The sequence below is a fragment of the Papaver somniferum genome, chromosome 3 (genome assembly GCF_003573695.1).
Source record: "Papaver somniferum cultivar HN1 chromosome 3, ASM357369v1, whole genome shotgun sequence".
Lineage (NCBI taxonomy): Eukaryota > Viridiplantae > Streptophyta > Magnoliopsida > Ranunculales > Papaveraceae > Papaver > Papaver somniferum.
This window is the reverse complement of record NC_039360.1, coordinates 14,111,888-14,183,976: the sequence shown is the minus strand read 5'-3', so window position 1 is coordinate 14,183,976 and position 72,089 is coordinate 14,111,888. Positions and strand designations below refer to the sequence as shown.

General features: G+C 36.7%; 2 protein-coding genes and 1 long non-coding RNA gene across 13 annotated transcripts; all 3 read left to right on the top strand.

Annotated features, from left to right (window-relative positions):
- The first annotated feature begins 20,279 nt into the window (after positions 1–20,279).
- On the top strand, positions 20,280–22,626 carry LOC113355346 (cytochrome P450 94A1-like). Its single transcript, XM_026598183.1, has one exon. It carries the CDS (start codon positions 20,767–20,769, stop codon positions 22,276–22,278), a length of 1,512 nt encoding a protein of 503 aa, XP_026453968.1. The 5' UTR covers positions 20,280–20,766; the 3' UTR covers positions 22,279–22,626.
- Positions 22,627–40,165: 17,539 nt separating this feature from the next.
- Positions 40,166–49,680, top strand: LOC113355347. 11 transcript variants are annotated; one of them, XR_003362379.1, is made up of 10 exons: positions 40,166–40,456; positions 40,538–40,641; positions 40,728–40,893; positions 40,992–41,079; positions 41,304–41,403; positions 43,114–43,242; positions 43,690–43,953; positions 45,705–45,814; positions 46,774–46,819; positions 48,965–49,680. It is a non-coding gene; the product is annotated as an uncharacterized LOC113355347 (long non-coding RNA). The 11 variants fall into 11 exon arrangements; XR_003362371.1 differs by having other exon boundaries at positions 43,690–43,764; positions 43,852–43,953; positions 45,705–49,680; XR_003362372.1 differs by having other exon boundaries at positions 46,774–49,680.
- A 13,926-nt stretch (positions 49,681–63,606) lies between these two features.
- LOC113355344 lies at positions 63,607–68,309 on the top strand. Its single transcript, XM_026598182.1, has 7 exons — positions 63,607–63,733; positions 63,850–64,123; positions 64,831–65,485; positions 65,582–65,781; positions 66,338–66,582; positions 66,676–67,513; positions 68,172–68,309. The coding sequence occupies exons 2-6, from the start codon at positions 63,855–63,857 to the stop codon at positions 67,467–67,469; spliced, it is 2,163 nt and encodes a 720-aa protein (XP_026453967.1). The 5' UTR covers positions 63,607–63,733; positions 63,850–63,854; the 3' UTR covers positions 67,470–67,513; positions 68,172–68,309.
- The last annotated feature ends 3,780 nt before the right edge of the window (positions 68,310–72,089 follow it).

The following is a 72,089-nucleotide window of genomic DNA, read 5'->3' as shown; positions in this document are numbered from 1 at the left end:
ATTGGCTGGAATATTAGTGGGCCCGCCAGTGGACACCATGCAGCTTGTTTGGTCAACGCTGGGAGGAGGCCAAGCTTGTTAAATTGGCCGACCAAATCGTGCGGTCGTGATTGTTTTAAGACTGACATGGGAAGACTATATTCAATTCCTTAAGGAATTAGGTGTGTCGACCAGCCAACTTCCAACTTTAATTAAAAGTGTAGGCTGCGCATTTAGAGTGATTTGATTGGTCGATGGGAAAGAGGGGCCGACAGGCAGCAATACGGGAATGGCCGGCCGATGGTACGACGACGACAGCTAGGGCAAACCGCCCGGCGTGGTGTGGCCGCGTCCCTTTTGCTGCTGCCTTTACCTGCCGCAACTCCTCTTTATTTCTTGTTTTTCGAATTTTGGTAGGATTTTGCTCCTACTAGTCCATGGTGGATCAATCTCCTAGTTTGCCTAGGTTTGGTCTCGACCAATAGGGTTTGAGATATTGTGCAGGCCGCAAAAACCTAATTTTTGTAATTGGTAAAATTAGGTTAAAAATTGAATTTTGCGAGCTGTCACAAAATTAATCAAATTTAATGATTTCTGTGCGTTGGAAGAAATCACTAATTTTATTCTCAGAGAACAGCGCAGCGTGCTTCCAAGTAAGTACTTTCATGCAGATCTTAATCCTGACACTTCGGGAGATTCATGCTACTCAGATGCGAGTGAACATTAATCGTCATGTCGTGTCAATATTAAGAGTTCAGCTGGGGAACATAGCATAGGAAAATATTCAGCAAGCCATACATTAGTGAATAATGCAGGCGAGAGATTAAATACTCATTAGGCTCTATACTAGTGAACAATTCATCTAGGAGCTTGAGTTTCAATACAATATGAAGAGCGACATAGGCACTCATTATATTTTAATATATTTTCAGACTTCTTGCGGAATATAGATATATGAAGGTCTACTAATTCTGACACCTGGTCAGCTAGACAGACTTTTACAGTTTTCTCCCTAAACTAAAACCACCATCAACAGGTTTAATAAAAGTGAAGTTTTATTCACATTATCAAAGCAGTTAGCCAAAAAGTGTGGAATACAAATTATCGACAAACAACTATTTAAACATGTCGACCCACGATTATTAATTATAATACTCTTTTTACAAACAACAACTTCAAGAAGAGAAAGTAACTCATTTTACAAACCAATCTAGAAGGAAACTACAACAACAAGAAAAGATAGAATCGCTTTTATAAACCAATCCAGATACATAAGAATATATATGAACACAAAGTTATGTACTCACTTTGACCCCCAAAGCTCAATGCACCAAGCTTAAGAAAGCTTACTGAAAAAGCGGGGGTCTAACAACACCACCCAATATTTCTCTTAGCAATCTGTATGGACGAACTACGAAATACTTTACTAGAGAATCAACTAGACAGTCAGACTCAATCCAGATAAAAGTATCTCAAGAAGTTAATATCTCTCTCTTGATTTGATTTTTACCAAGCTAAAAACAATAGCGAGTCTTTATCAAATACAAGAAATAACTTGGACGGTACAAAAGACCAATGTCCAATGATCAATCAATATCAATCAACAACCAAAGGTTGGATTTCCAATTGATGATCATAAACGCACAACCTGTATTATTTCAATTATATAAAATATAATGCGGAAAAGAAATAACACAGACACCAGAAATTTTGTTAACGAGGAAACCGCAAATGCAGAAAAACCCCGGGACCTAGTCCAGATTGAATACACACTGTATTAAGTCGCTACAGACACTAGCCTACTCCAAGCTAACTTCAGACTGGACTATAGTTGAACCCCAATCATTCTCCCACCGATCCAAGGTACAGTTGTACTCCTATGCCTCTGATCCCAGCAGGATACTACGCACTTGATTCCCTTAGCTGATCTCACCCACAACCAAGAGTTGCTGCAACCCAAAATCACAGACTTGATGATAAACAGATTTGTCTCACACAGAAAAGTCTATCAAAGGATAAATCTGTCTCCCATAGATAAACTCTAGGTTTTGTTCTGTCTTTTGATATAAAATCAAGGTGAACATGAACCAATTGATAATCCGGTCTTATATTCCCAAAGAACAGCCTAGATTAATCAATCACCTCTCTACAATCCTTCCTGATTACACAAGCGGATTGTCGAGGAATCACAAACAATGAGACGAAGATGTTTGTGACTTCTTTATCTTTCCTATCGGAGAACTCTCACGATCTCAAGCCAATCAATCGATTGTACTGGTACGATAGAAGATGCAAGATCAGATCATACAACTACAATAAAAGTAGTATCGGTCTGGCTTCACAATCCCAATGAAGTCTTTAAGTCGTTAACCTGATTTTAGAGAAGAAAATCAAAGGTTAATGGAGATCGACTCTAGCGGGCGCACTAGTAGACGTGTGGGGATTAGTTTTGCACAATGCTAGATGTCTCATTTATATAGCCTTCAAATCAGGGTTTTGCCTTAGTTACAAAGAAATCCATATTCACCGTTGGATGAAAACCTGATTTAGATTCAAGCTAATATTTCTCAACCGTTAGATCGAAAACTTAGCTTGTCACACACACCTTTGGTAAACGTTTACTGAGTTCGTGAAAACCATGCCCAAACGTGTACGTGTATGTTGGTTCAATATAGTAACCCAAAAAGGTTAACCATATGAGCATTTCATATTAACCTTATTCTTCTTCACCATAACTAGTTCAATTGACTCAAATGAACTAGTTAAAGAGTTGTTCAATTGCTATGAGATCTTATGTAACTACACAAGACACAATTGAAACAAAGATGATTCGATTCGATTGAATCGGCTCATGAACATTATAGCCATGGTTTGCATAAAGCATTCCTTAGTAATTTAATGTTTCATGTTCAGAGCACATATTTAGATCATAACCTCTTAAGTTCACAAACAAGTTCGCGGACTTAAGTTAATCAGTTGAGTTTCCCAAACTCAGCAGAAATTCTCGGAAAGAGAACTTCCGCCATTCCGCGGACTGGGTTCGCGGACTGAGTTCGCGGACTTAGCACACAAACGAGTTTTGGAAAATCCAGCAGAAATTCTCGGTCGAGAACTTCCGACAGTTCGCGGACTTGGCAAGCCAATTCCACAATCCTCCTGATTTCTCTTGATCAACAAAGTTCGAAAACTTTGGTTCAAGGAATACATGGTTATGTAATCTAAACTCTCATTTCAATCATTGAGACATTCTCAGAGGATGCTATGTATCCGTTATTCACAGACCGATTCACGTCATAGCAATTCTCAAAGGGATTGAAACTTTTCATGACTTTCGTCACTAGGTGAAGATAAACTTGATCAAAGCGAAACGCTTTGCCAACACATGATTTGGAGATAAAAGATAAGCAATGAATGCTCCGCTCGAAAATGTCAAATGTGTATGATCTAATCTATATAGCATACGACTTTTGTCTCATAAGAAGTATGAGATAGAATAGATAGACTTTTGAGTGATAGATAAGTTCAAGTCTCCACATACCTTTTTGTTGATGAAGTTCCACGGTTCCTTCTATAGATCTTCGTCGTTGTATGATGAATCTCTATGAAGTCCTTGATTTCAACTATACTTTTCTATCCTAGTCAGAGACTTAGCTATGTAGGCTAGAAATCAAGACTCATAGTTTTGATCACTAACATTGACAAACATGCTTGAGATAGCAACGCATGCGAGGTTGACCGAGCTATGCTCTAACACTTACTACCTCAAGCCGACCTCAAAATTAAACAAAAGGGTGAGCCACAACCCAGTAGAGAGTTAACGGTACAATAAGATGAGTATAAAGAATACCCAAATTCAAATAACAATAAGATATCGAATCGAGTAAAGCATAAACAATGAGTTAAGTTGTTGAGCATATCCAAATCAAAGTATCAAAGGCCTTACAAAGCCAATGCACAATCGAAATCATCTAAAACCAGTGAGTTCGCAATAATCTACTGTGAGGGTTCGAATAACCTGTTAGAGCATTGCTCGGTCAAACTCGCATGCGTTTCTATCTCAAGCATGTTTGTCAATGTTAGTGATCAAAACTATATATCTTGATTTCTAGTTTACTTATGACTAAGTCTCAGTCTAGGATAGTTAGGAATAGTTGAGCTCCAGACTCCATGGCGATTATCTTACGAAGACGAAGAACTACTCAGGGAACCGGTGGAACTTCATCCGACCAAAAGGTATGTGGATACTTGAACTCATCTGTCACTTAAAAGTCTATCTACTCTATCTCCTACTCTGGAAACAAATGTCGTATAAGTATGATAGTTTTCATACATACACATTTTCTATTTCGAGCTGAGTTTACTCGCCTATCTTTTTCTCGAAATATGCGTTGGTAAGATTTTGCTTTAACCATTTTTATCTTTACCCATGACGAAAGTCATGATGATGTTTCAATCTTGAAAATAGCTTTGATGACGATAGTCGATTCTTTTTGTCTAACGACTATTATAACATTATAGAAGAATGTTTCAATGATTGAAATGTGCAGTTGAGGATTACGTAACCAACTACGGATATAAGCATATATAGTGTGTTCGCACATTAGTGTATAAATCCATGTGCCGAAAACCAAGTGCGTGCATATGTGTGCATGCGGTATTGGTAAAGGAGACAGGTTAGGTACGCGTACTGGCGGAAATTTTCATACCGAAAATTTCTGCTGTAGTTTGTGAAGTTTTCAAACTGAAAACCAGTCACCTTAGTTATGCGTTCCCGTACGCGTACCCACGGAAGTTTTCAAACCGAAAATTTCTACTGAGTTTCCAAACTCAAGTCCGGTAGCAATGGTACACGTACCCGTACGCGTACCTAAGCTGGTTATATTTCTCAAATCGGTAGTTTCATGAACTTAAACAATAAATCAATATGGAATGCAATCTTTGCAAACCGTGGCTATATTGTTCATGAATTGATTCAAGTGAATCAAACCGATTTTGTTTCAATTATGTCTATGTATAAAGATCTAAGCAATTGAACAACTCTTGAACTAGTTCTTATGAGTCATTTGAACTAGTTATGAGAAAGATGAATACGGTTAATATGAAAGTGCTCATATGGCTAACCATTGGTTAACCATTTGTGAACCAACCCAATGTACACGTTTAGGTACGGTTACTCAAACCTAAATGAATACATTTCATTTGTGTGTGAGACAGGCTAAGTTTCGATATAACGGTTGAAAGATCTTAGATTGGATAAGTCAGGTTTTTCATCTAACGGTGAATATTGAATGCTTTGTTACCAAGGTAACTTAGATTGCAAACCCTGATTTCAAAACTATATAAGGGAGACGTCTAGCAACTGGAAAAACTAATCCCTATACCTCCTGTGTGATACTAGTTGGTTCGCTAGAGTCGATTCTCCTTTAACCGTAGGTTTCTTCTCGAGACCCTGTCGGTTAACGACTTAAAGACTTCATTGGGATTGTGAAGCCAGACGAAACTACTTCTCTTGTAGTTGAGCGATCTGATCTTGCCATTTTCTATCGTACGAGTTCAATTGAATAATTGACTTGAGATTATATCTCCGATAGGAAAAGATAAAAAGAAAATCACAAACATCTTTGTCTCATCGTTTGTGATTCCACAATATCTAGTTTCGCTACCATACGATTTAGATTATTCTGAGGTGATTGATAATACTAGGATGTTGTTCGGGAATATAAGTCTGGTTTATCAATTGGTTCTAGTTCACCTTGATTTCTATCAAAAGACGGAACAAAACTTATAGGTTTATCTGTGGGAGACAGATTTATCTATTATCGTAGACTTTTCAGTGTGATACAGATTTGTTTATTAAAGTCTTCGACTTTGGGTCGTAGCAACTCTTGGTTGTGGGTGAGATCAGCTAAGGGAATCTAATGTGTAATATACTGCTGGGATCAGAGACGTAAGGAGCGCAACTGTACCTTGAATCAGTGTGATATTGATTAGGGTTCAACTACAGTCCAGACCGAAGTTAGTTTGTATTAGGCTAGTGTATGTAGCGGCTTAATACAGTGTGGTGTTCAATCTGGACTGTATTTGATAAAGACTTGTAGATTTCTATTTGCTTGAGTAAAGATCAAATCAAGTGAGAGAGATATTAACTCCTCGATATACTTTTCTCTAGATTGAGTCTGAATGTCTAGTTGATTCTCTAAAAAGTATATTGGAGTTAGTCCATACAGATTGCTAATCGAAATATTGGGTGTTGTTGTTATACCCCCGCTTTTTCAATTGGTATCAGAGCAGGCAAACACGTTTAAGACCTCAAAAGTCTGTGCTTGTAGCGATCTGACTCAATGGACATTAGTGATATCCCTAACATCACAGAACCAGATCAGGATTCTTTTGATACTGCTCAGAGTACTGAAATCTCCGAGAATTCTCTCATATCTTCCTCGCTGTCAAAAACTGTTGTAGATTGGGAAAATCGCCTAGATGAACAACTTGATGAACTTTCAGATAAAAGTGACTCTGACGAGGGAACAAGTATTGATGACGAAGTCTCGCAATATATCGTACTCTTTGATGATATCATAAATGAAAAAGGATCATCTGCATACATGGCAGAATACTTGTTTCCTCTCTGTCGTGAAAACAGAAACTAAAAAAACTCTTTAAAGGATATGATAGTGGTTATACACTGCTACAATCCATCCTCAAAGACCGTGATAAAGAAATCAGGTCAAAGGACGCTGAATGTGAAAAAGTTCAGAAGAGTATCTATGAGTTGAAAGAAAAACTTGCAGAATCTAAGGCAATGTGTGTCTCTCAACTAAAAGAGGCTAATGGCAGAAAACAACTCTTTCACATCAAAGAGAAGCAACTGAAGGATGATCTATCTAGAGCAGTCAACAAGGTAAAGTCTCTAGAAGAGAATATGAAAAGGTTCAATACTATCTCTACAAAATTATCTTCCATGTTAGGAGCATGTAAAGAACATCGTGATACACGTGGTATGGGTTATAAAGGAATAGACGTTCCAAACAATGGAAAGATAAACTCTATCCTTGATAATGACAACTCGCTATGTAAAATATCATCTGATACTACTGGTGATGTTGTAAACAAAGATTGTCATCCTTCAAAGAAAGGTCATAGGAGAGCCGGCAAAACCTTTAAATGCTACTACTGTGGATACAGAGGTCATGTTGAACGGAAATGTCGTTTTCGGATAAGGAATGAAAAACTTCATAACATTCTCATATGGATGTCAAAAGAAGTAATCAAACCTGTTTATCTTCATACTGGGAAAGTCATTGTATCGAATCCTGGAAAGTACAGTGACAATTCCTCTATTATTTATAAGTATCATTCAAACATCTTCTACAATCGTAAAGGAAAGAAACACATATGGACAACTGAGTCAGTTGTTGTTCCAGTAAAGAGAAAAAGACGTCAAAGTAAGAAGGGTATTTCAATAAATGAGGAAATATCATCTATTGGTAAGGATCACACTATGTCAAATGTATCGGGTTCCAATTACATTCATATCAACAATCGTGCTACCGATTCAAAGACCAGTATAAATAATCTCAAACGAAAGATCAAAAAATTAAGGAAGAAAGCATTTACAGGTATGACTCATCCTTATCATAATAATTCTTTTGAAAATATTCCCGCTACTTCTCCGTATACCTCAGAGAAGGAAAACGATGATGAGTTACTCGCTCATACAACAACGTAATCATTTTATAAACTGTGCATTCTCATTCCAACCTTAAGAGAATGCACATTGAGCTCAAGATATAACCCATCTTGACAAAAATGGTTGTTGTATTACTCGTTTGTAAATTGTTTTATTTGGCTTGTTTGAATCACTGGTTTTTCAATACTCCTTACGTGTCTTATAAATCTCTTGGCAAAGTCTTTTGATATACGGCTCCCTTGCTCATACGTCCTAAAACCCGTTTCTTAACCGTGAGCGTTTGCGTACCTGGCCACTACAGACACTAACTCTAAGGTTTTTCTATATGTATCTCATACATATATTATATATATATATATATATAATGTCTCCTATGTATATACTAGTTTGGTAACGGAAACAGCCTCATGAGGATTAAAAGGTGCAAACAATGGAAGGGTGCAAGAAGGAAGTTGAGATTGAAAGAGATGTTATTAGTGGGTTTTATGAGAATCATGTTCTTATAAACTGCTACCAGACAATAGATCATGTAAACAATCAACCAGTTCAAATATCTCAACAACTGGTTGGAAATATTCTTCAAGATTTTCAAGTTCTACGTGAACAATTCGTGATCGCTAAAAGAAATCTCTAGTTCATGAGGATCAAGTTGAAGGAAGCCAATTAGGAACTTGTCTCTGTTCAAGATCTTTTAGCTCGACTTGGTTAGATGATTTTTTTCTAGGAAACTTCTTAAGAGAATTTTATTCTTGTTTTTGTTTAAGAAGGATAACTAGGGTTTGGAATAGCCATTATTGTGAGTACACATATCTATGTCCAACGTTTTCATCTTCATGTATTTAGATTTATTCTAAAGTCGGTTTGGAAGATGATTTTTGCAGTATTAATCTTTATGGTTTTATATATTGCAATATGTTATGGGATATGTGTGTTTGCGTCCGTGAACTTTTATTGTCCCATACAATGTCAAAAGTTATCTCGTTTGTATATCGATATGCATGTATTGATACAAGATCAATGAACTTTTTGACAAACAAAAGTTATGCCTATTATGTCAATTCATTGATGGAAGATAGGTTAAAATCTTCTGTTTACGAGGATTATGTCTATTGTATGTCGTTATGCAAACGGTGATGAAGATAGAATGAATCCTTGTACATTCCGCAATATGGATCTTTCCCTGATCCATATTTTATGTGTATACTATGCGGCTCCATAAGTCTTCTTGTGTGAGTATTTCCAACTAAACAAATCATAGATTCGTCTGTGATTAATTTGGTTGTGTATTCCGATTAAATTAATCATGAGTTCTCTTGTGGTTAGTTTAATTGAGAATTTTTTTTTGATATAAAATCATTTTGTGGTTTTTCGTGTCCAAATAAATCCTTCTTTTCTTGTAAAAGTAAGGTCTCTCTTGTTGTTCTTTCGGGAATGACATCAAATGGGGGAGAGTTCTTTTGAACTTGCGCTTAATTTACATATCTCTGTGTAGAGTGCGGTTGTGGAATTATTTAGGGGTTATCTTGTATCTTTATAAACTCCTTGATGAATGCATTTAGCTTCGGATTTATGATTGCATCTAAATAAGTTGATATGTACTTTTCTTTGGTCTTGAAGCGTCTTCGTGGAAATTTCATTAGGATCCCGTTTTCGTACCTTTGCCAATTGTATTGACAAAAAGGGGGGGAATTAATATGTAGTTCACACTACAAATACATATGATTTACGTTTTTTACGGGTCATTATATAAGGGGGAGTGGTTTTCATGTTGAGACGAAAGTATTGACTAAGGGGGAGTGATACATATCACCGTATTATTGTTGTCGAAGTTGTGATATAAGAACTTTGATGCTGTGTAATAATACTATGACACTGTATAACAATGATCGAGAGCTTTTGTTTTCTCATTGTTATGGCTACAGAACTTCAACAACTATGATGTTGAATTGAACATCTATGGTACTTGGAAAAGACGAAGTTTTCGAGTAATGTTGAAGCACCAAGGAGATCAAACATGTGGAGAGAAGCTACAAAGTTTTATCTATTTTGTAATCCATATGTATTGATAGTTTTTTCACTAAAATTGACAAAGGGGGAGATTGTTAGAGCATTTCTCGGTCGAACTCGCATGTGTTTCTATCTCAAGCATGTTTGTCAATGTTATTGATCAAAACTATATGTCTTGATTTCTAGTTTACTTATGACTAAGGCTCGGTCTAGGATAGTTAGGAATAGTTGAACTCCAGACTCCATGGCGATCATCTTACGAAGAAGAAGAACTACTCAAGGAACCAGTGGAACTTCATCCGACCAAAAGGTATGCGGAGACTTGAACTCATCTGTCACTTAAAAGTCTATATACTCTATCTCCTACTCTTGAGCAAAAGTCGTATAAGTATGATAGTTTTCATACATACACATTTTCTATTTCGAGCCGAGTTTACTCGCCTATCTTTTTCTCGAAATATGCGTTGGTAAGCTTTTGCTTTAACCATTTTCATCTTTACCCGTGACGAAAGTCATGATGACGTTTCAATCTTGAAAATAGCTTTGATGACGATAGTCGATTCTTTTTTTCTAACGACTATTATAACATTATAGAAGAATGTTTCAATGATTGAAATGTGGAGTTGAGATTACGTAACTAACTATGGATATAAGCATATATATTGTGTTTGCACATTAGTGTATAAATCCATGTGCCAGAAACCAAGTGCGTGCATATGTGTGCATGCGGTATTGGTGAAGGCGACAGGTTAGGTACGCGTGCCCATACACGTACTGGCGGAAGTTTTCATACCGAAAATTTCTGCTGTAGTTTGTGAAGTTTGCAAACTGAAAACCAGTCACCTTAGGTATTCGTACCCGTACGCGTACCCACATAAGTTTTCAAACCGAAATTTTTTGCTGAGTTTCCAAACTCAAGTCCGGTAGCTATGGTACACGTACCCGTACTCGTACCTAAGATGGTTGTATTTCTCAAATCGGTAGTTTCATGAACTTAAACAATAAATCAATAAGGAATCCAATCTTTGAAAACCGTGGCTATATTGTTCATGACATGATTCAAGTGAATCAAACCGATTTTGTTTCAATTGTGTCTATGTATAAAGATCTAAGTAATTGAACAACTCTTGAACTAGTTCTTATGAGTCATTTAAACTAGTTATGAGAAAGATGGATACTATTAATATGAAAGTGCTCATATGGCTAACCATTGGTTAACTATTTGCGAACCAACCCAATGTACACGTTTAGGTACGGTTACTCAAACCTAAATGAATACATTTCATTTATGTGTGAGACAAGCTAAGTTTCGATCTAACGGTTGAAAGATATTAGCTTGGATAAGTCAGGATTTTCATCTAACGGTGAATATTGAATGCTTTATTACCAAGGTAACTTAGATTGCAAACCCTGATTTGAAAATTATATAAGGGAGACGTCTAGCAACTTGAAAAACTAATCCCCACACCTCCTGTGTGATCCTAGTTGGTTTGCTAGAGTCGATTCTCCTTTAACCGTAGGTTTCTTCTCGAGACCCTGTCGGTTAACGACTTAAAGACTTCATTGGGATTGTGAAGCCAGACGAAACTACTTCTCTTGTAGTTGAGCGATCTGATCTTGCCATTTTCTATCGTATGAGTTCGAATAATTGACTTGAGATTATATCTCCGATAGGGAAAGATAAAAAGAAATCACAAACGTCTTCGTCTCATCGTTTGTGATTCCACAATATCTTGTTTCGCTACCATATGATTTAGATTATTGTGAGATGATTGATAATACTAGGCTGTTCTTCGGGAATATAAGTCTTTTATCAATTGGTTCTTGTTCACCTTGATTTCTATCAAAAGACGGAACAAAACTTATAGGTTTATCTGTGGGAGACAGATTTATCTATTATCCTAGACTTTTATGTGTGATACATATTTGTTTATTAAAGTCTTCGACTTTGGGTCGTAACAACTCTTCGTTGTGGGTGAGATCAACTAAGGGAATCAAGTGTGTAGTATCCTATTGGGATCAGAGACCTAAGGAGCGGAACTGTACCTTGAATCAGTGTGATATTGATTAGGGTTCAACTACAATCCAGACCGAAGTTAGTTTGTAGTAGGCTAGTGTCTGTAGCGGCTTAATACAGTGTGGTGTTCAATCTGGACTAGGTCCCGTGATTTTTCTGCATTTGCGGTTTCCTCGTTAACAAAATTCCTGGTGTCTCTGTTATTTCTATTTCGTATTATATTTTTTTATATAATTGAAATATCACAGGTTGTGCGTAAAAATCAATCAATTAGAATATCCAACCTCTGGTTGTTGATTTAAATTGATTGACACTTGGATATTGGTCTTTGGTACCATCCAAGTTAGTATCCTTGTATTTGATAAAGACTCGCAGATTTCTATTTGCTTGAGTAAAGATCAAATCAAGTGAGAGAGATATCAACTCCTCGATATACTTTTCTCTAGATTGAGTCTGACTGTCTAGTTGATTCTCTAGAAAGTATATTGGAGTTAGTCCATACAGATTTCTAATCGAAATATTGGGTGTGGTTGTTATACCCCTGCTTTTTCATAACCAACTGTCGTAGTTTATCAGAAAATTAACCTATCGTCCCGGACGATCTTCCGCAGGTCACCATCAATATGGATTTCCCCTTGTGGGCCCGACAAACTCAGAAGTAGGGTTCGTAACCAAGAGGATGCTCAACACAGTTCATAAATAATTCGCAAACATCGTTAAATACGAGTATCGAACAAACCATCAACAAATATTGTTTCATAAATCAAGGAAGCGACTTACCTTAGCTTTTCCAAATAAAACAAGATCATAAATACATTAAAGTATTAAATCTTAGAGCTGTGCATACGGTCAGAATCAATAAGTTCATTCAAACCAAGAGTTTGCATGAAAGGATCGTTTTAAACCACTTACTCAAAGATATTACCACGGGCTTCGTTTCAAATACAAATGCGATAAATCTTACCATTTTAGAAACTAGAGAATACCTCCTTTTACACAAAAATCATTAACAAAAAGAAGAAAATCAAATAGTTTAGATAACAAGATATTTAGTTATAAGACAACTGCACAATGTTTCTGAAATTTCATATTGCATAGCTTGTATTCAAAAATTTATGTAGGATTCATTACACAAAAAAAATGACTGGTTTTTAGCTCATTTCAAAGGTAAAATGATGAGATATCTTATAAAAAGTTTAATAAAAAATAGTAAATTCAGGAACATGTCTAAATCACTTTGATAAAACCTGTCAGTGCAATTACTTCAGAAAAATTACAGTTTTGAGAGTTCAAACTTAAAAATTCACAAAAGGTTCATTACTCAACCAAATTCATTAGTTCTTGGCTCATTTTAAATAACAAAAGATAAGATGTTGTATAAAAAATATAAGAAAATACAATAGGTCCAGCAACAGTCTAAATCATGCTGCAAACCACTCACAGTAAACTTTTTGCAGAAATCCAACAATCTTCATAGGTTTTACTCAAAAAATCACACATGCTTCATTTCTAATCGAAAATCAGTGATTCTTAACTCATTTAAAAGAATAAAAGATAAGTTATTGTACATAAAATACAAACAAAGATAATAAATTCAGTAACAAGGTTGAATCACTTTAGAAAAGTCAGGCAGAAAAATTGTTTACAGAAACCTCCAGTTTATGTAGTCCATACTCAAAAATTCACACATACTTCATTACTCATCGGAATCAATTGATTCTTGGCTGGTTTTAAATAAGAAAAGGCCCTATTTTACACAAAAAAATATAATCAAAAATAAGAGTAACAATAACTGGGTGATAATTTATCCCAAAAACAGGACAGAAAAATGTTTCAGAAATCCCTGAATTGCTTTTAAATTGAGTTTCAAGAGAAATTAGAGATTAATTCCAATAGATTGAGAGTACCCATGGATAATTTTTAAAAGTAATAGAGTTTTAACATAAAATTATAAGAAAACCCTTACTTGTTTCATGAACCTAAAATCAATATCAAGATGAACAATCATGAATTCGTTTAAAACGTCACAAATCCATCATATAGAGTTTCATAAGAGTATGAAGAGGTTTGAATTTCATCTGAACATGAAATTAGGGAATTGAAATCATACAAATCAATTCAAAAATAGTTTTAAGAAGAATTCCCCCTACCTTTTGTGTAGCAAACGAATCCAAAGCTACCAAGGAATTAAACACCGTAAAACAAGCTTCAATTTCGAATTTTTGTGATACAAATTTTCTTTTCTCTTTGTTGTAGGAAGAGTGGAAAATAAAAAGTAAAAATAAAGAGATGATTTTTGATAAAAATCAGGAGAAAAAGTTTATGAAAGAAGGTAAAAGGTCTAAAATACCCTTCTTTCAACTTACACTCGACACATACCCCGGGCAAGTGTCGCCTTGCTGGAATTTCAATATAAAAACTCTATTAAAGTCCGTACACGCTACGGGAATGTTCACGCAAAGAGAAGTATAGTTTTCTCAAGCAAAACACAAGTGTTTCGCAACCGAAACACAAACGACGACTAGATTTTACGCACCAAATTGCGCTACTTCAAGTCTTCCAATCCAAATGGATTGGGCTCGCATCCTAATATTTTAATATAAAAAAAAGCCTTGGGTATTACATATCTAGTCGCCCTTTTCATTGTCATAATCATCTTCTTCTTCCTTTCTTCCTCTGATTTAAGAGGATCTGGTCACTATTCAAAATACTGTCATCACTGTTCAACCAACATACAAACTCCGGATTATTCGCCATCCTAGCTATAATTCCATATACAATTACCTCTCGAGCTATTTGCAAGGAGGCGTTGAGGGAGGATTAATCTTTCTTTTTTCTTTGTTGTTCTATTGGAACCTAAATAATAAACCTGTACACAAGTACCAGTTATGAACACATAAGAGAGAATTGGAGAATTTTTATTAATCGTCATGTTGAAGTTGAATCGATGGTGCCGACTACAAGTGTTACTACACAGCCGCCAGGTTTTAATATTTCAAACCGTGTCGAATGTGACTAAAATTTACATATATAGAACATCAATGTTTCTGTAACATTAAATCCTCATGTTCCAAAGAATCAAAACATGACGACCTAAACAACTATCAAAGCCGTCATCTTTGAGAGATAATTACTATGACAACCTTGAGGATTGATTTATCAGTTACTAACATCATCAAAGCTCGGCATAATCTTCATTGTGCGACCCTCATGAACTCTAATATATATCAAATGTCGTCATGTTTCTTTAATACATAAATCATGACAACATACATTATCAAAATCGCGTTTTCACTAAAGTAACTAAAATAACAATCATTGCACAAGATAGAGTAATGAGATTGACTTTAGATCATCACTTACAATTTTCTTCTTGCCGTTGATGGGTTTTTTCCGATATTTTTAACGATTTCAAATTTGGGTTCACTGATTTAAACTTTTCTCTTACTCCCTCTGTTTTTAAAAAATATGTTGGTTTGTGTGTAAATTTACACACAAACCAACCTATTATTTAGAAACAGAGGGAGTACATTTTTCTTTTGGATCGAATATCTTGGGATCCATCATTGCTTCTGGAACGTTACTTGATTGCTTCAGATCAATCAACAACATTAAGGTAACTTTATCCTTTTTTTGACACCCCTTAACCTTAAGTCCACTTGGATTTCTGTACCCCAATTACCTTGCATATACCCCACCTGCGGCATGTTTATTTCATTAGTTTTTAGGCCGTCCCTATTTTTCGTTTGCATCGCCTCCCTGAAGAAGAAGAGAAAGAAACTCGATAACTCACAACAATCACATTTCCTTTGAGAAAAATGGGTAGGAAGTTCGTTTCAATAAGAAATTTCTCGTCGGAAAACAGGACCAATCTTCTGTCAGGGTCAAAAAATCACTGCTCCTCCTGCACAGGTCGATAGACTTAACAAGGAAGGTGATCTTGTCGGAGAACTTGGTAACGAAATTAAACCGAAAGACAAGATGGATGAGATGTTGGAGAGGCTGCTTCAACAACAACACCAGGATCAGATTGATGCTTCTCTGAAGAAGAAGAAGAAGAAGGGACAGCTTTGGTGCGGGTTAATTGGTGGTGTTTTGGGGCTTTCTTATGCTCTTTGGACGGATTTCTAATGTATGGCAGAATCAGAAATGTCATGGGATGGACGATTGACTAATCTCACAACTCTTTTTTTTAGGTTTTATTATGATCTATCTCTTAAAACTCCTTAATTAAAAGTTGCTATAAATATGTTATAGTATTTTGATTCCGTTTCTGATAAAAAAAATTTCCTTCTTTTTTGCTGTGATTCTTCTCTTATCTCAAGGATTCAGTAGGAAATAATGTTACAGTTGGGGTGAAGAATGATTTAGCTATAACTGGAACTCTTCATTCAGTTGATCACTACCTCGAGAATACTAGTTGTTGATCAAGAAAAGGATCCTCACATGGTATTTACTCCTCCACCATCTTGAATTCTAGGGTTTTGTTGTTTTGCTTCTGTACTTTCCATATATTTGTTAGATTGGAATAATGTGGAGACCTATAGGTGTTTGGGTTGTAGGGTTGAAGTTCTTAAGCATGAAAATTTTTGGGGAAACTTGGGTTGTGTAGAATCGAACAACTGTGTTAGTGTGAGTTTAAATTATGAATGTGTTTGTTGTAGTTTTGGTCAACGGGCATTTATTGTGACAGAATCTCTAGAGTTTATAGAATTAGTATTGGATGTTTTGAGTTCACCTCTGTGATTACCAAGTCTTGGACTTTGTGGTGAGAAGAAAATCCCCTAATGGCTAATCCCGCTTAGTGATGGACCTGCTAGACAGCCTCTAGCCTAGTTAGGTTGTTCTTTCAGGAAGTTTTGTAGCACACAAGAAACACTGGATTGAGAAGATTTTGTCTGTCTTTACTTTCTTTTTAAAATACTATCGAGCTAAAGAGAAATGTTGTTTTAGAGTGCTGCCTATTGGTATTTTATCGTTGTATCCACTGATAAGTGTCCGACTTCGAGAATCTATAATGACGTGATAACCAAAAGGAAGTACTCCAAATTAGTTAATCTAACAAACAAAATAACAAATTTTCTCTGGCTCTAAAGTAAAATAGAAAAGACAGTGATGTATAAGATGTTTTCTTCAGTAGAGTGTGGGCTGTAACAATCGAAAACTAACAAATCTTGATAGTTACCCAACCTGGGTAGTATAGAGATGCACAACCGTGTGAGTATGAGTCCAAATTATGAATGTGTTGGTGCTGTTATAGTTTTGTTTAATGGGCATTTGTTGTTACCAAAAATCCCTTAGTGGTTGGTGACAAGAAAATCCCATAGTGGCTGAACCCCGCTTAGTGATGGACCTGCAGGAAAACCGCAAGCCTGTTTAGGTTTTTCTTTAGGTAGCATACAAGAATCACTGGATTTTGAAAGTTTGGTCTGTCTTTACTTTCTTTTGCATTTACTATCAAGCTACAGAGAACTGTTGTTTAACCAATTTGGAGTGCTGCTTATTGATTAATTAATCGTTATATTCTACTACAAGTGTCATCGTGTCGACCTCGACAATCTATATGATGTGGTAACCAAAAGGTAGTACTCCAAATTATTTGAAGAGAACCGTTGTGTTGTTAATAGGTTAACCAATTTGGAGAGCTGACTATTGGTTAATTTGTTGTTATATGTGGTAACCAAAAGGCAACACTCCTAATCTGGTAATCTGACAAACGAGATAACAAATTCTCTCTGGATGGGAAGTAAAGTAGAAAAGAAGGTGAAAAATCTAAGATGTTTTACTCCAAAGCTTGGTAGTTACCCCGACCTCATCTAATGTATCAAATATCGAGAGTAAAATAGTAAAACAAGTAAGAGAAGAATGAGATGAGAGACATTTTATGGTTAATACTGGGATTTAACGTGGTTGGCATATTTTTCCCTACGTCCTTAGTGATATTATTAGATTTGTGTTCTTACATGAAACTCCATTTATGAGGAGTAAAACTCTAAGTATGAGCTAGTAAAGAAGAAGGAGAAAAGAAGATTCTTTTTAACCGAAATCACTTTCTCTTTTATAAGAGAGCTGCGCACCAAGATTACAAAGATACCCTTCGCTTACTAATAAAGCCAAGGACTCATTTCTCTTATAAAAGAGAAGGTGTTTTAGGTTAGAAAGGATCTTCTCCACTCCTCTCTAGCTCACACTTAGGGCTTCTACTCTTCATTAATGAAGTCACATTTGGAACATAATTTCTTATGAAAATCAGTAGAGACAAATTGTAGTAAACTGTTGTAGTTCTAATGTGCTATACATTACTGAGAATTGAGAACCTGAATGAATATTGCACTTCAGATGAATAATAAATTGAATAGTAGTACTTTTTCTTTATCCGAATACTCACACAGAACACCAGGGAGTTGTATCTGGTAACTGCAACAGTGGCTTGATTAGTCTGGTGCTGTTCTGAATCTGAACGAATGGATGAATACGGGGTTTGTCATCCTTGAGTACCCCATGTGTTATGGGTAGTAAAAATGATATGGAGAACTACAAATTAGGCTTAAAGTTGAATAGAACAGCAGTAGATATCTAGTAATTAGTAATTGTATGTTTTACCGATAGCCAAGCAGAGACTAGACAGAAGTGTTAATTAGGCACATCAGAGCATATCTTTCTGGTGCTGGCCGACCTCTACTATACCTAATGTCAAAATCCCTGTATCATCATTATGAACATATTACTAGTTGCGGAATAATTGTGTATAGGCAGGATGTTATGGCTATTTATAAGTAACCAAGTCCTATCAGTCTATCAGTCCGTGTGTAGATGCTTCCAGCCCTAATTATATCCATAGCCTATGCTTTAAAGATGATTTACGACACCACAAAGGAAATAAAGAAAAGATGAAACATCATGCTTTTCTTTGCGATCCTTACCTTGTTCTCTTCAATATAAACCTTAATTACCTGATGTCAGCACCATTTATAGTGCAGTTAATTTTGACCTTTGTTGTTTCTGTTGTTTGCAGTACATGTGCTTTATTCATTATAAATACTTCTTTTATAGCGTTTTCACATTTGTTTGTGGCAGCTTTCAGTAAGGATCAGTTGTGAAATATGTGCAGCTACTCCCAGAAGGAGTTGTTTAGTTGTTCAAAGAAGGATGGTCTGAAACTGATTGTGGATTGGAATTTGATCTCAAGGTTTTGATGATGAAAACGAGGTTGTTGTTGGCATCGAAGATGTTAAGGAACTCATGACTTCTTCTTGGTGGTAGTAAAGATTCTTTCAGAACATAATTTCTTATGAACATTGGTTGAGACAAATCCTAGAAAAACTAATACTTTTTTAGTTGTATACATCACTAAGTATAGAGAACCTGAATGAAAAATGAACTTGAGATGAAAAATAAACTGAAAAGTACTCTTTTAGCTGAAAATACACAGGCACACCATGGGGTTGTATCTGGTAACTGCCGCAATGTCTTGGTTAGTTTGGTGATGTTCTCACTACAATGGTTGACTGTGAATGTGTTAATGGATGAATATGGGGTTCTCATCCTTCAGTATGCCAGGTGTAGTAGCCAGAAGCTTAGAAATGGTTATGGGCAGCAAAAATGCTACCCCTTCAGTATGCCATCTGTGGTAGTCAAAAGCTTAGAATCAGTGATGTGCATTAACTCAATAACTCTCAAATCTTCACTAGGTAGTTTAGTCTTTTGTTTCTACATTGCAACTTTTGACAACAATCTATTCCATGACAGGGTAGGGTTTATTTCATCTCTCAATCAGTTTAGTATCTTCTCTCTCTTTATTTATGTCTATTTTTCCCAATGAGATGATGAAAACGGTTTTTACGTGTTGGGAAATGGGATCTAGGTATAAGCATCCTTTATACATTCTAGTAGCTTTGTATAAGATTATAGACGTCTTTACTTTAAGAAGACTTCACGAACTCGTTTGTTTAACTATGTAATTTAGCTCGTTAACATCAAAGAGGCCTTGTGAGACAAGTCTGGTTTTGCTGGAAAATAAATTACTTCTATACTTTCTGATCGGGACTCTCTCTTTTCATGCAGGGGCCTCTTTCGACATCCTTCCCCGTTGAGGATAGGATTTCCCCAGTTCCATGCCTTGTAGACTCACTGGACAAGACAGAACATATTCCCTTTGTGAAGAGAATATCTGACTTCACCTTTTTGCTCTTACTTTTTAGGTTATTTTTCTGACGTTGCTACATCGGCAGAATGCCTCAACAGTTCCAGAAGGCTGCCAACTCCTAATTGAGTCATGTTCTGTATTACGGGATTGTAATAAGACTGGTATTTACTGATCATTAATTGCCCCGAGGTGTGCACTGAGGGAATATCCTGGATTAACAATTTGATGGATCACACTTCCTCATATTTTTAATTTCTAGCATATCCTTTATGAGATGTACCTTCTCTTTCATAGCTATTATGCTCATCTGCCTGCATCAGCATCTACTGGCCCATACAATTCATTCCTGGATCTATCTTCATATTTTTCTAACTTTAGTATGTACTGCTTGCATTACAGCCTTCATGCCGAAAGAAACACATGAATATGTGGGGTAATTTTGCCATGGGTAATCTGAGCTGAGATGAAATGGTAAAAATTTCCCCTCTGCAGCCTGAGTAACATGACAAAGTTATAAAGTTACAGAACCTGAAGGTGACTGAAGAAAAACTACACCTCCATGAAAACCTGAAAGAAAACATCACACATGACGTGAGGAACCGAACCCCACTTGACAGAATTCTTAAATGTTTTCCTTACTTCCTTCTCAAGGTCCATCTAGAAGAAGTTGGGCATTTGGGGACATCATTGAGGCTACGGCGGGGATGGAAATTTCCATTAGACGGTTTGAGTGTTTGACTACGTTGAAAGCAACACTTCGCCACTGGAATTGAAATCAATGACGCAATTCATGAGGTACGCATAATACAACCAACAAAAACACAAGTATAAATATGAAATTTGCAAACTTGATAGAAATTCATAACCAGAACAATCAATTCCAGACAGAAAAAAGAAAAACAAGAAACCCTTTGCAAGTCATCAACCATGCTAGAGCTTGAGTTTACGCTTTCATCATGCCTTCTCTTCATCCTCCTCCCTGTTACCATTTTATTCGTAGTCATTAAAACTGGAGGTAACTCTTCTTCGTCGAAGTTACCAAAGTCTTACCCATTGGTTGGTTCTACTTTCGCTATTCGTGCGAATGAAAACAGAAATAACCAATGGATTGCAGATGTACTTCACCGTTGTTCCACGGGAACTTATGTTGCTTCTCGAGGTTTACTAGGTCCTGCTCAAATTTGGACTGCAAATCCTGAAAATGTGAAGCACATTCTCAAGACCCAATTCTCTGTCTACCCAAAAGGTGGAATGTCTATAAGCATTCTCAAAGATTTCCTGGGCAATGGTATATTCAATACTAATGGGGATACCTGGAAGTTTCAGAGGCAGATATCAAGCCATGAATTCAACACTAAATCTCTCCGAAAGTTCATCGAAGATGTTGTTAAGACCGAGGTTTTTGAGCGGCTAGTTCCCATTCTGTCAACAACAGCAGAGCAAAACTCAGTTCTGGATCTTCAAGATATTCTTCAAAGGTTTGCTTTTGACAACATTTGCAAAATCTCTTTTGGGTACGATCCTGCATACCTTTCACCTTCACTCCACAAGACTGAATTCGCTACTGCGTTTGAAGAGGCTACCGAGATTAGTGGCAGACGTTTCCGTTCTGTGATCCCATTTGTATGGAAGATTAATAGATTTCTCAACATTGGGTCAGAGAAGAAACTCAAGCAAGCTACTTCGAAGGTTCGAGAATATGCAAGAAAGCTAATTATTCAAAAGAAAGATAACAAAGACAGGTCTTCACTAGAGGCTACTGATCTTCTCTCAAGATTCTTAAGAGATGAGCAGTTAGACGATGATTTTGTGATCGATATTGTTATAAGCTTCATCTTAGCAGGTCAGGACACTACTTCAGCAGCTTTAACATGGTTTTTCTGGTTGATTTCCTGCAACCCCAAGGTAGAAGAAGAGATAATGAAAGAGATAAACCAAGCATCAGAAGAACCTGGTTACGACGATATCAAAGACATGGCTTACATCCATGCATCGATTTGCGAGAGCATGAGGTTGTATCCACCAGTCCCAGCTGACGGTAAAGAAGCAGCAAGCGACGATATTTTACCAGACGGAACTACTATAAAGAAGGGAATGACTGTGACATATTCTCCTTACGCAATGGGTAGGATGGAAAATTTGTGGGGTTCAAACTGGAACGAATTCAAGCCCGAAAGATGGTTAGAGATTGATAAAACAACTGGAAAATTACACTTCGTGGCCAAGGACTCGTACATATATCCAGTGTTTCAGGCAGGACCTAGGATTTGCTTGGGCAAAGAAATGGCGTTCTTGCAAATGAAGATGTTGGTAGTTGAAATTTTACGCCGGTTTCGAGTTGTTCCTGCAGAAGGAGACGATTTTGAACCTGTTTTCATTTCTTACTTGACCTCGAAAATGAGAGGTGGTTTTCCAGTGAAGATTCAACACAGGAACTGAAGACAGACACTGATAATTATATGGATTTGTGGTTGTATTAAGTTGAGTATTTATGTTGCAGTGTTCTAGTCTAGCTGTCTAGGGGCATCATTGGATGACTTTATTTTAGTCTGTTATTGTTTCTACTTTCTAATATAAATAGAATTGGATCCATAAACCCCAGATGGATAGTAAACAGAAATCTATCAAGAAACTTGTAAACAAGAACTAGAAATCCTTGTCAAAAACGGAAAACCGGTCTCCAGGTTTGAGATGTTCTAAGTTTCTCATCTTGTATCTTATATACATAAGGGTAACATCATACGTATTTCCAATCAACAGAGATAATCTTACATCGGTTTAATGGCAGATGTTGCAAAAGAAATATTGGAAAAGCTTAATAAATCAAACGATGTTATTGCCTATTTACAAAGAAGCATTGAAGATATAAATAAAAGAATGATAAAGAGCGGGAAATCTCCATATTCGATTTTTTGCGCTGTTGTTCGGGAAGACCCTGAAAAAACAATGAAGAAACGTCAGGCTGCTCGTGATTCTCCTAACAGAGATTTTGACAGACTCATGGAAGCTATAAACACATTGCTTCAGGAAAATAAAGAAGAATTGAAAACAAAAATGACAAATTGATGTTGCAAAAGTTTGTTCAGTTTCCGGTGCAGATGAGCGTCCGAAAGTTTGTTCAGTTTCTCGTGCAGATGAGCGTGCAACCTGTTTGGAGTCCGAAGATCCTAAAACAACAGCGCAAGGGAGAAAAGAGACGACGCTCGAGTCGTATTGTGATGAGATTTTAGCCACATTCTATTGTTTAAGTTTTTAAAAACCAAATTTATTTTTTGCTATTTCATAAAAGCAATTTGTTTTGTCAACTTTGTTCTGTTAAATAGTACCACATCGCCTAGTACAATCTAGGTTCCATGCTTAATAAGGCTTGGACAACCCTAACCTTGCAAGCCGGTTTTTGAGGTTAGTTTGGCCCGTGACTTCTAACACGTTCCAGTCAGTTCAATAGAAATTTATTATCGTTCATTAAATTTTCAGAAGTACTTTTTTCGATGAATAATTTTTCAAAAGTTAATTTATACGATAATACAAACATTGCACTTGCTTAGCTCTCCTGAAGCTTATCTAATCTTGCAAGCGGCTTACTGCTCCAAGGCCTTGCAATCCTGCCAATAACGTGTCGGATAAACTTCAACATTAAGCCTAAGATAATCTCTAACAAGTTGGTTAGGATAAGAAAAGGCAATTGATGTAATCCTAAGGGAATTAGAAGTCATCTAGTTCTAAGAAAAGGAAAGACATGTAATAAGGTAATAGGACTAGGAAAAGGAATTCATAGTTCTATATATATGTGATCACCAAAGTTGTGGTTGATCATATGAGCAAGATTAGAGCTTGTGTTTAGTTTTGAGAGATTTTCTAAACATCAATAAAGAGAGTTGTCTTTATATAAGCTAAGTTTCATCTTGCAGTTGCCATTAATTGGTATCAGAGCTTGTTTCTGAGCCATGGAAAACGAAACCACCATTGTGGGTGCAAAACAGTTCACGCCACCATCAATACAAGTTCCAATCCTCAACGCCACAAACTACACAGTATGGGCCATGAGAATGAAGGTACTGATGAAAATCTACAAAGCTTGGGAAACAATTGATCCTGGTACATTGGACCCAGACAAAAACAATGTTGCCATTGGATTACTCTTTCGAGCAATACCAGAAAGTCTTGTTCTACAAGTTGGTGAACAGGAAACTTTAAAGAAAATTTGGGATGCAATAAAGGCACGTAATCTCGGAGCTGATCGAGTTAAAGAAGCCCGTCTGCAAACCTTAATGTCTGAATTTGAAAGAGTGAAGATGAAAGACACTGATACTATTGATAGCTTTGCAGGAAAGCTATCAGAGATAACCTCAAAAGCTGCGTCACTTGGACAATCCATTGATGAAGATAAAGTGGTAAAGAAGTTTCTCAATAGTTTACCAAGATCCAAGTATATTCATAACATAGCTTCTCTCGAACAAGTCTTAGATTTAAAGAAGACTAGCTATGAAGATATAATTGGAAGATTGAAAGCATATGAAGAAAGAATCCTTGATGAAGAAAACAATGGAGAAACTCAAGGAAAACTCTTGTACACAAACTCTTACCAACAAAACTCTGCGACAAGAAAAGGTCGTGGAAGAGGTGGTAGAGGAAACAGAGGCCGAGGAAGGGGAGGAAGGTTTAACTCACAAGATAGAACAACAAGTCAGCATGATCAAAACCAAGGGAAAGAAAAGAAGGATAGATCAAACATTATTTGTTACAGATGTGATAAACCAGGACACTTCTCCTATGTATGCCCTGAAAGAATACAAAAGATGGAAGAAACAAAAAAGAATGAAACAAGGGAAGCAGATACAACTCTTTTCATGCACGAAGTTGTCTTCTTAAACGAAGGGAAACTAATACCAAAGAACTACGAATCAAAGGATGGAGAAGAAGGAATCTGGTATTTAGATAATGGAGCCAGCAATCACATGACTGGTAAGAGACGCTACTTTTCTGAACTCAATGAGAAAATCAAAGGACAAGTGAAGTTTGGGGATGGATCTTCTGTAGAAATTGAAGGGAAAGGATCAATTCTATTTCAGAGCAAGAACGGAGAACAGAAGCTTGTCACAAACATCTACTTCATCCCAAACTTACAAAACAACATTTTAAGTTTAGGACAAGATACAGAAGTTCGATGTGATGTTATAATGCGACAAGATTATCTAACAGTTCATGACCCAAGTGGAAGACTTTTAGTTAGAGTCTCACGCTCACAGAATAGACTCTACAAGATAAGTCTCATGATTGGAAGGCCATTATGTATGAATATGAGACTAGAAGATCATACATGGAAGTGGCACGCAAGGTTAGGACACGTTTCAGAACCTTAAAAACTATGTCTCAGAACAAGATGGTTCGAGGGCTACCACAGATAAACGATGAATCAAGGATCTGTGAATCATGTTTAGTTGGGAAACAAACGCGTCAAGGTTTTCCAAAAGCAACAACATTCAGAGCCTCAAAACCATTAGAGCTTCTTCATGCTGATTTATGTGGTCCTATTACACCATATACACCACAACAAAACAGAGTGGTGGAGAGGAGAAACAAGACTCTAATGGAGATGACAAGAAGTTCTTTAAAGGCTATGCAGGTACCTAATTATCTATGGGGAGAAGTTGTACGACACTCCACATACCTAATAAACATGATACCTACGAAAGCTCTAAAAGACATGACTCCATATGAAAGTTTGCGAAAGAGAAAACCAAACATAGATCATTTAAGAGTGTTTGGTTGCAAAGCATACGCAAAAGTTGATTCTGCAACTCTTAAGAAACTGGATGATCGATCTCAGACTCTTGTGAATCTAGGAATTGAGCATGGATCCAAAGCTTACAGATTATTCAATCCAACAACGAAAAGAGTGATAGTGAGTCGAGATGTGGTATTCGATGAAAAAGCGAACTAGAAAGAAACTAATGATGGACCAAGTAGGGATCCAGGAATGTTTCACATGAGATAGGGTCAAGTAACTGATGAAGGCGAGGGACCCATAATCATCAATACCAATGGAAACAATGATGTTAATCAAGAAGAATAAGAGAATAATGAAAACACTGAGAATAACAAAGAAGAAGAATAAGAAGAAGAAGAATAAGAAGAAGAAGAGATCGATGAAATAACTCAACCCATTCCACTGCGAAAATCAACAAGACAGATATAAAAGCCACAGTATCTGGAGGATTATGTTCTTCAAGCTGCAGAAGAATGTGAGATTATGCTACTTTCTGTTAATGATGAACCAAGGAATTTTCAGGAAGCAAAGGTCTCGACTAAATGGACACAAGCATGTAGAGAAGAAATTATTTCAATCAACAAAAACAAGACTTGGTTTCTAGTTGATAAGCCAGAGGGAGCATCAAACTCATGGAAAATTCACCACTTAGACGTTAAGACAACATTCTTACATGGTGAATTGCGAGAAGATGTGTATGTTGAACAACCAGAAGGTTTTGAAGTAAAAGTACAAGAGCATAAGGTTTATAAGTTATCAAAAGCTCTATATGGTCTAAGACAAGCTCCTCGAGCCTGGAATACAAAGTTAGATCAAATATTAAGAGAAATCAGATTTGTTAAGTGCTCTAAAGAAACATCAGTATACAGAAGAGAAGAAAAGGGAACGCTTATTGTGATTGCAGTCTATGTAGATGATCTATTTTTGACTGGCAACTCCCTTAAGGTGATCAATGAGTTCAAGAGAGAAATGTCATCAAAGTTTGAGATGTCAGACCTCGGAAAACTCACTTATTACCTTGGCATAGAAGTCCATCAAAGAGTAGATGGGATTCAGATTAAACAAGAAGCTTATGCAAGGAGAATTCTGAAAGAAGCAGGACTTGAAACTTGTAATCCAACTAAGATACCAGTGGAGTTTGGACTTAAAGTTTCAAAGGCACAAGAAGAAGCAGAGATTGATTCAACGAGTTATAGAAGAAATGTTGGATGCCTAAGATACTTATTACACACAAGACCAGACTTGGCTTTCTCAGTGGGAGTAGCTAGTCGTTATATGCAAAGTCCACACAAGTCTCATGGTGACATCATGAAGCAAATATTAAGATACCTAAAAGGAAAAATCACGTATGGATTGAAGTATGGTCGAGGAGGATCAAAAGGAATTGTTGGGTATAGTGACAACAGTCATAATATTGACCAAGATGATGGAAAAAGTACGACAGGTCATATCTTCTACCTAGGAGATGCAACTATCACATGGTGCTCACAGAAGCAAGACACAGTAGCTCTGTCATCATGCGAAGCTGAGTTCATGGCCGCAACAGAAGCAGCTAAACAATCAATATGGCTTCAAGAACTGTTGGGTGAAATCAAATGAAGAGAACCTGAAAAAAGTTCTCATCAAGATTGATAATAAGTCTGCAATTGCACTCACTAAAAATCCAGTGTTTCATGGGAAGACGAAACACATTCACAAAAGGTATCATTTCATACGAGAATGCATCGAGAAGGAGGTCATTAACGTAGAACACATACCTGGAACTGAGCAGAAGGCATATATATTGACAAAGGCATTAGCTCGGATCAAGTTTGAAGAAATGAGACAACTGATTGGAGTACAAGATATGTCACGGGTAAGGTTGAAGCTTAACATGGAGAATGTTGGATAAACTTCAACATTAAGCCTAAGATAATCTCTAACAAGTTGGTTAGGATAAGAAAAGGCAATTGATGTAATCCTAAGGGAATTAGAAGTCATCTAGTTCTAAGAAAAGGAAAGACATGTAATAAGGTAATAGGACTAGGAAAAGGAATTCATAGTTCTATATATATATGATCACCAAAGTTGTGGTTGATCATATGAGCAAGATTAGAGCTTGTGTTTAGTTTTGAGAGATTTTCTAAACATCAATAAAGAGAGTTGTCTTTATATAAGCTAAGTTTCATCTTGCAGTTGTCATTATAAAGTTCTTGTCATCTTATATATATGGGTAACGCAATACATATTTCCAATCAAGAGAGATCAATTTAGCAATGGCAGATCTTCAGAAAGCATTACTGGAAAGGATTAATAGATCAAGGGCCTTGGAGAGAAGAATAGAAGATATGAATACAAAAATGATGAACAATGGGAAATCTCCCGAGGAAATAGATTCGATTCTGTAAAGATGTTTATGGAAAGACCCTAAAACAGTGATGGAATGTCGGGATGCTGTCGACTCTCTTGACTGAACAGTAGCAGATTTAACTCGAGATGTAAAAAAAATGTTTCAGAAAAAAGAAGAAGAAGAAACGAAAACAAAAATGACAGAGAATGGGAAAAAGACTGACGGTGCAAAAGTTTGTTTATCAAGTTCCGGTGGAGATGAGCGTGCAACCGGTTTGGAGTCCGAAGTCCCTAGAACAACAGCTCAAGAGAGAAAAGAGACGAAGCTCGAGACATAATGTGATGAGGTTTTAGCCACTTTCTATTGTTGGAACAATTACCGATTTCAAACCTGCAAAACAAAAGTTAAACACAAAAACATGATAATGGCTGAGTCACGACCAGGTCGCTCTCTTTAAGACGTTTCGTGGCTCTGCCTTGAGTTTTATGCAAGCAATTATTTCTTCGTCACAACACCCCCAGGATAAAACAGCCGAGATACAAACTCTCTTCAATCCCCCACGCACACAGTGAGAGATTGATCACTTTCACTCTTTCTAATCTTGCTCAGAAAAACTGGTCTCTTGATTCTTAAAAAAACAGTGGTATTGAAAACTTGTTTTGCTTCTGCTTCCAAAACTGATTTTTATAGCCCAAGCAATGAATACGAATTAATGCAAAACAAATTGAATTATTGCAAACATTATAAATTTCATAACGGTATAAAATGGATAAATTAACCGTACTATAATTAGGACAATTAACAACGTAATTCAAGAGACCTCCCAAGGCCCCGCTCCCGGACTAATGTCATATATACATATAATATATACACAATCAGTAGGGGGAGGGATTCGATCCTGATACCTTACCCTCCAGGCCCAAAATGCTTAACCACTGGGCCAAGCTTGAATTATTGATATAAATGTACAAAAGAATTCTTTTAAAAACATATATCCCAACATGTATAAGTTTTTAAAAACCAACCGATCAAAAAAAAAGTTTTTAAAAACTAATTCTTTTATTTTTATTATTTCATCGAAGCTTTGTTTTGTATTGTTCCAGCAAGTTTACTAAAGATTAATAAAAATTTCTCATTCATTAAGCTTTGGATAAGTTATACCGAAGAGACATGTTCCACTTATATAGCTCTACATTCCTGCCAAAAATGAGAGTATTCCGATATACAAAACTTCACCATCCATAAAATTTAATTTCAACCGTTAATCTTTAACGGTTGATATTCAAATTGGTAGATGGTAGTCTTATACGTCTCGAAATGCTCCCAATTTTGGTAGGAATGTAGAGCTATATAAGAGGTACATGTCACCAAAAAATTAGCTTCAAATACATTATCACTTGGGTTTCATAAAAAAAATGGTCAAATCATGTCATGATTATGTCAATATAACCATGTCATTAGATCCCATCCCAATTTTCAAATAAGTAATGAAATGCAGCAGGAACGGAATCTCCAACTCCCAAGTTCAACGTTAGTTCTCCAGAGCAAGTTGATGGTAACGGTAACGGGAACACTGTACCTCCGACAGTTGAGAGTTTGACGTAGTCATTAAAATTTTGACCAAATGGACTTAGTCTTGCCTTTACAGAGAATCTTAATTTGGGGCATACCAAATTTTTTTGCGGCATAGTGAATAGGGTAAAAAAAGGTCACTGAATAGTGTTTGTGTATGGAAACTCTAAACGAGAAGTAGATCAAAAAATTATACCGACACTAACAAATCGTAGGACCTATTTTTCACCTTTATAATCCTAATACCAGAGTCATTGGACAACTACCATGCGATTTTTTGTCTCGAGAAATTTCGATGGATTAATCGGTGAACCTAGCATGTCTCTTGTGTAAAGTCCCTTATCCGATCATTTTTCATAATGGCAAGAATGCTTTTAGCATTTATATATTTTTAATTTTTCTTAAATTTTTTATTTACAAGTAAAATTTACTTTCTTAAATAAAACTTTGTTTCTTAATTAAAATTTTATTCTTACAATTTTATTTTTAATTTACAAACCTATGCTCGGCTGACAAGTGATCAGCCGAACTTAAACTTTTTTAAAACATAGGTAGGTTTGGCTGATATTTGTCAGCTGAATCTTGGGTGTTCTTTGTATATGTAAACACTTAAAAGTTCGGTTGATAATTTTTCAAACGAACTCGGGTTTCGAGCAAAAAATAAGGCATTCAAACTTAGTATTGTTCTTTATAAAGTGAAATTTGGCTAGCATTTTCGGTGTTCAATTATCAACCGAACTGTTCATCAGCACTTTCAGAACGATGAAAAGTGAGAAGGTCGGCTGATAATTTGTATTTATTGTCAGCCGAACTTTGCTCTATAACTATCATAAAACTTTGATTTTTCCTATTAAACATAATTTATCAGTCAAACATATATATGAAAATAGGATATAGGTTTGTAGAAAATACTTTGTAGTATACATTTCCTTGCATTGAGAAAAGAAAGAGGGAAGAAAAAATAATTTAAGAAAATAATTAAAAATCATTTTTAATCATTGGATAAGAGTATTATTACAAGAAACTAGTTGGAAGCCTAACAAGCTAAGCTCCAAGAGCGTATTACTACATGAGTTGGACATGTTGCCATGCTAGCCTACCAGCGAGCCTCATGAGGAATCATCTAAGGGAGCCGAAGCGGATAGAGGCTAATTATATCGCAAGGGAGACGCGCTAACTCTACCTTCCATGTCAAATTTTGCAATATTACGCCATTCGGGACTCAAATCCATTAAAAATAACTAATCAAGGGCACTTAAGTAACTTAACAACCCATTATACACCCCTAATCACCTCACGCCAATAAGGGTCATCACTGTGTACACCCCGATAGTTTCACGTATGCCTCAAATTAGCGTCCTTTACAAACTATGTGCTAACTCTTTTACCAGACTAAGTGAACTTGTGGCCCATAAAGCCCCATGATCGACTCGTCGGGGTCTGCATGATTACCTCAATTTTTGCATAGCCATGAAATATCAGCGTATTTCAAGTAAAATTTACTTTCTTAAATAATTTTTAAATTTATTTTTAATTTACAAGCCTAAGTTCGGCTGACAAGTGATCGCCGAACTTGAGCTTTTTTAAAACATATGTAGGTTGGCTGATATTTAATCTTGGTTTGTATATGAAGATACTCAAAAGTCCGTCTTATAACTTCTCAAATGAATTCGGGTTTTGTGAAAACATGCCTAGATTCCGCTGACAAGTTATTAGTCGAACTTAGGCTCATCAGTTTCGAACAAAAAATAGGACATTCAAACTTAGTATTGTTCTCCATAAAGTGAAATCCGGCTAACATTTGCATGTTCAATTATCAGCCGAATTGTTCATCAGCACTTTCAAAACGAAGAAAAATGAGAAGCTTGGTTGATAATTTTTTTTTATTGTCAGCGAACTCCGTTTTATAACTATCATAAAACTTTGATGCTTCAAAAAAACATAATTATAAACCTTTGACTTTTTTCAAGTTGAACATAATCTATTAATCAAACACAAGAAAATAGGACTTAAGTTTGTGTAAAATACTTTGTATCGTACATTTCCTTGCATTAAGAAAAGAAAGAAGGGGAGAATTTTTTGTTTTTTAAAAAAAGAAATTAAACATTAAAAATAATTAATCAAGGATATTTAAGTAACTTAACCGTTCATTAGACACCAGCTTTCACCCACACTAGTTCGGGTCATCACTTGTATATTCCGAAAGTTTCACGTATATCTCAAATTACCGTTCTTTACAAACTATTTGCTCGCACTTTTACCAGACTTAAGTGAACTTGTGGCCACAAAGCCCAAATTCATAAGCTTCGTCGAACTTCGCATGTGAAAACTACAGGGAAACCCATTCTACAGATTCTCTACACCGTGAAATCCACGGGCGGAAAATTTCACGCGCGCACCCAATTTCCCTGAGAAAATTTCTCCCAAACCCACAATTTATAAAATTTGGTTTCTCCATATCTTTTCTCCTTCTTCTTCTTCACGGGAATTTCTTCTTCAATTATTTTTCTTTTCTTCCTCCCAACTGTGATTTACGATCAATAATATTGATAGACAGTATAATCACATGAAGATTGGAAACAATAAATGAATGAAATCGAAAGTTAGGGTTTGAGGTGATGTTCTGAGATGAATCGAGATCTTGTTGTTTGTTATTTCCGAAAGATGTATGAATGGGTTTATTTTTTAGTAGGTATTATGATTGAGAAGATGGATCTAAGATGTGTTCTGAGATGGAGACAGGGTTTGTAATTGTTTCAATCAAGTAGAACAGGAAGAAAAGTTGATTTAGAAAATACAGGGAATGATAATAAAGCTTATTTGAGCTGGGATGATGAACAACGAAGAAGAAGAATAAGATGATGTTGTTATGAGTGCATAACATGTCATCCAGTCGAAAAAATGGATGCATAACACATTATCCGGCATCTTTGTTATTTTGTGCGAAATTGAAAACTGATGCATAATGCATCGTGCAGTCGATAAAATGGATGCATAACCCGATATGCATCCAAAATACGGCTGCATAATGCATTATGCATCAAGAAAATTGTTGCATAATATTTTATGCATCGAGAAAATGGATGCATAACCTGATATGCACCTTTAAATATGGCTGCATAACCAATTATGCATCAATTTTCTATGTACGCACCAAAATCAACCAACACAATGGCTACATAACTCGTTATAGATGCATAACTTTGTTATGCAGTCGAGAAAATGGTTGCATAATTCGTTATGCGTCTGCATAATGTGTTATGCATCTTTTTTGGAGGCTGCATAATGAATATGTAGTCAGTTTTCGAAAATTTACCCTAAAACGATGATCACCTCCGATTTTTTCGTGAAAAATAAAAATTTGATATTGTTGTTTGTACTCGTTGTGTAGCTCTCTTAAAAAGATTTCCAACGATATAAAATTTGTTAAATTCCAAGGCGCGGTTTTTTAGATATGTTATATCCAAGTTGCGTTGCCAAATATACCCCTGAAAATTAGGATGCAAAACCGTCGTGCAGACATTTTAAATAATTTCGGATAATTATGGATATCACGACATCTAAAATTAATTGTGGATCTGACGATGAGAATATTTTTTTTTTACCTGCACCTCAATTTCCCGCTTAGCATTTGAGTGAAGAGATGAGACTCGTCGGGGTCTGCATGATTACCTCAATTTTTGCAGAGCCATTCAAAACAAGTGCTGGATTTGAATAATTTTACGTCCATGGATGAAATTTCAAATGCAAGTGCTTCGACCTTTAGTAAAACTGAGTATATTAATTAGCCTGGCGTTTTTAGGGGCCACCCCAAAGGATTTAGGGGCCATCAATTTATACCAAGCCAAAGACTCTAGTTAAGGGGTACCCTATATGATATTGAAGTTACATAAATGCCCTTATGGTAAAACTGTATAAAAACCAAATCAAAAACAATTCTACTCATTTCAACTCTTCTTCTTCCAGTTTCCTATTATCTTCCGATTGTGGAAGAAAAAAAAAATTCCGCTCCAAAGTCAAATGGCCCCAATTAGGTAAGAATCTATCATTTTTGGGGTTTATTTCGCTTTAATTCGACGAATCGAGAAAAAATAATTCTAGGGTTTTCGGTTATTTATCCAGATTCGGGCGATATTCATGCTCCTTTACTTCCGAATGTAGTCGTGTTCTTCATTTCTCAAGAACATCGACAGTATTCGGGAGAAATATTTGATGGTTATCGGCCGAATATTGTTGGTCATATCTTCCTGGATACAAACTGGTAATAATCGGTAGTTTAATGAATTTTTTGGCTCCCGAATATATTTAAGTAGACACACAGTATTCGGAAGTACACTCACTACCGAATATATATATATATATATATATTGAAAAAATCTCAAAATTTCTGATATAGGAAAAATCCCATTTTGGGGCCAGTATTTATTCGGAAGACAATATAATGTTATATACTTCCGATTATTTCAATTTCAAAATTTGAAAAGTATAAGTTTTTCCCAAATTCCGATTTTTGGGCCATCGTACATTCGGGACTTTACAAAACAATTATCCTCCGAATATAGCAAGTTCAAAACAAACCACGCCTTGGCTCTAGGTGGTTCCAAGGGCCAATATAGAATGTTAGACAACCCATATTCGGAAGTTTGGGTAACTAATTATACTTCCGATTATTTCAATTTCAAAATGTGAAAAGTATAAGTTTTTCCCAAATTCCGATTTTTGGGCCATCGTACATTCGGAACTTTACAAAACAATTATCCTCCGAATATAGCAAGTTCAAAACAAACCACGCCTTGGCTCTAGGTGGTTCCAAGGGCCAATATAGAATGTTAGACATCCCATATTCGGAAGTTTGGGTAACTAATTATACTTCCGATTATTTCAATTTCAAAATATGAGAAGTATAAGTTTTTCCCAAATTCCGATTTTTGGGCCATCGTACATTCGGGACTTTACAAAACAATTATCCTCCGAATATAGCAAGTTCAAAACAAACCACGCCTTGGCTCTAGGTGGTTCCAAGGGCCAATATAGAATGTTAGACATCCCATATTCGGAAGTTTGGGTAACTAATTATACTTCCGATTATTTCAATTTCAAAATGTGAAAAGTATAAGTTTTTCCCAAATTCCGATTTTTGGGCCATCGTACATTCGGGACTTTACAAAACAATTATCCTCCGAATAATATAGTCGTGTTTAGAAATACCAACTTAATCGGTAGATAAGAATTTAAGTTTGCCACCGAATGTCTTATTCGGAGGGAATACGTGTATCGTTAACAACCGATTGTAGTGCACCAATGATACGAAACCTCAACGGTCATATTTTCAGAAACCTCAACGGCCATATTTTCAAAAATTAGATCCGTTGGAACTCTAATCTATATAAGGAGGGTAACCCCTCTCAGTTATTATTGAGTAACAAATCTGAATGAAAAACCTTTTCAATGGCAAGTCCATCATCAATCGACAACATACTTCGAAGATGCAAGCGAACAACTACATCAATTGCAGCAGGGGAAGAAGAAATACAAAAAAGGAACAAACAACCCAAAAAAATTAAACCATCGTTAGTGGCAACGGAGGAGGAGGAAGAGGAAATCAAGGCTAATAAGCGAGGTCAAGAACAATTCCATCATAGAGAAAGATTAAAACAAGTTGAGGAAGAGACCGAATGGATAAAAAATTATTACATTGTGAAAGATCTACCCAAAGAACAGCAGGACGATCGTATATTTTGGATTAACGTTTCATTGGGTCCTTTTGTTGGTAAGTACAAGAAGCCACGCCACAATTATGAACCATCCCATGTTTCTTCAAGGGTGCACCATGTTATAAAATTGTGCACCGAGTACAACCGTATTCTTGCTAGGCACAGAGACGACAGGTTTGCGGCACAAGATGCTTATTCCAAGTGGAGAGGAGAGTCGTTTCTACATTTCGAAGCCGCGTTGATTGTTGCATCTCGGACTGGGAAAAAAGAATAACATGTGATGTTTGAGTGCTGTAAATTCAAATTTTTAATATTAATCGGCGGTTTGATAAAATATGGAATTCCCGAATATGATTAATCGTATTGAAGTGTTATAATACTGTTGTTCCGATTACATAGTTTCAAAAAAAATTATAATCGTGCCTCGAAAAAAAACGATCAAACATCGTCATCATCCGAGGGGATCAATTCGAGTAACTCAGCGGGAAAGTTGTTGTCCATAACACGATCCCAATCAACCATGTCGGACTCATATTGTTTCACCCAATCCTTGCAATGGTTCATCGGGAAGTAATCGTGCCACTTACTCAACGGAGGTAACGGACAATCTTTCTTTACTCTTAAACCGATAAAATGCATTTCATTCACAAATGCCATTACGATTCTTCTATCTTTAACCGACTCGTCGCAAGCCGTTCTTGTGGGTGCAAACGTCATGCTAAGTCCATACATAGGAGGAACGAAGAAATGTACCACGCAATTCAAAACGTCCGCTAGGAGATATCCAAATTTAGGCATTGTCATCCAATACTTGGATCCGATTGTCTTCAATCCCTTTCGACACTTCACATGCGCAACTAAGTCTTTGAACTCTTGTTCTTTGTCGTATCTATCTCCTCGCCTCATCATCTCCATATAAAAACCCTTGTCCTTCACTAGTTGTACCGCCATATTATTTCTTAAATATTGGCATTGGGTGACATCTTCGATATCCGTCTCTCTAAAGTAACCCATTTGTTCCGTAGCAACGTGAAACCCACAATTTCCATCCCCATCAACCTCGTCGGTCGACAAAACAAATGAAATGATAAGTGGAGGGAGTTGTTCCAAATACTCTTTGTATATTGTATATGTGGATCGATTTGGTCTTCCATTAAGATCTCTAGGGCAACGAAGAGTACCTTTGTCCTCTTTTATAGTAAGAATTTCCATTGGTTGGGTTTGTTGTGAGGCGTTCATTTGCTCAACAACTTCTTCGACAACATTGGGTTGACTTACTTGAGAAGGCTTTGTAGAGATCTTTGGCCTTACTTGTCGGGTGGTTGGTCCACTTTGATCATTTCTTGGACGACCTCTTTTCTTAGGTTCCGGCTCATCTTCAAATTCGGCTTCCGAACACTCGTGCCTAGACAATATTCTTTTATTAGACAAATACTCCTTCAACTCTTTTCTTTGGATGGTCCTCGAGACTTCGGTGTTCGGCCTACCGGTGTTATTTTGCTTAATAGGTTCATCAACCTCCCTTAAACAAGGGTGAAGGGCTTCCTCCAAATTATGCATCAATATTTGCTTTTTGGTGCCGTTTGATGTAGCGTAACGCTCGGCTATTCGTGCATACAATTCCGACTCGAAGAAAGACGGACCATCAACTACCGGGGTGTTCGGAGTGAAATTTAATTGCTTCCAAAATGGGTGAATATCATCGATGTCAATCACTTCAACATACCTACCCAACTTATGACGACATGGGAGTCCAATACCTATCATATCCTTGCAAACACAAACCGTATTCTCGTCATCATAAGTTTTATATAACTTCAATTGTTTCATCATGCGATTTATTGCCCATCTTGAAACTTTATGAACAACTCCCCTTAGAAGCAATTTTTCCTTAATATGTTCCATCGGGAATTGGTGTACACTAAATTGCATACATTTCCTAATCTTTACGAGATCACGATTGGTGAATTCATGGATTGCTTCTTGGATCGACACAACTCCATTTTGACTACCAATTAGTATTTTCTTTAGTCGACCATGAGACCCCTCCGCAATGCTTGTCGCCTCGTTCTTGAAGTTACGATATTCATATGTCCATGCAAACACAAACCTCTCCTTAATCGTTAACCATTGTGTTTTACAATACTCAACCGGTTTTGGGTAGTCCGTGCCGTATTCATCCTCAAATTTCTTTAAGTTACATTCGTAAATTTCCTCGGTCATCGACCAAACGATTTTGTCCCATGCTTTCATGAACATTTTCCAAATTATTCCATCCTCCTTCCACTTTTCTTCAAATAGCCTATCCTTTTCCTTACGTTCTTCCAAGGTTAATTTACTAATGCGCTCATCCTCTTCCTTTGACCTTTTGGTACCCTTCCTTGGTCTTTTAGCTTGGAAATGATGATGACAATTGGTTTTGAGATTGCATTGAATGTGCCACGTACATTGTTTTGGGCTTCCGGAAACACTACCGCTATTGCATGCATTAAGGCTTGATCGTTATCCGTTACAATAACCCTTGGAAAATTATCACCGTTATAAATGGACATCAACGTCTCCAACATCCAAATGAAACTCACATTGTTCTCATGATCCATTAAACCCCATGTAATCGTAAACGTGTTTTTGTCCGAAGTATGGCAAGCAATGTTCAACAACGGCATGTTATACTTGTTTGTCTTATAAGTAGCATCTATCAACAAAATTTGATGAAAGCATTGAGCCAATTGGATCATTTAGGGATGTGCCAAGAAAATACGAACCACTATACCATCCTTTTCTTCCCTTTTCAAGGTGTATCCGTGTAACTCCGCTAACCAGTCCGATTGTTGCATGACCGTTCTACCATCCCAATCAGTCCTTTTGATCGTAGCTATGGCCGACTTAATTGTAGACAAAGAAGACAAGTTGTCGGGATCGTCCGTCTTTATTTTACTTAAGATCGCACTCGCTTTTTGGATCCGCATAGACCTCACCGTCTGCATTTGATGTGGTTTTAACTTGGAAACCATTACATGTCCAATTAAATCCAACGGATCATCATGGTTGTGACAACCGTTATCAACTTTATACATTTTATACTTTTTACCTTTAATACCATCGGGGTTATAGAAGACAATCTTAAATGGGCATCCTATCTTCTTGGTATTGCTTCGGTATTTCCTATTCGTCTTCCGTATGTACTTACTATTATTTCCCTCGTGACTCTTTCGCGTCCCACCCCGCTCACAAATCATTTCAAATCGAGTGTCACTAACATGATTATTTTGAACTACCACGCACATGTTATCTTTTGCCTTGTTCAAAAGCCATTCCTTTGCCTCCTTCTTACTTCCAAATGTCTAAACGTGCATAAAACAAAACAAATCTAATAAGCATAACCATTTAACATATAAATTTTGAAAAAAAGAAAAAAGTAGTAATGAGTATACCAAATCGTTTGCATAGTATAGGGAAGTGTCGGGCCTCAAATAGAAGTCATCAACAAACTCTTCAACGGCCTGCATATGAAAGCAACAAATTATTATACAATAATCGGAGGTTATTAAATAAGTCAAACTTCCGAATATTCTATATTCGGAATTCTATCGGTTACCCAAAACACCCGATCTATGCAAATGAATGTACACAGTTTACTGAGTGAAAAAAATGATATAATCGGAGGTCATTAAATAAGTCAAACTTCCGAATACTTTATATTCGGAATCCTATCGGTTACCCAAAACACCCGATTTATGCAAATGAATGTACACAGTTTACTGAGTGCAAAAAATGATATAATCGGAAGCTAAAATATATAGTAAACCAGCCGAATATAAATAACCGGGAGATAACTTTAATCGATAAACATCCGATTTTCAAGTTTTCGAAAATTTTATTTTGAGGCCACTGTTTTATTCGGCAGTCAAATAATGTTAAACTATTACCGATTGTAAAGGATAAGAATACTGAGTTTTGAAATTTTCTGAGGAATTCGTTTTTGGGGCCATTCGGAGGTAAATAACTCTACATAACTACCGAATGTAGATATTTTTGGAAAACCAGTTTGGGGTTTTTCTCATATTCGGCAGTAAACTAGTATCTTGTAACTACCGAATATACATATTTGGTACTCAATGTGTTATATTCGTAAGTTTATTCTAGAAATTATCTACCGAATCTGGGTAGTTCATGGCATTCAATGCATGCAATAATCGGTTTTTCTTGTTTACAAAAGCACACAAACCATGCAAATCGAGTATTTGAGTTTCTTAACACAATACCTGTGTTTTACATGCATCGTTAGCTTCAATATCATGCGATTCTCCATTTTCTTCCATGAAAGGGTCGTCTAGGTTTTCCTCTCCACAAAAGTTTGGATCATTCAACATATACCCCAAATCGTCTTCTCTAAACGGTCGTGAACCCTCAACATTTTGTTCTTCGTCATGATTCTCACCTTCTTCTTCATATCCATCCATTTTTGTAGTGAAATAAAATGGTTTTTCCCTTTTTTCCTTCAACCTCTTCTCTATAACTCTAATAACTCACAAATGCAAAAGAAATGAAAAAATGAAAAAAAAATCATTCTAATACTGCACCGACTACAATCGGAAGTCTTACAAATATTTTGGTTTCCGATTGCAATCGGAGGATAACAATGTTATCATATCCTCCGAATATATAAGGGTAATTTCGCCATTACGAATTACGCGAGATAAGGGCTGGCTACATTTTTCCTTTGGGTGACCTTTTTTGTTTTATTGTTGGCCCCTAAATTCTTTTGAGTGGCCCCTAAAAACGCGAGGATAATGAGAAGGGGGAAGTATTTTTTTACAATGTAACAGTCGAAGCCTCAAAGGTACTTGTCCTTTCCGATAACCAAATTTGGAAAGAGTATATATACTTCCTAATATATGTCTTATCCTAAATTAACTAAATTTAATTCAAAATCAATTTTAGTACAACCACGAGTCGCTCTTCCATTGTGCGGAACAGAGGGACAGGCATATTTACGATAACAGAGGATCTGGACCTTTCCGAAGGCTCTTTTTCTTTCTCCTCCTCTCAGAAAGAAAAAATTCCTTAAACTAACTCGAAATCAATAACCTAATCTCATATCTGCAAATTCATTTTACAGAAAATCAAATCTATCTTCAAATAATCTGATTTCGCGAACCCTAGAAATTAGATTTTGAGAAAGGAAGATTCAAGTAGAAACCCTAGAAAGTTGCTGAGTAGAAGAATCAGGTAAACTCGTTACTCGTGCTTTTGATTTTGAGATGAATCTGCGAATGATAAATTTATTTTGTTTAATTCTGTTTTTTCCAGTTAGATCTGGATCGTACAAATGGTGAATCGGTGTGTTCAGTTGGATTTGTACCTTAAAAGATGCACAAGGTAAACGAAGTCTACTATACCGAATAAGCATCAAGGTACAACAACGAAAGTGAATTCTATAGTGAAGAATGATAATTCCTATGTCTTTTCTTCATGATTTTGGGGTTTTGTTTATTTGCAGCTTCAATCAACTGTAATTGTTTTAAAGACTAAAGGAGCTGTAGTAGTAGCTGTTGTGAAACCATATCACTTCTCCGTTGCTGATTCCTTCTTTGTTCTGTGGATTACTTACAAATTTGACTTGCTCATTTTTGTCAATTACCGGATATGATTTGGAAATGAAATAGGTTTGTAGTGGAAACCCTAATCTTTATGTTTAATTTTCTTTCCTTATGAAATTACAGATTTGTTGCTTTGATTAATTTGGTATAAATTGGTTTTGCAGAGATTCATCTGTGCTTTTGGGAAGTTGAATCAGGATTAGTGCTTGCTGTTATAATTTGCGTTTTGTTATCAAATGGCAGTCTTTCATAGTATGTATTGCATCTGTGCATCTACAAGAACTGAGTTTCGTTTTCCCTGTTAGTTTTGTATTGTGTTTTTTGATTTGTAGGTTAAAAGGAATCCGTCTCTTGTTTCTTGCAATGGGGTTGTTTATCCAGAAATGTATTTATTTAACTTTTGTCATGTGGTTCAAGATAATATCTCTGATTAGTGTGCATAATGCATCTGAAATATCGTGTTTTGTGATTTATAGGTTAAAGGAATCTGGCTGCTTGGTTGCCAAGGGTTTCTTTCGGTCTCCCCAGAATTTGGATTCCTGTATCACACTTCCGGAACTTTTCTTTTTTCATCAGGTTAGTAGTAGTAATTTCTTATATGTAGGTTATTATCGATTGGTATTTCCCCCCGCCTAATTCACGATCCTCATAATGTGGCTCTTGAAGCATGGACAACAACACCATAGACTCTCCCAGTCGATCCATATGATGCATTTTCATTCTTGCTTGTTCCATTTTTAGTGCTTAGATGAAGATTCAGCTCCGTTTTTCTTGTTGTACCATTCACATTAACTTACATCCACCTATCCTTGAGATTAACTTTGATTGGTGAAAAATCATGCGATAGTAGTTACTGTGTTAATCAGAGACAATCTTCGGTAGAAGTGTACTTTTACGAGAACGAAATGTTGATGCTTAACTGTTTCAGTATCTGGCTTTGTTGTTTGGGTTTACAATCTTGCTTAATTTGAAACTTTAGTCTTGCTGAGATTTTTGAACTTTGCACTGGCATTTTACTTTTAATTGTTCCTTTTTCATCCAATGGGGAGGCATCTGAGTTGATACCTTACTTCTATTGAGGCAATATTTTGTTCACTGGTGGAATATATAGGCTGAGTAGTACTTAGTGTCGTATAGTTTAGTACCTCATACTGCTCTTTCCCTTTCCAAGGGGTCAACTTTGCCGGGGTCATCAATATCTAATTGGTTTCCTCTTTTTCCCTGTTGCCTATACATATTGCTTGGCTATGCTGTGATATATCTGGGATCATCGATGTTTTGGTGGTTGATCCTGGTGCTTTGTAGCCAAATATTCTTGTTAATATGCACAAAAGTGTACTGGATGTGTTATTAGGTCTTATGACTTTTTGGTAGATGCAACTTTGCCGAGGTCATCAATATTCATTTGATTTCCTCTTTTTCCCTGTTGCCAATATTTTACTTGGCTATTCTATATGATTTGTGGGCAAACTTATTTTAGATAGTTTGTCTAGTCTTATTTGTCACATACTAGTCCTTCTGGGATCTGATGAGACACAGATAGGCGGGTAACTTACCAATTACATTTGGTTTCCTCTTTTTCCCTGGTGTGGATATTCTAGTTGGCTATGTTTGATTAGGTGAGCAATCTTGGCTTTGTTGGTTGATATAGTTCTTTCGTAGCCAAAATCGTTCGCCAGGGACACGCTGGGAATCAAGTATATTCTATCTCTTGAAAGAGATTGAATTTTGATAAGTTTTACCAGCTTTGCATCATTTGTTTTTCTAGTGGTTGTGTGTTCTTTTTTCCTGCCCTTCTTTGTTTGCGTCCTGAAGAGGCTTTTCTGGACATGATCTATCTAAATGATGAAAACTCTAAATTGCTACAGAGCATGCTCGTCTTAGCCTACCTGTTAAAGCTAATCCAGTAAGATTATTCTAACTCAACAAAAATTTACCATTCAAACTCGCGTTGTATTATCTTGTACTATTTTGCGATTCAAAATGGAACTGTTAAGTTAGATACTGGGTTTTGGGGGGTTAGGTTGATCCGATCAATACTCTTTCTTACACATTAATAGAAGATAGATAAGAAGCTGTTACTGAGGTTTTTCGTAAAAGTACTTGATAGTTGCATAAAGAGTCAGTTTGATTATATAAGGTAGCATGTATTACAGAGTTGCTGGCATAATTTTTTAACTAAGACGGAGTTCCAAGCCTTCTAATCTAGACTATGGCTTAATGATGTGCTTGAGTTTTGAAAATTCCACGTCTGCCTTTTTAGACTTGAGTTTCTTTGGTATGCAGATGGCAAAAGAGCTGAATGTGATATTGGACTAAGGCGAGGCGCAGCCAGCTGTTAGCTGTACTGGTGATAGTGGTTCTGTGTCTTACCTTGAACAAGTCGTTTCTCCCATTTATGAGACAATGGTTAAGGTTAGTGCATTGTTTTTCTGATTTGATTTGTAATTGCAAATATACATGGGTTCACCAAATGAATGGCAGATTTAATGGATGAGTTTTTGTTTTATTGTATGGACCATCTTGATATATCTTGTTAAAAGAAACCATACCTTATGGACTGGAAAAGCGGTAGAATTCTCATAATCAAGGATTAAGATATAAAGGAGACATGTGCATGCTTAGTACTGTGTTTATGCATGTAATGCTAGATAGTTTATTTTATGCTGCCAACAGCCTTTATCGCGGTGGATCTATAGAGTTTGTGTTGGGTGATTATGCTATGTAAGGCTCTCCGTAGAATTAGTGGGAAAATACAACAACTAAAGGTCGGAAAAGAGTAAAAAAGGAACCAATTTCTATGTAATCTCCTTGTATTGTAATTGTTTCTGGGTGCTCAGTTTTTTTCTTGATTTCTCGCAGACAACTAAAAGTAGTTTTGTGGAGCACCAGCCATTTGAAGTTTTCACCGACTTATTTTTGGTCTTAGCGTTTCAGGTTTATTACATAGATAGTTGATCTGAAGTTCCATATTTGCTATTCAATGGTTTGGTAATAGATGCGTGCTTGTTTCCACACCTACAGAGTCTGATAATTATAGCTTTCAATATTGGAAGAGTGGACCCGATACTTTTAAGGAAGTACTCGGTATTGGACCAGCATTTGCTGTCATGTGCTTCATAGAGAGTAAGTTGTTTCCTTTTGCAGCTTGTTGTTAGAAATTCAGCAACTAAACATGATTACCTTAGGTTAAAGCATGATTTAGACTTCATTTAGCATGTTTAGAAACGTTTACTTTATGCTGACTTTACTGTATGTTTATGATCTTCTATTCTTTTAACTAGACAGTTCATTTATACAGGCAGATGTAGTTAGGTACATACCTTAGATTATGTGACAGATATGGTATTTAATCAGAGAGCAATATCTTGGTACTAGGTTGCTTTTCTTTTTAGTAAACTTTAATTCTATCTCCCCGTGTCACTGAATGATGGTATAAAGAGGCTAGAATGGAGTCCACCACATGCTTCACAAGGACAAGTGTCCTTCTACCTGCCATCATCAGTTGATGGACATCCCCATAACAACACATTGTGAACTTGTATGCTACCTCCCACCTGTAATAGTTCAAGAGATATTAGTTCCACATGTACCCTTCAACCACAACAGCATCTTTCGTACGTAATCTAAATCTTAAAACTTTCTGATTAGGATTACACTAATCCAAGTTAGTTAAATCAAAGCATAATTTGTTGCTAAACCAAAGTAAAGCTAAAATCTCCCACTTTGGTCAGTAACAAATTCTTTCTGAATTTTGAAGAACATTTAAGTAAAAGAAATGTAAGTGGCCACCCTTTTGATTTCAGACTATCCGATCCCAGAAAATCAGAGTCGGAAAAACATCCGACTTCTAACTCTTTCGATCTTCTGTAAACAAGCTGAAAATGCTTCGTTCGCTGCAAGTATCGAAACAGTTTGTTTTTACTGCCTTCCAATGAGATTCACCTGGATTGTGTTGATAGCGTCACAACATACCCACAACAAAACTCAAATCTGGACGGGTGCATCTCATGGCATAAATTAAGCTACCGACTGCTGATGCATACCGTTTTGAGTTGATTTGACTCCTTTCCAGTTCTGATTTAGGAAACTGTAGTTATTAATAGTATCACCTTTAACAATAGGTGCTTCACCAGCTGCACAATTATGCATTTCGAACCTTTTCAGAATCTTCTTTACATAAGCTTCTTAGGATAAACCCAATAAACCCCTGTTTCTGTCACGACTTATCTTAATACGTAGGACATAGGAAGCTTCTCCTAAGTCTTTCATCTGAAAATTAGTCGAGAGAAAAATCCTAGTATCACGTAACATATGATGATTATTAGTAGCCAACAATATATCATCAACGTAGTATCATGTAACATATGATGATCCTAGTATCTGATCCTGTTACTTCTGCATCTATCAGTATTGCCTAAGCAAGATCGACTCCCAACATTCTTGGTAATAATTGTCTTGTGTAGGTCAGAACAGATTTGTCAGTCCTGTTCCATGACTTCTCGATAATAATTATGTTTTGTAGGTTTACCTAGGGGCTATTTCACTGGTGTAACTTGTACATATACAAACACGAACACTATTCTGTCTCGAGTACTTAATTTTGTAGAGAATGACTAGCAATTCAATCATCGTATTGTTCTGTCTATCCTGGAATTATTTTACTTCAGTTTTACATGCTTATGAATTAGCTATCCAGCTCTGCTCCATCAAACCCTTCCGTTCTTTTTTGTTTTCTTTTTTGCTCTGTGACGTTAGTTCTCATAACTGCTAAAGATCGGGGTTTATTGGGGATGAAATATATTTATTATTTATATGGTTCCCTGGTGCATTACAAAATGATGTACTGATTTTGTTGAATAAAATGTTATATGCAGGCTCAGATGTCAGCTGATAGTGGTTATCCTGCATATTTGGCAGCACGTGTAGCTCCTTTTACAAGCATGCTGGTAAAGTGAAATGCCTCGCTGAAACTTCAATAAAAAAGGTAAGCTGACTTGAGTGACTTGAATTCTAGCTTGTTGAACAGTTAAATATTGGTAAATATTTCCAATTGTCTTCTTAGTAGGAACGTAAAACTGGTGAACTTGTAAACCGGCATGGAAAAATTGTGAAAGGGGAATTCCCCCTGTAACTCCGCAGCCGACAGGATTGTGAAGGGGAAATCATCCCCGTAGCCCTGCAACTAGGGCCGTTAATGGGACCGGATCCTCCCGGGTATCACCTGACCGGACCGGACTCTGACCTATTTATAAAAGTCGGGTTCGGTTCCTAAATCCATGGTCCCATAACCGGGCCCGTTAAAATTTTCGGATACCCATCGGTTCTGGGTATCATTGGGTCTCAAGAGAACTATAAAAAGAAAGTTCAAAAATTTACTATTGTTTTTAATTAATGTAATGAGTGAAGATTAAATGTTGGAAAAGAACAAAAAAAAGTGAAAAAAATCTAAGCCGAAAATAACAAAATAGCTTTGTTTTGCTCAAAAGGTAAATAAAAGTTAGACCCATTACCCGATGGGTGTTACCTGTTAAGATTGGGGTCCAATCGGGTAATTACCCGTTGGTTGCTAAGTTGTTAACGACTCCAACTTTAGGACCCAGAACTAGACCCGTTTCTATTCTTGGATGGATTGTGTTTATGCAGGCAAGCCGGTCTAAAAATTTGTCATACAATTATGGAGAGGCGTGATTCTTCACGAGATAGTCTCTAGCCCTATTAGGGACTTGCTCCCGGACAAAAAGGCTTTCGGTTTTTGGATTAGCATCTTGTATCCATCCAAAAATTTCAACATCATCCTATTTTACTTTTGCATCTTTTGTTAACTTAGGCATACAAAGGTTCTTCCGGCTTCAATCTGCTGCTTTGGTATGTTTCCATTTTCTTTTTTTTGGCACTGTAAGAATGCATCATGTTCTTATTAAGCTCTTGGTTTGCTTTTTGAAGGTAGCTTTTTGAAGGTAAGCATAAAGGAGGAATGCACTATTTGGAGGTAAAACGACTTCTGCTCTTCAGTTATAGCCAAAATATCCTTCTATTTCCTCCCCAATACTCATTTTGTTCCGCAAATTTGCATTGTTTTTTATTGGTTGAACGTTCTTTTCCTTAATCCTTGTTTATATAAGGTTAGGTTGTTTGGGTTGTCTAAACACGTTGCTAATGGGGTGTACCAGTTTATTGGGGAGGGTTTCAATTTACATATAGAATAAACTTGACATGGCTTTGTCGGATATGAAATCAAAATTCGTCCCTCCCTAGTATACCCATACTCCCTATTAGTAGTCTTGGTGTCTTTCGGGGTACTACTAGACCAGGGTACTACTTACAAAGGTCGGGTCAGGTTCCTATTCGGTTCCTGAATTTATGGACTCGAAACCGGACTCGTTTAGAGTTTCGGGTACCGGGGTATTAAGAAAATATAAAAATCTTAAAAATGTAATTTATTACTACATAAAGATTAAATGTAAGAAAAAACTGAAATAAAAAAAATCAAAAATGAAAGATTAAGAATTTTTTATTATTTAAGCAAGAGTAGTTTTATTAAAAAATGAAAAATGAGAAAAAATCAAGGTCAAAACTTACGAAATGCTTATAATTTTGTTAGGAAAATGCATAAATGGATGAACCGGATCGTAAGTTGTTAATGGGTCCGGGTGATCGATAACATATAACCAAAAATCCATATTAATACTGGAACCCCCTTCACTTTTTTCTTATTTTCACTACTTTTCTAGAAGTAAAAAATCTTGATTTGGGATCTGGAAAAAGAAAGATGGTCCTGAAGATCTCATCAAAAATCAGGTCGGGAAAATCGTTGACATCAAGATTTATTCAAAACTACAAGGGTGGTGGTAGAAATGGAATTGAGAAACTCATATTTCTAATTATCAGGTATATTGGTTGGACATTTTGATGTTCCTTTGATTTATTTTGATGTTTTACTTGTAATACCCTTGTAATAGAACTCTCTAATCAAAATCCATTGCACAAATAAGCTTAACCTTAAGAAAAACCCAACTATATATGATGAAAATGCATCAGAGAGAATCCAAGACATCTCAACATTTTGTCATCCTAAAATAGGATTTCTGGTGTCCCTCTATGTCTTTCATCATAATCTTACTCAAAACATGATCTATTACAAGGGTATCACAAGTAAAACATCAAAATAAATCAAAGAAACATCAAAATGTCCAACCAATATACCTGATAATTAGAAATATGAGTTTCCTCAACTCCATTTCTACCACCACCCTTGTAGTTTTGGATAAATCTTGATGTCAATTATTTCCCCGACCTGATTGTTGATGAGATCTTCAGGACCATCTTTATTTTTTCAGATCCAAAATCAAGATTTTTTGTTTCTGGGGAAGTAGTGAAAATAAGAAAAAAGTGAAGGGATTCCAGTATTAATATGGATTTTTGGTTAAGGGTTGTCGATCATCCGGACCCATTAACAACTTACGACCTGGTTCATGCATTTATACATCTTCCTAACAAAATTATAAGCATTTCGTAAGTTTTGACCTTGATTTTTTTTTTTTCGTTTTTCACTTTTTAATAAAACTATTCTTACTTAAATAATAAAGCAACCTGGACCGAGTCCACATTCATGAAACAGTTAGGTGGCTTCGTTCTGTTGGGTACTGCATGTGGATTTGGCCTTACCGGGGGTGGAGTACGTTCGTATATATTTCGAAGGTGAAGTCTTATTAAAAGTTATCCTAGATGAATTAAAGGTTTTAAAGACTGTTGGAGAGTGAAATCAAAAATATTAAAGACAACTTGAAAATTATTCAAAATCAATTAAAGGGTATTGTCAATAATTATAAGAATTCTGAGACTGAAATGAAAGGAGAGATACAAAAGATTAAAGGTAGTTTGGCTAGGATGAAAAATTACATGAACCCTGGCAAGCTAACTCCTACAACTACAAATGAGAGTGAACTGAAGACGAATCTTTACATTTTCAAAAACAGTTTACCAAATAATTTTTAGAAAATGAAAACAAGGAAAAAATGATATGTTTTTAAAACAGTGGAAAACTATTTTAAAAAGACTGTTTTTGAAAACTGTACCAAACATGCTCTAATCTTTTCTAATGCATTTTTATGTTTTAACCACCATTGGATCCAAGAATGAATTACAAAGAGTATTGCTCAATCAGTTGTCAACAAAAAAGGTGCGAGGGAGACGGTGGTATCATCTGGGCCAAACATAGTGAAAATCAACACGCAAGCTCATCGCCTTACAAAGCCAAAGGATTGGAAGCAAAAGAAAAAGAACTAAGGTCAGCCAGGTTTAGGAAGGTGAGAAAGTTAGAAATGCATGTCCTTATAAGCTGACAGACCCAAACAATCTCAGATGCAGCAATGCAGAAGCCCTCAGGTTCAGTGGAAGACCTTGTGACAATAGCTTGTATTCTTGGCAGACTAAGAAATATGATTTGAACCAAAGAATATGCATCTACCAGTAGACCTGCTGTCAGTCCAATCTGCATCAGAAAACCCATGAAACGGAGAGCCACCCCCCCTGGTAAAACAAATCCGGTTATCAAGAGTACCTTTGATGTAACTCAAAATCCTCTTAGCTAAGTCATTGTACCCTATTCTGTTTTGATATGTTTTCATTTATTTCTACTGAACTCATACAGTGCTTTGTAACCTGTTGTTATGCTGCTCTGGTTGGTGATGCCCAGTTCAGAAATAGCAAAGGATTGGTTGTACGTACTGATACAGTCATGTCGATGTTGTACCTAAATCAGAACTTACATGATGAATGTTTCCAGTTTTGGTATGAACTGATAGTTGTATATATGTGTTATCTAGCTTGTAGAAAATGCTAATGCCAGAGTTAAGGATGTTTTCAGCATAAGGTATAATTAGTATGATGTTACGGTTTTGAATAGACATATTTAAGAAGCTATATTCCAGCATTCTAGTCAAAGTAAGATAGTGAAGGGCATCTACCAGAGATTTGTAATCAGTGGGATTATCAAGCAACTCCCCATCTGAATCAATAAGATTAAAATTTGCAGCAGCAGGAGAAGAACAAGGTTTGGTTCCAACCATGTTTGTCAAGAGCATACCTGAATTGATAAAGAAACAACCCATTACCAGCCTCAAGAACAAGAAAGAAGTGCAATAAGACTAGAGATGAATGAATAAACTGTTCCAATGACAAAGACCAGGTAACCAGCCTTAATAAAGAGCCTATAAGTCACTGGAGATGGCCACCATTAGCTTTTGGCAGTATGTACTAAAAGTTACTGACGCATCTATAGCCACCGTTAGATTTAACTAAATGCGTCCAAAAGCAAATTACTAGCAGGGAAAACTATTGGGAAACTGTTGGATGATCCAAAAATGAACCCTTCTTTTTACCGTTTAAAAAGAAAAAGAAATGACACTTTTTATTCGAGAACCCAAGTAACTATTAATTTACTTAAGAGACCCATAACAATTTAAGGATACATTAGGCTTAGGTTAAGAGATTTATCAAAAAGAACAACATACAAACATGTAACTGAGGCATGAAAACAGACGCAACCATGCCTGCATATATGTCGAGTTCCTTGATCGATACCCCAGAAACATACAAAGGTAGGAATGCCACTAAACTAAACCAGTTACGCATATGCTCAGATAGACACACTAGTACACTACATATGATATGCGGAAACCAAACTCATGCTTTTTGATAGAGCAAAGAGACATCTTGGCTCCTGCAGCAAGCAAATTGCCATCTTAGTTACTCATTTATGTGAATCTTGCTTAAACATACATTTGACATCAGTAGCAAACTTATTGAGTTTCCTGTAATGAAATTCGACAAGGGTCTAGCAGTTAGCACTAAAATAAAAGTGTGAAGGACTTTATTCTGTATTCAGTGAGGGCCGCCATCTTGGTTTAAGATGAAGAAACAAATTATTCTTCTCTGAATTTCAGGTCACGTGTAAGAGTGGGAATGGATATAACCACCCAGATATAATAAATAAAGGGTACCCAGAATGAGTTAAGGCACCCCAAAAGATGATACGAGCCACCGGAGGATGACAAATCCTTTTCCTTCATCGTGCTTTCAATAACAACAGTCTTCTCTCTCTTACTTCTCATATACACTTCTTCTCTTCACTTTCTCTGCATCACTAAAGCTGTCATGCTTTTTTGACTAGATAAATTTGCATCACTAAAGCTGTCATGCTTTTCTGACTAGATAAATTTACATCACTAAATCCGACATGCTTTTCAGACAGAGATGAAGAAATAATTCGCCTCCAATAGTAGTTGCACATGAAATGAACTTTTGCCTTTTTAAGGGGCGTCTCTTCTTATTTGTTCCAAATGACTCCAAAGTACTTAAAACTAAAAACTAAACATAAGATACATAATTTACAAGAAAACTTAGCAAAGAAAGCATAAACAATAGATGAATATCAAGGTGTTTTAGACACCTAACACATTCCCTCACACTTAGACTTCGCCAGTCCTCGAGAAAATCAAACTAAACAAATTTTAAAACATGCTGATGCAGATCGGAAGCGTTTAAAAGGTGAAATTATCGTCACAACAGAATAAAAATAGAAAAAGTAACTTATAGATTGTTCAGACCTATAATTATTCTTAAAAATAACGACTATGAACAATAATTCCGACCTCGCAATTCCGAAGAATCAAAACTATGAATATGTTGATTATTTAGACCTCAGTATGAACTCTACTAATTTTTCGTTTTTGGAACTCCCCTAAACAAACTCTAAACTTAACAAAAGTATAAAAATAATTGTTTCCCAAGGTATCTACTACATTTAGGCAGCTTTCCTAACTTATTAAAACTCTTAAAATAAACTTCTAGACTATTCTAAAATCACCTAATTAAATAATCCAAATTTTAATTATTTTCTACTAAAAATATCATTAATAAAATATAAATAATAATTAAAAAAAATAATAGATTTAGTTTCCATAAATCTCCCTTCATCATTCTACCGGTGTTGGAGAAGATTCGTCCTTGAATCTTGCCGGTGCCATGTTCTACATGTGTAACTTGTTGATGATAATCTCCAAAAATATGAACTGATGTAGTGGAAAAAAATTTATGTACCGTATGGAAGAAGGATGTATGCTGGGAACCCAAAACGAAACTTCGTATGTTGGTTCAATGAGTTGTACCTTTTATTTATAGTAAATATGAGAAACCATCACAAAGTTTACTCCGTGTTCTCCGGGAAAAACTTCATCGGTAGCTTCATCATCTTGAGGAAGATCATCAAAAATACCATCGATGTTATGTCGAACCAACATACCTTTTGTCATTATATGTTCCCTTAACGCATTAAAATATTATGGCACACCTCCTCGACCTCGAACACGACCGATTTGTATTTTTTTTGGCATCTTATCAATTTTAGAATCGACTTAACGATGGTATCAACTGATGTAGATCGGAAGCGTTTAGTTAAACAGTTGAATTGAATTCAGCCTTAGCCACTAATTTAACAGTTTAGAAGGTAAAACTGTCATTAAATTGCACCAGTCTGTCTCTCTGTTCATACTTTGAATCAACCCCAAAATGTGTTTTCTTGTGTTGCAAAGAGTAAGCAATTGATCTCCTGTGAAGAATGCAAAAATAAAGAACCTATCATGAAAAGCTTGTCAACTTAGTACCATTAGTGTACTAATATTATACTATTTGTAAAGCTTGTCAACTTATTGGGAGAATAGACAACGACTTAGTTGACTCACTAAGTAAGTACACACTGAATTGGAGCTTCTGAGAATCTTAATTAACCAGGAATTTAATCTTTTTCAAATTATAAGTCAACACGAAGTCTTTTCTTCTGCTTTTAATTAGATCCTTTTTTTTCCTTTACAAATTTACTCAGTCATGACTGTACAAAACTATATGTGGCTTAGTATTTTGGAGGAAATGATTGCGCAGGTAACAATTAAGTGGTTGTCTACCATTAGGTGGATTAATAAAATGGTTAGGCAGGTAACAATTAAATTACAACAATTAAATTCTGATTGGTATAAGCTGTTTATTAGTTGATTGCAACTTTCAAGATGCTGATTGATGTTGCCTAAAAAAATGTCGATTGATAGTAGGGCTGCACAAGACCCGCCCACGATATCCAAACCCACTCGTACTCGCTAAATCCGTGGGTTTTTAATCCATACCCGCCTGTTGTGGGTGTGGGGTTGGTTATGAAAAAAAAACCCGCTGACTGTGGGTGCGAGGTTGGTTTAAGCTAATACCCGCCCATACCCGTCCAAAAAATCCGCAGATTATATACCATTAGATAAAACTAATCCTAGTCGTCCATTATAAAACCCTAATACTAGTAGATAGGATAACTGATAACCCTCATTCACTTTCTACACTCTTCTCTCTGTTCGGCCTCTCCTCTTCTTCCTCCTCAGTTCTTCTTCTTCACCTACGAACGACAATTACCAGAAATCTTCACCAGAAATCGACAACAACAACTTCGAATCTTCACCAGAAATCGACAACAATCGAAAAATCAACAAATTCAACACTTAATCTTCATCTGTGAACTTCCTAGATATGAATATTTTGGGGGGTTTTGGTTTTTTTTTTCTCACTTAATCAAGGAGAATAGAAGTTACTCTAAATACTTGAATATAAAGCGGGTTTAAACCCGTTTAAACCCATACCCGCCCAACCCGTAGCGGGCGGGTAACAAAATCCGCCCGCTGTTTGTGGGTGCGGGGTTGGTTATGAAAAAAAAAACCCGCAGTCTGTGGGTGCGAGGTTGGTTTTAGCTTATACCCGCCCATGTGCAGCCCTAATTGATAGTATAGATTTTTCTTATTGAATCTCTAGGCTTGGTAATCTCTAGGATTGATAGTATTCTTTTCTTTCAAAGTCATATGTGTTTTCGACCGTCGATTATGATTGGTTCGGTGATCGATTAATATGGCACAGTAAAAAAACTTAATAATATCCCCTGTTTCTTAAGCTTATTTGCTTTCAACGATAATTTATTAATTTAGGTATTACGTATCCCCGTGTAATAAACCTTTAGCCTACTTTAATTAATTACCAATGCTTTAATTAAAAAAAACATAGCCTAGTAGAAAGCTGTATTAATGCTTCTAGTACACATTTATTAGTCCCACGTACTTACTTGCACGCATGACTACCTGCTAGTACACATTCATGCATGCATGCATGTATATATATATATATATATACTAGGTATCACCCCGGCCTATGACCGGGGCTCAATCTTTTAGATTTTTGTTTATTGTTTGGTCGATCGGCAAGTATCTTCTCATATTTTAGTCCTCGTATCTTCCCATATAATTTTATTCCGTCTATAATAGCGGGGAGCATATTTAATTAGACCGGTCATACCAGAACGGTCCCGATATTTAGTTGGTCGTGTTATATTAGAATGTGTTAGTTAGCCGGATCACATTAGCGTGTTTAATTAGTCGGATCATAATAACCAGATAGGGATTACAAAATTTAAGGAAAAATATACTATCCGTATTAAAATTAGACGTGATTAGGTAAAATCTATAAAGTTTTCAGAGTAATATTTTATTTTATTTTTTGGTCGGCGATATTTGGTATTAAGGTATCCCTTTGTAAAATCAGTATTTTTTTTAAGGTTTTAACTATTTTCCATCCACATTTTTCCTATTTCTCATCCCAACTACACAAATCAAATTCCTGTAACTCTTTTTAAATTAGGTAAACAATAATCACTTCAATATACTCTTATCTCCCGTTCTTTTCTGGGTATAGCCTAATATCTATACTTACCATAAACTCTCACAACCACCAAATCAATTAGGTTTAATTTGCACATCTCCATTTTAATCATCTTAATCAAGTTTGTAAATCAAATTGGATAAAGTAGATATAGTGCTGCTGGTGGTAGTACATAGTCGCGCCGTGGTGCTACCATTGAATGTCTACATTAACATGCTATTCACGCTTTCAACTTAATTTAATTCATTTTCTTTGTAGAGATTCATTTACCGAGATAAGGATATTATCATTCATCCATCATTAACGACATGTCATATTGGACCCGATTTTAGTTTGATTTCATTAATCAACTATGCATCCTTCGAGTTAACCATGTATTTTTAAAGTAGCGTATGTTGAGTTATTTACTAATGGTATGTTATTAGTTTACGGTCCGCGAGTCATAATCTCAAAGGTGTCGTATCCATGCATAAAATTCCACCAAAACAAAATGTTCACAAAAACCCCATTTAACATAAACTGTCTATATTACCCTTCTACAATTTAAATCACCCCAACAAAAACAAAAATCAACCCAACCTTTGAATTTTATTATATTATCACCACGAACAACAACCCACCACCAGCAACACCACCACCGCCCGTCGTCGCCGCCGCCACCGACCACCGCCGCCGCCACCGACCACCGCCGCCGCCACCGACCACCGCCGCCTCCACCGACCACCACCGCGCCACCACTAGAAAAATGATGAAACCAAAAATTGGTTTCACCAAAATAAGTTTCATCATAAAAGAAAGGAGAAAGAAGAAGAAGAAAAAATGAAACACAATAAGATGAAACCTTCCACCACTGTCAACTGCACCGCCCCCATCGCCACCACAACCATAATCACCACAACCACCACTACCATTACCTCCTTAACTAAGACTACTTTCAACAAAAAACAATCCACAATAAGATGAAACCTACCACCACCGTCAACTGCACCACCCTATCGCTGCCACAACCACCAGCACCACAACCACCACTACCATTACCCCCTCAACTACAACTAGTTTCAACAAAAAATAATCCACCTGTATCCCACCATCAAAAATTGGCTTCACAGATATTAATATTCAACAAAATTAAAAAAATACGATGAAACCTAATTAGGTTTCATCAACTTCAGCCAATTCATTACACTTTTAACAGTGCAGACATACACCTCTTTAATTGTAACCCATACCAGTCCTTTATGCAACACCTGAAGCTCAACTACAACTCTCATTGCATTAGCACCACCTTTACTCAGTTAATCCATTCTTTATCACTTCCATAACTTCAGTTAAGGCCACCACTACCAACAAAACTTCTTCTTCAATACCTGGAGTACCAGTACCAGACCCTGCTATACACATTCTCCCAATTCATACACACATATAATCAAAACCACCATTGTACATATAATCGAAATCACATATTGTCATTTCACCAACATAACTTCAATGATGAAACCAAACATGCCGTCTTCCAAGTCAGACCAAATAAACTAGACAAAAATCAGGAGAAACCAAAATTTGGTTTCATCATAAACTTAATTTTCATCATTAAAATCTTTGGTTTCATGACAGAAAATAGGCAAGTTTATGATGAAACCAAATTTGGTTTCATCATTAGTTTACTGTTTTCACCAACCAAAACTGTCAGAATTTGATGAAACCAATTTTGGTTTCATCATAAATCTGTCATTTCCCAATACAATATTGGTTTCGACTTTGAAGATGTATCATCATTTGCTGGTGATGAAAACATCATAAGGTGGTGGTGGTGATTGTAGAGGATTGAACGAGGAGGCGGAGGTGATGTTGGGAGCGGATCTGCAGGTACTGGTGTTGATTGTAGATGAGGTGTTGTTGGTGGCCGATTTAAAGGTATTGATGGTGGTTTTAGATGATAAAAGGAGGAGGTAGAACTAGTGTTGGTGGCGGATCTGATGTACTGGTGGGAAAAACAAAAATAAGAGGAGGCGGTGTTGTTGATGGAAAATCGGTAGACGGAGAAGAAGAAGGTGATGATGGTGTTAATGGAGGAGACGGAGGTGATGATGGTGTTAATGGAGGAAACGGAGGTTCTGTTGGTGGCGGATCTGGACACATCGGTTGGTTTGATGGTGACGGAGCTACTGTTGGTGATAGATCTGAATAGAAATAGAAGAAAAAGAGACGAAGGTTTCGTGGAGGAGACGAAGGTGTTGCTGCTGGTGGTGACGGAGGTGTTGTTGCTGGTGGTGACGGAGGTGTTGCGATGGTGTTCATGGAGAGATATTTGTTGCTGCTGGTGTTAATGGTGGTGGGGAGATGAAGACCGCATAAATAGAAAAAAGAAAGGAGAGAAGAAGAAGAAGACAAGGTAAAAAGGATATGTTTGGCTTTTTTTTAAAGTAATAAAAACTAAATTTGCACATTATTATTTGACCCGGGATTTTTGTGTCACTTTTTAATTAAATGGTTTTCATTTATTAAAAATAATATGTCTGAATTTTTTGTACCACATGTTTGGTCATCTTGGTTTTATTTGACTAGTTTTGATTAGTTTATGAATTTGATCTCTGTTAGGAGGATGGAAACTGCCAATATCCTTGGAGATGAAGAAGACAATTTAGGATGTGAAAGAATATTTATAGTTGGTGTCTGCATTTGGAAGCCATGTTACCGTAACACAGCTAACTTAGGTATTTGTTTTATAAACAAATACCAGTTCTAAGGAAACTGGGGAACACGGCTAAATTTGGTAATTGTTTTGTAGACGGAAATCCAGCTAGTTCTTTTTTCCCGCAAGTAAGAGGCATGATAAAAAAAACTTCTTTATTTTTCTTATTGATATTAATTAACATATAGTAGTAATTGTTATGGAAGCCTAATCATATCAGGAAACGAACGATTCGGCAAACGTCTATATACAACATATAACCGATCGATCCTAGCCACCGGATGACGAAATCGATGGTCGGATTTGTAAGGTTACACAAGCAGCACTTCTTTTTATAATATAGAAGACTAGGTATCACCCCAGCCTACGGCCGAGGCTCAACCTTTTTTCGATTTTTCTTTTTGTTGTTTAGGGCTTGCGACCTAGTGTTTTCTGGTCGTGTCAAATTAGCCGGTAAGGGATTAATTTAAAGGAAGTGATAAATAAATAATAGCTCACATTGATGATCATCGTATAATAATGGTGGGGGCTTTTCTTACTTGTTCTGGCCAGGATCAAAATTTTCGATTATACAAACTCTTCGTAAACTTCTACCCTGTACTGATCATATTCTCGTTTATTTATAGACGATTTTCCCATCTAATCTTTTGGAAAGTTAATAGTATAAGATGATAGCAACCTATGGTGTAGAGATATAAAGAGAACCATTAATGGGACCGCATGTGGTAAAAAAATCACATTCTCTTTACTACGTCGACGGTCTTACTTTCCGGAGTGAGTAGTTTCCTTACTTGTTTTATTACAGTGACCAGGTTAGATTAGGAAATTAGGTTAACCATGTTTAGGGTTAGTATCTAGGTCATGTTTAATTTCTGTCCGGCATTGGTTAGCAGAAGGCGAGGGAGAAGACTTTAGTTGAAAAGAAACAATTCTTTTTCTGAGATGCAGAAAAAAAGAATTGGAGATGATGACGAATTTAATGGAGGATGTATATTAATAGCATGAGCTGGTACCGATTAAGGAAACCAAAACATCAACAGTTCGAAATCGGGAAAATTAAGGGACGTGAGTTTGTTTTACATATAATCGAAACATGGCCATATCAGGAAACTCTACGGATCGGACGGACGTCTATATAGAACATATAACGAATCGATCCGTGCCGTCGGATGACGAAATTGATGGTCGGATTTGTCAGTCTACATAAGCACCACTTCTTTTTATAATATAGATTAGGTATCACCCCGGCCGTAGCTCAACCGCTTTCAGTTTTTGCTTTCTGTTTCGTGGTCGTTCGGTGTCCACTCACAATATCGTGTCTAGTTATCCGAGTTGTAATATTGTGTTTAGTTAGTCTGGTCGACATAATAACATGTTTAGTCAACCGAGTCAATGTTTAATTAGCCGGGTCATAATATCGTGTTTAGTCAGACAGATCATAGTAGCCGGGGTCTACGATCCCGACCGTTAGGGACGACCATAACATTTAGTTAATTGGATCATCGTGGCATGTTTCGTCAGTCCGGTCACTATTTAAATAGCCGAGCCATAATCTCGTGTTTAATTAGTCGGATCATAGTAGCCGGGGTCTGCGATCCCGGCCATGGAAGACAACCATAATAGTTAGTTAGTCAGATCATAATAACATGTTTAGTTAATCTGGTCCATATTTAATTTATCGGATCATAATATCATGTTCCGTTAGTTGGATCGACATAGCAGCGTGTTTAGTTAGCCGATCAGTGTTTGATTAACCGGGTCATAATGCGGTGTTTAGTCGTAGACCCCGGCCGTTAGGTTTAAATACATAATAAATGCAAATAATTAATACTCACTCCGTATTATTTGTCCCTCTTAGGATAAATATTTACATTCTTCGCCATAGAATCCCTAAGTCATTCTCCATCCACCGAACTTCCCTCACTGACCTAAAAAAAATAAAAAATAAAAAATAAAATAATTCTCACCTCAAGTGGGTTTGTCAAAAGTTGACAGGCGCTTCTTTCTTGGCTGAAATACCAGCTCTCCATAGCACATCATACAACGTATCTCTCACATGATCATGTCTGTATTTGAAACCGGGATCCACCTTACAATGGACTGCGTGTTCCCCATATGTGTCTAAGCAACCTGTGATACATGTCGGGCAACGTGAATCTGAAGGGTATAAAGGAATCATTAACCCACTTGAGGCGAGATCAACACTGAGGCCAGCGGACGTTCTTATTTTTGGATGGGCTAATGGCAAACACACATGTATTGACCTTACAGGGGCTTCTCCGTTAGTAGGTATTGGACATGACACCTTTATAGTTGGCCAGGCAGCGCTGAGGGCTGCCTCGGGTAAGATAGCGAAGCATGAGAAAGCATGTATTGATAATGGACATGCTTTTATCCCCTTTGCTTTTGATATTTTCGGTTTCTTGGCTCCAGAGGCAGTTGGACTACTCAAGAGAATTCAAAAAATCATGCACAGTAATGTTATAACCCCTGACTCGAGAGAGTTTATTTTTAAGAGGATAAGTTTTGCAATTCAAAAAGGACTTCCAGCACAGCTTGTTGCTCGCTTACCTTCTATGTAATAAAATTAATTTTATTTTCTTGTAATAAAACTTTTTCTTGTAATTAAACGTTAAATTCCCTAATTATAAGGTTTTTCCACTTATTAATTCCTTGTCAGCCTCCATTTCTCTTCCCTCTTATAATACCCATTACCAATCAGTCGGGCAGTTTAGGTTGAGCTTTCAACGGTATGTGGGTTGGTCAAAGGATAGTACACGTAATATAGTACACCTTACTCCAATCTATGACAAGTAAGATCTGGTTTTCATTCACCTTTGTTGTTGTTTATACATTTCCAACATTAAACATTTTTTCACTTTGATTCGTGAGTAACCAAAGTCAAAGGACCCGATTGGATGGTCATGAGACCCAGAAAACGTATACTAATTTGCATAATAATTTAGGATTAGGGTTTTTATGTCGTTATTTAGGGGATTGTCTTTGCTAGTTGTTTAGTTCGATATTGTAGGCCAGGGTTGGCTTTTTTCAAAATAAAGTTAGATTATGTAAGAGAATTTAGTCACGGTTAGCCGTGTTTAGCTTTTTGGTTATGAAATCATAATTTCCTAATTAAGTTTGTATAGGTTAGTTTATGACACTAAGTGCCTAACTAATTGGCGTAATATGGATTTGTGTTTGATTTAGGAAACCCAAAGGATGTTTGATTTTCGTTCCCGATATATAACCCCAAATACGTCTTATGGAAACTGAGCCGGGCCCGAGGGTGTGCAGGGTGTGCGACCGCGCAGGGCCCAGCTCTGCCTGAGGCCTTTTTTCCTATGGATCTATGATGTATACTCACTTTCCCCTCCAAGCCCAGTAAGCCAACGTATCAAAAAAAGAAAAAAAATCTTTGCCTCTGTTAAGACTAGGGGTGAGCATTTAGCCCGTAATCCGCGGATTTAACCGGGACCAATCGTTCTTTTACGGATGGATGTCCGGACCGTTCGTTAATGGGTTGGATGCGGATGGAATTTTTGAAATCCAACGGATAACAGATTGGGCCCGGATGCAACCATGAAAATCCGTTGGACATCCATATCCGTTAAATTAAGGACCTTTATATAGTTCTAGAAAATACTATGAATCATTTAGGAATTTTTAAGATGTTTGCTTGGGGTGTTGTACATGACATTTTTATATTTGTATGCATATATAGGATATGCTGGTTTTATAAGGAGTCATTTGTGTTAACTTTATTTTCTTTACCATAAATTTTAACTAAAACAAATCCATTGGATTATCCGTACCCAATCCGTCCATCTGTGCATCCATTGGATGAAAATCCGTTGGATCTGGATTGGATGCGGATGCCAAATTTGAAAACCGTAGTGCAATGGATTGGATGCGGACGAGGCGAAAACCGGCCCATGCTCACCCCTAGTTAAGACTCGAACGAGTGACATGGGTGAGATAATTAAGTTCCTTAATCCACTAGGCTGACTACTTGTTCTTGTTATACTTTTCAGCTCCAGACCATCAGTACTTTTTGAATCTTTATCATATTATTCCCGCATGCACCTGCCCATGACTATATATTTTGAGTTTGCTTTGGGTATTTTTGTGCATGTAGGTGGACATTAAGAGTTATCATTTGCGTTAACCTTATAAAAGGCCCTGCGAAATTTTTTCGCACAGGGCCCTTCTAGACTCAGGACCGGCTCTGTATGGAAACATAGTCAAATGTGGAAACCCCATGATCCGACGTACATCTATGTAGAACATATAACAAATCGATCCATGTCGTGGGATGACGAAATCTATGGTCAGATATGTAAGGCTACACAAACACCACTTCTTTTTATAACATAGATATAGGGTTTTGTTATCTTGTGCATCCATGTACAAGATAAGGGCCAATCATTGGCATCGAAAAGTGTAAAAAACTATAAAATACAAGAGAGAATGTTTCTTTGCATCCGAGAATGCAAATATTCATGAATTTTTGAACTTCTCTCCATAAAATAAGGACCAATCATTGGTATCCAAAAATGTAAAAAACTATAAAATACTTGATCCTTTATTAATGTCGTACGTACCCACATGACCTGAATACGTCACTAGTCCCAATACCTGCTAACGTCTTTGCCGCTGCTTCTTACCAGTACCTCACAACCAAGCAGTACACGGTAGACATCCATGCATATATATGTATCACTTCAGCACAGCATAAACTCTTGAGATCTAAAAGATAGAGTAGTTTTTTTCTTTTTTGAAGCGTAAGAGAGCAATTGTTTTACCTTGCAATCAATCAAATATATATGATGCTGGGTAGCAGTAAGAGAAGTGTAGTAGCAGTAGTAGAGGAAGAACAAGAAGAGATGTCTATTGACATTGACAACATAGACGGAGGAGGGTTAAGTACCAAAGAGAATAGTATCTATAAAGAGGAGGTAAAAGAGGATTCAGAAGTCATTAAGTCTACTCCGAAGGTAGTGAACCGGGGACTACTCATACTAAGCTGTGTATTTACTTCGTTTGGATGGATCGGAGGACCTTTACTACTTCGACTCTATTTCTTAGGCTAATCCTTATGGGCTAGATTGAGCTGTTAGATTGGCCAAAAAGTGTTGCAATTAAAAAAAAATGTGGTTCAAAAGTTAACACTTGCACTTACTAGTTCTCTCTCCTAGCATTTGCTCGCAATTTAACTAGCGAGATTGAAACGCTGAATCATTTAGCGCTCTAAAAGTGATAATAATGCTGAATGGTTGAGCGCTACATATTTTTTTCTCATGGAGAGAGAGTAAAAGATGGAGAGAGAATAAAAAGAATGACAAAGAAACGTGGAAAGAAAGGAAAATATGAAGAGAGAGAAGAAAAAGAGGAGGAAAAGATGGAGACAGAAATGACAATACCATAAGAGTTAGGAGGTTGATCTAGCTGACATGGATGACCAATCTAGTTGCTAGATTAGAAGACCATAGGACTTAGCCTTACATGGAGGTAATGGAAAATGGTTATCTAATTGGTTACGTTTAGAATACGCTTAGAATATTGTTGGGAAGGTGAAGTGGGTCTTAAATTTTTTCACCATCGCTAAACTGTTTCCCGACCGTTATTTAGTTTCCTGACCTAAAAACATTACATCGATCGGGATTTTGTTTACCTTTCACACCATAGGACATGGTACTCCCTTATTACTTTCCACGTCGGTTATATTCGCTGCAACCTCAGATTTTAAGGAAATTCCCTCTTTCCTCATTGGAGATGGTCTTGGGCATATTAATTTGTCAGTCCTCATGATATATTTACTTGTTACTTAAATTTACCGTTTTTTTGAACTTGCAGGCAATCCAAAAAGAAGCAAGTGAATATGACTTGGGAGAGAAAAAGTATTACCTCGTGTTAGTATCAATTATGGTGGTTTGACAGATAATGCATATCCGGAGAGTGGGAATCATATTTTGCACGTCTTCTCTCTTTGCTGGAGTTGTGAGTGCGACTATTCTTCCTTTCTCGCAGATTGCTGCGGTGATAATGTTTCACGGGAGTTTTACGGCAGAAAAAGGAATGGCTTTGGCTTTGGCTCCTACGTGAAAAAGTATACAGGGAAGCGATTATTGATGAGGAGGTAGCATAATTTTAAATCCAGCAAAAGTCAAATATGTTTGACAAAAGCCAGCTTTCCCTTTAATAAAAGTGACTTTCCCCCTATTAACTATCTAAGGGAAGGGACACTTGTTATTTGTTTCTTCTTGGCATTTGAGAGTTTGACGTAGTCAACAAAATTTTGACTAAATAGGTGGCCCAAACGAAGGGCTGAAGTTTTTTCTTTTGCAGAATAAGTTAGGGTTTAAGAAATGCATTTCATTGCTACTATTTGGATAAACCTCTCCGCGGAAACGAAAAAGAAACGAAAACGAAAACCCTAATTTAAAACTTTATTCAATTTGGCATTCAAAACAGGTTAGTTTTCCTTGATTATGCAAAGGTTATTTGGGTTAGAGATTTTCTCCAACACTTTGAATTCATTTTTTATTTAATAAAACAATTCCTCTTGTGTAAATACTTTTTTGAAGCAGATTTGATGGAGATAATAGAATCAATTGAAGATATTAGGTTACAAGATCCACCAGGGGAGGAATTCACATCTGCTGATCTTACTTGGACCAAATATGGAACTTCAGAGCACCATGATGATGTAGCAGTTATTCCATATGAAAGAGTTGATGCATTCATAATTGGCGAGTGTTCTATCGCTGAATGTCCGACCCGGTTTCATATTGAAAAAGGAAGAAAACGTACCAGAGGGAGTTTGACTAGTTACAAGAGCGATGAGTATCTTGAATATCGCCTGTAAGTAGTGAATCTCATTTCCTATCTGTGTTGTTTTCATGGTTAAATACCTGAGGCAGCATGGTTCTTTCAATGTTTACTGTAGCTTAATCACTGGATAGTCCCTGGTGAAACTAAACTGTGTGCAGTGAATTGCAATTTTGAAATAAAATTTATATGTGTAGCAATTGAATGGGCAAGTATGTTGGTTTCAACATGTATACCTAGTTCCTCACTTGAGGTCTCAGGAAACCCACAGTGTGTATCACTTTGACATTCTTTATACGATTATTTGTCTTTACAGTACTTCTTCATAGGAGACAGTTGTTATGAAAGAACACATATTTTGTTGGTTTTGGTTTTTCCAAGTTTGAGAGAAAATTATGTGTAGCGATTGAATGGGCACATATGTTGGTTTTAACATGTATTACGTAGTTCGACACTCAAGGTCTCAGAAAACTGACAGTGTTTTATCCCTTTGACATTCATTAAATGATATTTTGTATTTACATCATAGGAACGGTTGTTATGAAAGAATATAATACATCTTTTATTGGTTTAGGATTTTTGGATTTCGGAGCTTATAACTGCATTAAAGAATATTGGGTGCCATCAGGCGTTCTTCCATCTTGTCAAGAGAGAACTCTTTTGTATTGGTCTTTTCGGGATAATATTATCTTCACATATGATAGATGCTCTACTTGAATTAGTGGGTCATTTCCATGCAGATACTGGTGCTCATTTGGTCCAGAAAATTATGGAGAGGGCGGAGAAATATTGCCTAGCAGGAGATATCGAATAAACACTAGAAATCGAGCAGCAAGACCTCAATCAATGAGGGGATGTACTTGCAATTTCATAGTGAAGCGTTTATATGCCCGTCCATCAGCTGCGCTACTTATATACAATGATAGACGTCAACATGTGAACAAGTCTGGATTTGTTTGCCATGGCCCACTAGACCGAGATGCTATAGGTCCTGGTGCTAAAACAGTTCCATACATTTGTGATGAAATCCAGCAACAAACAATGGCATTGATTTATCTGGGCATCCCTGAGGAGAATATATTGCAGAATCACATTGAAAGTGTTCAACGCTACTGCGGTTCAAATTCCAAAGTTAGTATGTCAGCATCAGAGTATGTCCGTAAAATGGGGATCATTATCAGAAGGTCAACACATGAGTTGGATCTTGATGATCAAGTTAGCATCAAATTGTGGGTAGAGAAGAATAAAAAATCAACTTTTATATATCAAGATGCGTCAGATACAGATTCATTCATCTTAGGGATTCAGACAGAGTGGCAGTTGCAACAAATGATCCGTTTTGGACATCACAGTCTCATGGCTGCTGATTCAACATTTGGCCTCAAGAAGCTAAAGGTAGGGAGTAAAAATATGCAGTTTGTTTACGGTGCCAAGGTATTAATACAAGCTTATGATCAAATCTTTTGTTGATTGTGGTTATTGTTGTGGCAGTATCCTTTGTGTACACTTCTAGTGTTTGACTCAAGACATCATGCCCTTCCAGTTGCTTGGGTCATAACACGTAGCTTTGACAAGCAAGATGTGTCCAAATGGATGAAAGCTCTTGTTGATCGAGCTCGTTCAGTCGACTCTGCTTGGAAGATCAATGGGTTTATGATTGATGATGCGGCTGCAGAGATGGATCCAATCAGGCAAGATTTTTAAGTTTTTTCCTATGTACCCTATGCCGTTTGGGTTGTGGCCTTGGGGTATAAAATATGGAGCTGTGGCGTTAGTCATACATTGTTTTCTAACTAGAAAACCTAATTTAGGGGATATATTACTCAAAAGAAGGCACCTGGATAAGAATGAACGCATATTCAGATTTTAGGGTTTAGGATAGTAAATTAGGTCTTGACAGGGAACCCTAGATAAAGGAGGTGCCTAGGCACCAAACTCCCACTAAGGTGCCTAACCTGTGCCTAGGTGATGCCTTGTACAACATAGACTAGCTCATCATGTAGAATTTTATATTCACAAGAGTTATTTGAGAGACAAAATAAACTGTTTAATTATTAGTTTGCGATCCGAAGCACTGATTGAAGGGATAAAAACTAGGAGGGACAGATTCTCAAGTATGCTAAGTCAAAAATGGGGCTCCTATAGTGTTTTGGTATAAGACCTAATAACCTATTGTTGTAAGGCTTAACCTGTTCTTTTGCAGTTCACAATTTCAGGCCTTGATTTCTTTATTGACTGATGTTCCAGGGAAATATTTTGCTGTCCTGTCCTTTTCTCTATCTGGCGTGTCCGCAGGTCATGGCTCCGAAACATTATCAAAAGATGTCATAACATTGAAGTTCAGCGGGAGATGTTCAAACGTCTTGGGCGAATTGCCTACAGCATATGGGGAGGTGTTGATCCTGTAGATGTCATGGAGGAATTCATTCAAGATTTTGTTGACCAAACTTCCTTCGTGCAATACTTTAAGGCCTGTTGGGTCCCTAAGATTGGTTAGATAATTTTTTTCCCTCTTTCATCATGTATGTTGGGATATATTATAATGATCTTGTACTAACCTTGTAATTTACTTTTGCTGTACATAGAAATGTGGCTCACAACTATGAGATCTCTACCGCTTGCCAGCCAGGAGGCTTCTGGTGCCATTGAAGGCTACCATTTGAAGCTGAAGCGTATATTGTATGATGATTCACATCTAGGATCACTGCAACGAGTAGATTGGCTAGTCCACAAGCTGAACACTGAATTACACCCAAGCTACTGGTTCGACCGCTACGCTGATGAAATTGATTCTTTTCAAACTGTCAAGGAGGATTACATTGCATCATCTTCATGGCATCGAGCTTCGCAAATTCCGGAAAATGCTGTTATCTTTGACGGCAAAGATCGCCTCTTCGCCAAGGTCATTAGTCAGAAAGACCCTAGTCAGACACATATAGTGTGGAATCCAGGTTCAGATTTCTCTCTTTGCGACTGTTCGTGGTCATTGCAAGGAAACCTTTGCAAGCATGTGATAATGGTGAATATGGTATGTAGTAATGGCCAGGATCATCAGCCTTCAATGTCATTTCAGTCATTCAGATCAATCATTCTCAGTTTGTGGCGAAAACCCATGGATGATTCAGTTGCACTCGATCAGTCACTTGCATGGTCCAACCAGATATTGGACCAAATTCAGAGATCAGTTGAGTTGGATAGTTCTAATGGTGTTTCCAACATCGTAAAAAATTTACCCTTGAAATGGACTGCTAAAAAAGGTAGAACATCTGTTGGCCATCCATCTTCTATCCTAGGACTTCCTGCTCATTTGAAGAGAAGCTCCCGAAGTGTTGCCATTAAAACGAATAGGAAAAAGAACAGACTTACAGTGTTGAGTTGAGCACTTGATTCAGAAAGAAAAAAACCACCTAGTGATTTCTGAAGGTATGTTCCTAACGATCTTCAATTTTCTATGCCATGCTATGTTCAGTTCAGATTTAACAAGTCTAACATCACCCACACAGACGATTCTTGGATTTATAGATTCACTATATGTCTGATATTAAATACTGCGTGGGTCTAACCGGTATGTATGTTTTTTCTTACCACTAATTCCAAGACTTAGCAAAATCCTCAACACATGAACTTGAAGCAAAAATGGGACTATAGTTTTCGTTGTTTTCTAACAATCCTCAATAGTGGAATCTTTGTGTACTAGAGTAGGTGTTCAAATGGACTTGAACCTTGTTTGTGAAAGCCAACCAGGTTACTAGTTGTGGAATGATCGTGTAGAGGCAGCATGCTATGGCTATTTGCAATGAAGTCCATGTGTCTAGATGCCTCTACGCCTAATATATCCGTCGCTGATGCTTTAGTCATAATTTAGGACACCGCGGAGGAAATAAAAAAAAAGTTCAAACATCATGCATTTCTTTGAGATTTAGACTCTCCAAAATAACTTCGATTACCTGACGTTAGCACCATTTAAAGCTGTTAAAGCATAGTTGATTCTAAGTTTCTGTTGTTTGCACTAAATGTTCATATTCTTCATTATCATTACTTTTTATAATGTTTTTGGCGTTGCGCATATTTTTTATGGCAGCTTTCATTAAGGAGTTGCTTCATAAGGGGATCAGTTGTGAGATACATGGAGCTACCCCCAAATGGAGTTGATGTTTATGTCAAGTGGTTTAAAGAAGCACGGTTTGAAACTGACTGTGGGTCGGAGTTTGCTCCCAAGGTTGAGGATGAAAAAGGAAGTTGTTGTTGGTGTCCAAGATTTCACGAGAGTTGACAATGATTTCTTCTTGGTGGTCGTAAAGATTCTTGATCATCGGGTACGTTTCTCGAACTTAACAGTGTTTCTGTTTAAATTGTTCAGCGTGTTCTTGTGGTGGAAAATTGTTAGGGATAGGCTACATCTAGAACATAATTTCTTATGAAAATCAGTAGAGACAATTCCTAGAAAACAATTACTTTGGTATTTCTAAGGTTCAAATGAAAAATGAAAAATGGTGTGAAAAATGAAAAATGCAGTTCAAATGAATTGTAAACTGATTAATCTCCAAATGGTGTGATTTCTGACCGTAATTATTTTGATATGAATATGTGGTTTGTCTTCCTTCAGTATGCCATGTGTAGTAGTCATAAGCTTAGAAACTTCATGGGTAGTAAAAATGCTATACAGAACTACAAATTAGGCTTAAAGTTGAATAAAACAGAGGTATAATCAAGTAATTACTAATTAGTAGTTTACCGGTAGCCAAGTAGAAGAAAGATTTGATATTATTGGCAGGTTTTGATTATGTTCAAGTGAATGTTGGACAGACGGTTGATTTGATTCAGCAGTACAGAATGGACTGGTGTAATGTACATCAAGGGTCTGTGGGAAACAATGTGGGAAGAATACTACAAAACAGAGTGTTAACACCCTGGAATTTTCCTCCATAATCATTCATAAAAGTTAATTTTGATGCATCTTACTGTAATGAAACAAATCCAATGGGATCTGGTTTTGTGGCCATTGATAATGCAGGCACATGCAAAGGAGCAGGGCATGTACCATCAAAAGCTCAGGATGCAGATGCAGAGAAAGCGGAGGCCTTAGCTGCTTGGGAAGGTCTCAGATGGGCAAAAGAGAGGAATGGGAATTATCAGTGACTGCTATTGAATCTAGCAGACTTATCTTTGGTTTGCACTATATCTTTAAGACACTGCCAAATGAAAAGCTTCACCCTGTGAGGCACTTTCATTTTCCATAAGGCTTTCCACACTTCTTTAGGAAATGAGTTGATAGCTTGCCGAAGATGAAAATTATTTTCTGCCAGTTTATTGTAAAAGATACCATCTCTTGTAGGTGTTCATCTAACAATATCTTCTTCATTCTTATTCACCTGCATTCTTACAACTTTGTCCACCACTTCAGATGAGAAAATAGTTTGCAGTAAACTTATATTCCAATCATTAGAATTAGGTAAAAAAAGTTAGATACATAGCTATAGTTCTGGTGGCTTGGACAAGACGGTATAGGCTTGAAATCCAGATTAATTATCCATTTATCCAACCAAATTCTAGTTTTCTTACCATTTTTGACTTCCATGTTGATATTCTCTTGAAGTTGCTTGAGTCCAACTTCAATACCTCTCCATAATTTTTGTAACCCTAGGGTTTTCAACACCAATTTTACGAAACCCATTACAGAAGAAGGTACCTGTGAAATCGCTGTTCTTCGTTTTTGTCCACAAATCGCCTACTTCATTCCCTGAATCTCCAAAGCGACGATCTTTATCTGATTTACCAATTTCAAGCGAAGATCTTTATCTTAATTGCCAATTTCAAGAGATGGTCTTTTTCCGTATTCCAGTTTTAAGGTGATTTGATTTTTGGATTTGTTTGTTAATGCCCAACCGGCTTACTTATAGTCTGTCTATGTAGATAGTTGTGTTCCAAGTACGAGGAGGTTTTCACGACGATTTTCATGAATCAGTGGAAATCCTTCGATTGTACTCCGATAGCATTCTCGTGAGATTTCTTAACAATGATGTAGGGATTCGCACTTGAGACAGATTAGGGTGAGACAAACTTGATAGATTCTGACTGGTAACACGACAAACGTAGGTTCAACCAAGTTTCTTGAGCCGAACTTATTTTTGTATATTATAATGCTCATTAGGTAGGATAAACCTCCCAAGTAAGCTTACAACGTGTTCGGTTGGGAGAATTAATCGTCCCAAACGAACACACTGTAAAATCTCATGATACGATTTTCAAACTTACGTTAAAGTCATAATTTAAAGTAGATCCCCATATCTTGATTCTTTTGGCATAAAACTAGAAACGAACACTAAATTTCTCAAGTCAAGGAATGGATTCCATTATTGGTGTTCTGCATCAACTGATACTTTATACAGTTGAATGTGCCTAGAATCTTATTTACTCTAAAATCATGTCAGACTAGCATTGCTGAATGGAAGGGCAGAGGAGCGGTTATGTAAAGTAATCAGCTCCCACACTGAAGCACGGTTTCAGATATCTGCAGAAGGTGTCACTGATTTCAAGGACCGAGTGTTCCTACTCCACCAAATCAGGCAATTGCGCTCGATCAGAAGAATTCCAAAAGTTGTATATCCGGAGTTTAGTTTCTGCAGTGGTGGTTCTTCAAACTCAAAATTGTCTTTGTTACAAAAATTTGTGTTTACATTAATCTTTTTTGTTTTTTTTTGTTCTTGTATTAAAAAAGCATCGTGATTCACACAGCATATGACGGAAATTTGTAACATTCCATCTTACATTAATCTTCAGGGATATGAACCCCTTCGTTCCTTCCAAAAATGAACACATCCCGAAACGTATTGCACTGATCAACACATTCCAAAACGTAGAATTAGTAGTATGTTTGAACATGATACAATAATCCCCCTTCCATTCACAATGATCGCCCTTTAAAGTTCTCCATAATTGGACGTGCATTATCAACTATATCAACTTCTGTTTAAAGTTGGATTTTTGTTAAAGGGAGAGCAAAAAGTGATCCGAGGAGAAACAAAAACTGTGGTCGACTCGCTAATCGGGACCTATTCAACCTACTAGATTTTTGTGCCCGTGCTACACACCGGGCGGACCCGAAAACTATCATCATTTATTTTTCTTTCAACCATATTTTTTATTTGGTCTGATATGGCCTCGCCCCGTTGTGCATTTTTTATCGCGTGTCGTGGGGCTTCGTCCTGCCCCGTCGAGATACATTTTTGATGAGGTGTGTCTCGGCTTCGGCTTCGCCTCGCCTCGCCCTGTCTCGATGCATTTTGGATTTTGTGTTGCACGGCTTCGCCCCACCCCGCGAGATACATTTTTGATTAGGTGTGGCTCGGTTTCGCCCCGTCCCGATGCATTTTTGATTTGGTGTTGCACGGCTTTGCCCCTCCCCGTCGCGATACATTTTTTGTTAGGTGCGGCTGGACTTAGACTTCGCCTCACCCCGTCACGATGAATTTTTGATTTGATGTTGCACGGCTTCGCCCCGACCCATCGCTATGCAGTGACCTTAATTTGGTTTGGCGGGGTGATGCATAAACATTGATTGTAGACTCCATGATATCATTTCTAAATGGTCATACATTATGGCCACATTGAATTTTCTGTCCCTTCTCCAGCCAAACATTTGAACTCCAGCTAAGTAGATTATTATGCATTAAACCATGTTTCAGATCACTATAATTTTTTTTATTGAGGTAGTGATTTGGCAAAACACAATATTTTACCTTCAAACGGAGATGGTAGTTTATCAAACTCAATTTTTTTTTTCCATCAACAGAATAATCACGCTTGTCTCACTCACAATACAAATTGATTCATACAGTGTAAAATTAAATGTCAGAGGAGAGTGAACAATATCAAGTATCAACTACTAAATGAACATGAGTACTGAAAAAAGTTACTAAATATTTCAGAATACCAAATGTTGAATACTAAAGTAGCATATAAGTTCACAAAATCAAAGTAAATGTTGAACTAAGATGTT

Bases quoted from the DNA above. Each gene is read 5' to 3' on its own strand.
- LOC113355346 (XM_026598183.1), top strand. From the start codon at position 20,767: ATGCTAGAGCTTGAGTTTACGCTTTCATCATGCCTTCTCTTCATCCTC.
- LOC113355344 (XM_026598182.1), top strand. From the start codon at position 63,855: ATGGAGATAATAGAATCAATTGAAGATATTAGGTTACAAGATCCACCA. The intron at 64,124-64,830 runs GTAAGTAGTGAA...ATTTCCATGCAG, and splicing joins GAGTATCTTGAATATCGCCT to ATACTGGTGCTCATTTGGTC. The intron at 65,782-66,337 runs GCAAGATTTTTA...CTGATGTTCCAG, and splicing joins GCAGAGATGGATCCAATCAG to GGAAATATTTTGCTGTCCTG.